The following is a 72,089-nucleotide window of genomic DNA, read 5'->3' on the forward strand; positions in this document are numbered from 1 at the left end:
TGTGTTCTGATACTTCACAACATTTTGCTAATAGCTCTACTCCACAACTTTAACATCATCACTTAGAGCAACCACTTTACTATTAATTTTATTAAGGGTTTATTATTAATAAACCCTTATTCTGCACTATTACTCTACGAACTATTATATTCTCAACCACTACTTTAATAGCAAAGTTGATATTCCACTTGACTAAGTAAGGACTCACGAACTTCTATTTTTAATTTATGAGGAAACTTTACATTATTTGTAACATATTTAATATTTTCATATTTATTATTATTTTACCTGTTTATTCTAAGTTAGACAGCACTTTCAAAAAATGTTATCATCATGAATGAGTAATTGTTATGGGTTTGTAACGATTAAAACCTAACGAAAGCTTGCTCATAATCATTCTTGAATTTATAAGAATAATCGATTTAAATTAATATTAAGTTTCCCATAAAGATCGTCTTTATCAGCCATATTTTGGGGTGACGTATTTTTTACCAAACTAAATATCCATTTTGGATAACAGGACAAAATTATAGCTATGTTATCAGTATCTTACTTATAAATATTTGTTTATTAATGAAGGTTAACTAATTGAGTGCAATGAGTTCGCCTCTTATAAATACGAAATGGAAGTGGCTCGATCATATCTTTAAAATGAGACATCTACAACAATTGTGTGACCGAATTAAGGTAATAAAGTGAGGTTCAGCATTGCTCTTATGAGATAAAATTCAAAGTTGGTTCATCAAAGCTGGCTTAAGTTTGCATTCTGGCTTAACGCCAGCATATGCTTTTTGCTGGTAACAGATCAGTACTAGTTCATTCTAGTAAACGATTACAGTTATTATTTGTTTTAATATAACTTTTTACTATTTATTTTGTGACAAATCTAAACTCTAGCTATTGAGTGCAAAAGGAATATAACATCAAATGTTACATTTTGCAACGATTTTTATGTAACAAAAATATAGCTTAAAAACTTCTCATTAAATGTTTTAAATATTTAGCAATCAAATTGCTATTTATAGTTATAGTCATTTTCGTATTTTTGTAAATTAACGAATGAAGATGTTCTTACAGTCAGTAATATATATGTTAAATATTTAAGAGTACATAATACTAAGCAGTTGTATATTATATAAAATATATTATTATTGATGTTTATTATTTAGTTCGAAGAAATTCAGTTCAATATATCGTTCAACACATGTGTTATAATGTGTTTTTTTTTAAACAGTAATTACATACATACACATTGTATTTGCTTTATAAAACCTACAAATGAAGCCAATCTTTCGTAAATTTGTAATTGCAGACAAATATAATTGTAAACTTTAAGCACTTTATATGTATTTGTATTCAGTATAAGTGTCAAATGTTACGTTCAAAATCAAATTTCAGAATGTGGAAATAAAATTAAATATGTAGACTAGATCCGTTTTACAAGTGTATGAATGTAAAAGGCAAGGACATGTTTTATAATCCAACATAAAAACCGAGCTTCAATCAGGACTGTCTCTCCTGAGGATATTGGTAAATGTATTTTGTTTTGCAACATGTATTACATTTCTGGTTTATTTGCTTCGTATCTGGACATTGTTTCCACCTGTATTAAATCTTAAGGCAACTTTTATTATTTAAAAGCGTAATTAATAAGTTAGAAATTCTGTATCTAACTCATGTTATATTCAATACAATTGTATTTTATTTGTACAGAATTCGTGCCCATACCTTGTTTTGGGTATTAAACTTTCACAGTAAAAAATGGTCAATTTATGACAGAATCTTTCAGAAATACAAACGAGATTTAATATTGATTTGTTGCATTGAATTTTGTTGTTTAAATAATCGTTGAATTCATCAATATTAGTTTAATTGCCTTTAATCATAATTTGATAATCAACAAGTCTGAATGTTATGTCTTCAACCAATGCAATATATTTTTCATAAAACATTTTGTGGTAATCCTGAAAACTGTTTAGGAATCAAGTTTTATATTTCCTTGACCGGGGAATGAATTACATAAAAGAATAATAACTATTATCGGACGAATATATTATAATATAAAACGAACAATTAACATTTCAGATTTGTAAGAAGGCATAGATGACTTGTTATTATTCATTTTTAAAGCTCACGGCGAAATATACTAATATAGTATATATAAATATAGTAATATAGTGCAACAAAGAAACCTATCCTGATTGAAGGTTGAGTCAAAATAGAAAATATAGACGTCTATGAGCTTATCCTCAAAGAATAATCCAAAATAGCAAGAAGCATTAATTTTAATTTTTAATTCAAAAATGTGCTAGAAAATAAAAAAGTTTATATATCTATTCTGAAAGTCTGTTATTACTTTGTCTTTTGTTACCTTAATAGCAATAAAATTGCCTTTAAGGGTTTCAACTCAGCGTATTTCTAAGTTAGTTATTACAGTTGTCATAAAACATTACTAATCATTCAACATGTTTTCATCAATTTATATCTACTACACACAACTACAGTTTACAAACAATATCAATACGTAGTCATAGTTTTTAGCAGTTATTAGAACTTAACTTTGTAATCTTTATAATAGAGAAAATTGTTTAGAAATATGTTAAAAATACAATGTATTTACAGTGAAACAAAGTACAAATAGAATAAAATAATTTCTTTAATTTAGATTTTTTAGAGAGACTTCGTAAAGAAACAATAAAAGAGCAAACAATTTCATTACACGAGCTTACATCACTATCCTCTTAGTCAAGAATTCAATAAAGAGCGATTGAATTCAATCGTGGTCTGGCTACAAAAGCCGCTCTAAATTATTAGTGCAATGACTGTTATTAAGTCAATTATTAGTGCACCAGTGCAATGACTGATGGATTTACAGTCGTAATATTGTTCATTGATTAAGTCAGTAATAATATTAATAGTGACAATCCATACTTTGCACAGTGTAGAAGAACGTGATCGTTATTAATTTTACGTGTACTATATATGTTCAAACAATAAGATAGTAGTGGTCTAGTGCTTATGCGCGTTTTAAATCTGTATTTTATCACACTGTTTGTACAGATAACTATTTCACACATCATGATAGATTTCAACTTTTGTAATTTTTGTTTCAATTTATTTAAATGGTTTCAAAATGCTTAATGAATGTGATCTTAAAATAATACAAGTCATAGCTAATTAATAATATATAATTTAGTATTGTTTCTATCACTAAATCTACTGTTTTATTTAATACAGAACCATACACAGTGCTAAAGTTCCAAACTCCAAATTATTGTAGCGTTGTGGGAAATTAATCTTATGGCATATTATATGGCAATATTAAGGTACACACACACAAACACACACACACACACACACACACATCAAATATATATATATATATATATATATATATATATATATATATATATATATATATATATATATATATATATAAAATAAAAGTAATTACGGAGGTATTCGTTCCTACCTCATTAAGAACAGAATGCGTGGAACGAGCTTATTTAGAGCAAAATGTCGTTCGCTTATTTTAATTGTCCCAGTTTAAATTCAAAGACTTCCGATACTGTTGTATAAAACTTAATGGTACCTCTTTATTTCTATTTCCATCCAAGACTTCATAATTGAAGTCTAAAATAATCACTCGTATTACACTGTGATCCATCGACCAATGCGAGAGAAGTTTACAGTGTCATTTATTATGCAATGCAGTCATGCTCGTAATATCGAACAAATAAATATTAAAGTTGTACTAAAGTGTTACACCACGCTGAAGCTGACATTCAAAGTATAGAAGGTAATATAAATCATGTAAAAGTTACAAGTTTTACCTACTTCCATAACATATGAATAGTTTAAAATATGATAAAGTTACGAAGAAAGTTCCGCAACAAAAACTGTTCTCTGTAAGGCGTGCTCAAATAATCCGTTCCTCAAATCTGGGAAAATGCCAAGACTCTAATACTCCGATTTATAACAGTTTATTTATACTTTATCCAATAATTTATTTTAACTAAATGTTTGTTTTATATTTTTAAACAACATTTATATCTTTATATATTACAATCGAAGGATTTTGTACGTTTGATATAAGTTATACATACTTTTCCATAATGATAAATTTAATCTATTTAGTAATTATGTAATTACCTAATTGGTTAGTCAATATTACGTAGCAATGTTGCTAGAGTACGCCTAAAGATATTTTTATAACTTAGTAAAACTTTATGTTTTAAAAAGACTTAAATTAATACACAAAATTGAACTTTAAAACAAATAAAACTGAAGAAAAGTGTTAAGGCAGTCAACATATATCTTTACATATTCATGTATAGTATATCATTATTACCGGCAGTGCTGGAATTCAGTCTCTTGGATGGTGCGTTTAAGATTGTTATTTCAAAATCAAATATTATGAAATTGAAATATATTTACTATTTCGGAAACATAAAATCATTATTAAACATGTATAAGCTATCAATATGAAATAGATACTAAACATAAATTTCATAAATAAAAATATATATAAATATATATATACACATATAAACAGTTAAAAGTATTATGTTGCATGCATTTGCTTATTTTGCCTTGGGGGCAAACAATTTGTCTACAGCTTTTGATTGTTAGTATTTTTCTATCCAACAAATCCAATCTAATTTTTATTTTATCAAATTTTTTATCTACATGACTGATAAACTTAAATGTTATTTTGAATGGACTTTGTTTAATTTTCAATCTTACTATTTTTACGTCACATCATTTAAGATCTAAGTAATTTTAAAAATTTGTAGAAAATTGATTATTTCAGGGACTCCAAATGTATACTTTAAACAAGAGCTCAAATGAGTAATCTGTAAATTACCATTTTTGACAACATAAATTAACGGCACATATTATAAATTGAAGTTACACTACTATAAGGGTCAGCATATAGTAATTAGTATCGTCTTTTTAAGGACCATTATTTCTTGAAAGAAATACATGGACAAGTATACTTGTTCGTAGCTATAATAATATTTAAGATGTGGTGTTTATTACTGGTCAATTTGGAAGGTAAAGAGCATATTTTGGCAAACACATCTAGACATTGTACGCAAACAGAGAAAGTGCATTAAAACTTTTAACATATTTTACATTTGGTAATAACAGTGAAAGACGGGCGTCGTTCGGGTTAATGTAAAATGCTTGTAGGAAATATCTCTACTGAAATCCACAAAAAGTTTGTGCAGTTCTGTATTTGCATATAAATAGCGAAAGTGAGCACTTTCATGATCACTGAAGCAAATAAATGTCGCTTTCCTCAAATTATTCATAGTTTATCAGGGTTTACTTGCAGTTATATACACATAAAGCATCATATTCTTTGAATATCTCTTTGGTAGAATCTGAGGAAAATCATATTGCTTGTGAGGTATTAATCTTTAAAAATAATATAAATTTATCATTTAGAAGTTTATTTTTTAAGGAGAGCTCTTAAACAGAGAACAGCATAGCATCCATATCGTACAACTTACTTATATAAAATTCACATCAACATTTCAAATCCTTAGGAAGCCTCTCTGTAATATATTACGTATTTATTTAAATTAATAGTTAAACGTAATATTTTTAAGACAGACATAACATCTAATTTGGAAAATATACTATGGATTTTTGAAAACGACGGGAAAATAAACTTGGCTATTCATTTTAATTTGAAAAAATCTTTGTAGTGTAATGTTACCCCTATGTTTCTTGTTATAAAACGTCTAAAAGTGATAGTTTTACTAACGTATTAAAATGAAATGGCACTATTATAATTTGTATTAAATTATTTCTTAAAATTAAAAATCTGTATTCGACTAGCATATTAAACAGAATCAGAATGTTGATTTAATTCAAATATATTATTAGATTTGTTTAACGTTACCAGGAAAATGGACCATAATAAGTAGGTCCAATGACAAACCTTACTTATTCGGAAAACACACAACGTTCTTTCATTTTTCTTGGCGTATTAATCGTTTATACTAGTTTGGTAAAAAATATAAAAAGTCTGTGCGTGACAATATTAAAGTTAAATATTAATAAATACTTCCTTCCAAACATAATATAAATTCCACCGTTTGGCAATATAATTTGGTTGAGAGAATAATGCCTCTTCCTATGACTACCGTATATTAGATTTAGGACATACTTCTTTAGTCTTAAATAACTTCTCCTACAGTTAAACCACTGTGTTACATACAACAACAAGACTTTTTATATAACTGGAATGGGTTCGGGTGGCAACTTTGCATCCCTAGAGTATATAGAGTATAGGTTTTTACTAGCTATCAAGCACTGGACACCCACGTGTTGCTTTCGATTTGTCTTGCATATCCCATCTCCAATCCAGAATTAAACGGCAATCAAAGTCCACTCATGCAATTGAGCCCACAACTCTTAACCCCTCACTTCTAAAATACCAGTCAAACTGTGAATAAATAATGCAAACACTGCTGTTTGTGCTTTTTAAATATCTGTTTTTTACGAGAAAGTATAAATACTTGGATCCCAAGCAATTTTAGTCTTGTCTTTCAGGACAGGACACCGCTGTACTTTCCAAGTTAAAGATAGTATCCACTCCCACCTTAGTTTTTTACCCCAACAATCTGCTGCTTCTAAGAATGAACCATCAATAAATGATTTAAATCGTATACAAATAAACCCCTAAAGAAGGAAATTATTGTGTGTGTATATATATATATATATATATATATATATATATATATATATATATATATATATATATATATATAGTACTATCTATTAATACATTACTATAAAATTTCCTAATCAAAGAATGGTGATTATTACAATTATTTTTTCTTGGCAATATATGAAACCCTCATTTAAAACCAAAACAGTGCTTCAAAGTCTGCACTATTTTCAACTTTTCCACCGTTTTATTTGAACAGTAAGTAGCAATCTGATTATCTTATCTCGGTGAATATACTTTAGGTAGGTGGATGTCTGGCTACTATGTTTTGCTTGATGCTTGTTAAGCTCCAAAGCTTTTCTGTACTTTGTTCATTACAAAAGTTTGCAATTATGATTGAGAGCGAGTTCGTCTACTCCCGCACAAGAAACGAAATGCTTTTACGAATTTTGCCCTTAATAATCACGCTAGAGAACTGCTATTTTCCAGATACCCACTTGAGACGTGGGTTATTTGAACAATTAATGGTTCAAGGGACAGGTGGAGTTGAAGGAGAATCTTAATGTCTCACCTGCATTGATTTTTAGCTGTCTTTGGCATCTCCTTTTCAGTGTCAGTGTGGATCGTGTGAACAGAATATTGCACCGATTGTCCACCTGTTGAAACGGTAAGAATATTTCTTCACCCAGATTGCTGTGTGTTTTGTGGTCTTGTGTCTCTAATACCGGAGAGGTGGGGGGAGAGATAATAAGTGGTGAGTTTCGTCGTCACTGATTTTTTTCTAATCTCTTCAGACGAGCGTGACTCCGAATTCCGAAAGTTGGGTCTGTAATAGGATCGGATTCCAGACGCTGCACTCTGAGGAGGGTGGACTGCAGCTGAGCTTAGCATTCGCAACAGAATACCGTTCGCTACCGAACGCGCTTTGGTTGCATCAAACGAAATGATCAGGTGCAGTTATATAATGGCTTTGGCTTTTTCTGATGCTGGTTAAACTGCAAAAAAAGTAGATCGCCAAAAGACCTATGTAGCTGTTGTAACAATCTATGATCTGTATGCCATCTCCACATCTACCAACCGCCATGCCGATACATTGGTCTTAGCAGTAATATATTATGGGCATATTGTTATTGGGTACATGAAAACTATAATGGCCATTGTGAAAATAAATAATTACAACTCGTCAAAGATAAGTTAACGTTAAATTTTACGTTATCGCTAATGGCCACTTTCCTCTCTAATTAAAGCAATAAGTAACGCTCGTTTGTACTTTCTTCAGTTCAATCTCCTATAAATAATGAAAGTTCAGAACTTTTATTCTGCCTACCTTATTTATTTATTATTATTTATTAAGTACATAATTAAAATTATTTTTATTAATGTTTCCTTATTAAAATATTGATATCTAAATTCTGATTAAGGTAGTCATACTCATGTGGTATTGAGAACGAATTTACACTCTGTTAAATATAAAATATTCAATTATATTTCTAATAAATCTATAGTTTTTTACCAATCTATGTTATAATTTTTTATCATTTGCACACAAAATAATTTTATTATTATTTATTGCAAGAAGGAATATATATAATAATATGCTACAAAAAACCTAGGAGATATATGCTATTATTGTGTAGTATATTGTGATCAAAAAACCTTTTTCTATCAATATTTCTCCTCCGATTAGCAATGCTAGAGGGTTAGATCTAGTAATAAGTATACTATAATGTATTCAAGTCCTTTCTGAAAATAAAGGAAATTTGAATCTGAATTCGATTGTATAGTGTGTGTGTGTGTGTGTGTGTGTGTGTGTGTGTGTGTGTGTGTGTGTGTGTGTGTGTGTGTGTTGTGTGTGTGCGCGTGCGTTTGAATGCGTGCGTGTGGATGCGTGTTCATCCCTTCCTCAATCTTCAATTGGGGCAAGATAGGGAATTTGCATCGTTTCTACCATCGTTTCTTGCATCGGGACATTGCACATGAGCATGCTCAGCATTGCTATAGAGAAGCGTAACTTCTCATCTAGGAGATATTCGGTGGTGCCTCTCCATATAAACAGGACCAGAAATGACAAGCCTTGTACTGTTAACTTCCAGAACGACTAGGACGCATAAACATACGTTCATGTGGATATGAATTTGTTGAACGACAGAGTAATTAACGGACCGAGTGGAGAGTATCTTGTAAGACCAATTTCCAGTGACTTATTCCATGATCGAATTCAGATTCAAAATTAATTTATTTTCAGAGCATTGAATACATTGCAGTACACGTGTTACTAGATCTAACCCTCTAGCATTGCTAATCGGGGGAGAAATTGTAAAATTATTTGATTGGATTCCTGTTCCTTAAAGATCTTTGGTATATAACCTTTCTTTCACAGCAATAAAAAAAATTACAAACGTTTTCTTGGTGAAAGGTCTTACATGAAACCTTGCAATTCGTATTCCTCAATCTTATCAAATATCAATCACGAACTTCTGGCGAGGTCATTCCTCCTCCAAACAGCGAATGAGCCATGGTCACTGTTCTAAAGAAACATATTTTTGTTTGGAATCGACTTCAAGGCTAACTCAAATATGCTGAAAGGTCTTATAATTTGTGTTTTATTCAGCTGAGAGTTATCTTTTTGACTATCTAGAACTTAAATAAGGAAATAAGACTGTTTTTCTTCCAATTTTCTTAAGGTGAGCTCTGATAACTCTTATTCTGCCATAGGACACAGCACAAATGCATACAAATAACTTATGACTTATATAGTTTCTAAATAAAATAACTAAGATTCAAATAAATCATCTAAATATCGGAGAAGGGGATTTTATTAGTAGATTGAGAATCCACTAAGTTTAGAAATTCTCGTATGTATATCTCAATCAACACCTCTTTGCTCAATCACCTTAGAATAGTTAGGGCCAGATGGAGGAAATCTATTAACAGTTCATGCTGTGGAGGATTTTCAATTGTAGTCTATATTAAACGCTAAAATTATGTTTCATTATCAACAGACTTCTCATGTATGTTATTGAATTAAGCCCGAAACCCGCTATAATTCTTTAAACTACTTTCACATTTAAGATTTAACATAGGTAAATGGTTCAGTTGTTTGAGATGAGAAAGGTTTGAATTAACAACTAAACCTTGGTCAAGCCTTACTTCCGAGTTAAGGGTGCCATATTTATATTGTATTGCTAGCCACATCTCTTTACAACTCTCTACCTCATCATACTCAGGTTTAAGATCTTGCTATTCATTTTCTGTGTAAAACATTTGCTCACTCACTTGAGCGTCAATAACGAATAGCTATCTGCTCCGATAACTTTCATAAAATTTTGAGACATCTCCAGGCACTTCTACCTTAAACTGCTCATCCATTTTATTGTAACAGCGTGTGAAACTTCTTTTCAATTCTACTCTCTCTTTGGTCGATCTACATTTTCTTTTCCCATCGTTGCTCCCTACAAGGCATGCCAAATGTTCTGTAATAGCAATTTCAACTGACAATAGACTTTAAAACTTCATAAAAACTTAAAAGCTGGACGTATTAAAAAAGAAAAGGCAATTCAAGCAATTGAATTATAAAATAATTTGATTTGTTATAATGGGTGGTGAATTTGCTTTGTTGCCGTCTTTGATCGGCTACTCAATTGGCTTAAATGTGACCAAAAATACTCCATTATTAAAAATAACAGACGTTATTTGACTAATTGTGAAAATTAAATCAAACTATAACGTCGGTTCATGTTTTGTGCCTTCCAAAAGGTAACGATGTTGTTGAGAAGGAGCCCATTCTGTGACTATCTACTATTTTTTATTAGGCTATATAAAGTATGGGTATACATTTTTGTAAAGAGTATGATGAAGACGGGATTGTTTCTTAAAGTCTTATTAACCATAGTTTTTTGTTTGTTAGAAATACATTACAAGTTCAATGTAAATAATTTTTTTAAATCGAACTTATTTAACACTAGTACTCCACTTCACAAAACTGTAAATGTCATAGAATAAACAAGTCAAGTGCGAGCGTTAAAGGACAGTAATTACTGTTAAACCTGATAATACTGATAATAGCTTCTTGTCGACCATCGCAGGCAGTCAATAACAATTACATCTCTACAGGTTATCCTTTTTGGTTGTTCATTAAAGCTGGACTAGATTGCCTACATAAAACAAACACAGGTTTTGCTTTATGATAAAGTTATGGAAATAATGTGATACCAAATTTGTAAGTCCGTGTATTAAGTTCTTAACTCAACTCAAGTTCGCAACTTTAGTTCAACTTTACATATTAAATCTGTTGCCCATCGTTATAAAATCTTAATATGGTTTAGTCGCTGTATTGCATCTACTTCATTGAAAAACTCTGGATACAGGAAATGAGTTTGGCAGTTCAGAATTAGTATTACACATTCCTTGGTTGATCCCCTACTCTTCCAAGATTACTTGAGGTGGGAGTATTTCATGAGGTTTTTGTTTTGGTTGTACTAGCTGGGTAGCTTGGTAATCGTTAAAAAGCCAAATTAATAAGATACAAGTTGCAATAGGTGCTCTTTGTTATCTGTTCACGCCTTTAGGCTAGTGGATTTAGTGAGTAATATGTATTTCTAGACTATTGGCCCAGTTATCTAGTTCAATATGATATCATTTCCCATTACAATTATTATAATATACCAACTTAGGTCTAATATATTTGTCGGTTGTTGTACAGTATCATACACTTGGATGGTTCGCTTAACTCGGTTACTGTATTTCTACGTTACAAGTCAATGAATAACCTAACATGTAGCAATCTGAAAAAGATACTTGTTATATAGTAGTTAGATACTCAGTTTATAACGTTTTACTATAATTATGAACATACTGATAAACTGATGTTAGTAACAAATAATTTTATAATTGGTGGCAATCATTTATTTCAAACATTTTGGGTTTAGCTAGCAATTATCCTTCATTTAATAAACTGGATTTTGGCAAATAATAAACTTGACCTGCAATACAATAAGTGCCAATTATATTTTTTGAATATAAATTCAATGGTTCTTTCTTACCATTACAATCTCGTATGTTTACATTTTAGTATATTTTCACATACGGACCAACATTATTGAAGAAATAGTTGAGATAACAGTCTTGAACATTAACAAAGAGGAGTAATAGTCCATTCTCAATGGACGGGAGTACAGAGCTTCTCTGCAAGGGAAATTGGATTTTCCTTTCAAAGAGTCCAGTCTGGAACATTGTAACAGTGAAGGCCTGAGAGAAAACTTATTTTGAATAGTGTTCTGCAAAAAGAATAAAAAAATGCTGAAGACAATGTATTTTGTATGCAAGTTGTTTGCTTCACTTTCTGAGCAATTGCGTTTATAAACATACATCTGTACCTCTTATGGTGTTTATATACCTCTTATATAATTTCGATACATCGTTAATATTTACCAGTATTAATTTTTAGAAAATGCATAATATTAACCCTAGAACGGTAACGCCTATTTGGCACACATAAATGGTAACGCGTAGTCTCTCAGACTACTTTAGGGATAAAAATTAATAAAAAATTATAAAAATTAAATTAAAATTAAATTTATTTAAAAATGACATTATTTACATCTTAGAGGTCATGTTTCCTGATTTTTGCGTTGATTTCAGTCTTTATTGGAACACTTTACACACAGCATTCCTCGGGTGCTCCAAGCAAATATGCTTATAACATTTTTGTGCACTTGAATCGAGTCATTCTCCATTTTGTCGCTGGGCAAACTGCACAAATCTTTCCTTGTTCCCTGCTTCTTCAATAACATTTTGAGCCTCAGATGTTGATGGGGCCAACGACATCTTCAATGTTGCGTTTGAGATTCCTTGATAAATTTGGCATTTTTTTGTCTTCCCTGAATGTGCGGAGTTGTTAGTTCAAACACATATTTCTTTAGCAAATGCCCTTCTTGTCATTGGTTTAATTTTAATTTTTTTGATAATGTCTGATGGACATAAATAACAAATGAGTTGATCAAAATGATCAAAAAAACTTTTCATCATGATCAATTTCTTGTTCATCACAATCACTTCGTTCAAGTTCAGATAGTATTTCTCTTATTTCAAAACTAGTGTTTCAGTGGATCAGCCATGGTTAGTTGACCATCCATCCACGATAAAAATTATCACAAAAAACTAACACTACATTCGCTTTTTTCATATATTTACTCAGGAACAAAAAAGTAACATAAACGGTAACGCGTAGTCTACCAGACTACTATGGTCTCACTGAAATTAACTAAGTGAATGAAACAAAATGAAACCCTAACCAGCATTGACCTTGGCTTGGCAGGGGGAAGGTATTGGTATTGGGGGGTCGGTTACGTCATGCACCTGCCCACCTGGACCGGTTTTTATAGCTTGCGTCGTCGTCTGAGAGAGACTACACGTTAACCATTCTAGGGTTAAATTATGATGGTAGTCAAGATGATTCACAGAAATCAGCTTTTGTTAGTTATTCGAGATAGATAGCTAAGTTGCGAACACTTTAATATTTAATTTTTATATTCCTTTACTTTTTAACTTAGACTTTTAATGCATAACTCTAATTTTGACCATTTTAACCAAAATTTTAATATAATTTCGAAATTCCATGAAGAGGGATAGCGGTCTCTATGTGCCAGTCATGTCTCCTCGGAAGAAATTCCTCTTCCAAGAGGGAACCAGCTCTGTTCCAGCCTCTTCTGACAATGTAGGTTGAATAAACATCTTCCTTGTGTTTAGGCTAGCAACAGCCTTTAAGACTAAGGGAGATCCAGCCACTCCACCCGTTCTTTACACAGTACATTACTATTTATCTACCCTTTTAGTCCAATATCTTAGGTACAGAATATATAAGTGACAAATTGGCTTTTTACACTGTAGGTTCAAACAGCCAAAAACAATCCTGGGGATATTCTATTCAGCTTAATTCTCAGATGTTTTAAAAGTTTAAAAACTCAATCATGATGAAATTTCAAAACATTTTTCTAATTTAGTTCTAATTGATAATAATTATTTTAGGGCCTTGCACGGTCACTGTCTTGAACGAGTTAGAGATATAACAAAAGTACTCATCAAAAACTAATTTAAAAGTGCTTCTTATACAAGATATTTTTTTCTCAGATTGCCAAAAGGTTTGTTGAACAGAATTTAAAACAGCACCCTTAAGACAGTCAGATGAAGTTCATTAATTGGAACATGACGACCGTCATAAGGTAAGAGAAAGACAAGGCTGACAAGTTCTGATCATTGAACAATACAGAGTATGATTCATGCACCACAAAAGTGAGGAAAAGCCATATACCAAAAAAACGTAATATAGTTACTCGCTTCTCTGATTTGCCTTTTAAAGGCGTGAAACGTTTTAAACTTTTGTGAGTGTGCTTAAACTTGAAAATAGAGTTTTCTAACTAAGATATAAACAGATAAGGAGAGGCCCGCACTATCTTGAAGCTACGGGCTTAGTTAGAAATGGTTATGGTAAAGATGTTCATTTACTGATTTTCTTATAAATATATGGTTAGTTCTTAAGTTATTCTGAACTCTTCATTGAAAAATAACGATTTTCAATTGGAAATAATTTAAAGACATGCTGGAGTGGTACAATCTAACTCAAATACATTATATAAATTATTTATTTCAATATTAAATGCTTCTTAGAGATGTTTTTGTTATAAATTAGATATACTTATAATATGGCAGGAGGACATTTTATAAATACTTTAGATCTTATAATGTATCAAAAACAATACAATTTCATACTTTTTACGAAGTTTGAAACGAGGCATACATGTGTCAGAATTTGCTACTTAGGTTTAGTCAACAGTAATTTAAGATCAGAAGTTTGATAACGATTCCAAAAACTGTTCCAGTGAGTCTTCTAAATGTGATCTCTTCCTTTTCCGTCCTACCGACTGACTCACATATTCTGTTGAACAGGAATCTTGCACAACTTTATGATTTAAGGAAAGAGAGAGAATAATGTTATAATGAAAAACTTATTTACCAAAAAAGGTGTTTCGGTTATTGTTACTTCATAATATACACAACGTTTGTGTACAACGGTTGTGAACAAGTTTTGAAATCTGTTAAATTAAGTGTATATTTATCCGTTTTCTCATGCAAATATGTTGTTATGTATTAGTTTTGTATTAAAATGCAATGAAAATAAACAAGTTTTTAACAAAAATACATTTATTGTACATTTTATTCTATATATCCTTACAATCTAAATAGAGGTTTGTACAGTGTTTTACAAAGGAAGATATACAAGATATATTAAAGTTACTTTATGAAAGACAGTAACAATAGCAGCAGACAAGAAGTAAGGAAATGACATGTGAGAGTTGTTCCTTCTCCGGTGCAGAACGCCACATCCACGTTCCTGCAGTGCTTTGAAGTACACCCTCATGTTGGACAGGGTGTCGGCGATCTTCTTGATGAAAAGAGCCTCCTCCTTCTTGCATTTGAGCCTGCTGGCGACGTACACGCCACTTGAGGAAACCGTGTCTGGCACTGTGGATAGTTACAACGTTAAAGGTAATTCAATACAAAGTCATGTATATGTATACAATTCAAATTCTTTCTAAAGTTTTACAATAAATGCACTATCTTCCAATGTTTATCTTTACTTTAAAAAGTATTACATATATACAGGTAACTCTTACGTGTTTAGTCATTTAATATTTTTATGAGTACTATTCAGTTCATTTACTGATTTTCTTATAAATATATGGTTAGTTCTTAAGTTATTCTGAACTCGTCATTGAAAAATAACGATTTTCAATTGGACATAATTTAAAGACATGCTGGAATGCTACAATCTAACTCAAATACATTATATAAATTATTTATTTTAATATGAAATGCATCTTAGAGATGTTTTTGTTATAAATTAGATTATACTTATAATACATTTGTATGCATGATATAAATAAAGATATCGTTTTTTACGTAGTAGGGGGAATGCATTTGCGCACGGAGTGTGGGACTCCCTTGCGGACTAGCCACTAAACACCCTACGGGCCACGGAGGACCCAGGCCGGAACCCTTTCGGATGACATCTTGCTAGTCCGTGTGTCTTATGTCCCATCCAGGACAAAACTACTTGTTTCGGAAGCTAGAGGTCAGCCATGCATCCGTCTTCACGTTTCTGATGAAGGATCGCATGTACATGAGTGGTGATTGCATTCCATGCGTCCTCACTATGCAGCATCAGCTCCACAATGGGGAGTAAGCACACCGAGGGCGACGTTGACTTTTCCCATCCTGTAGAGGTATTTCCTAAAGTAACCCCCCCCCCCCACCCCCCCCCCCCCCCACCCCCCCCCCCCCCCACCCCCCCCCCCCCCCACCCCCCCCCCCCCCCACCCCCCCCCCCCCCCACCCCCCCCAATTGTTTTTAAAAAAACACTATAGTCCAATATATTGTAGTAAATGTAAAATTATTGGGCAATTGTATAATTTTCTTTTACAGTAATAATGTTTCACAAAAATTCTTAAACTTTTCTTATATATATGTTATAATTCGATATATGATTATAAATGCAGTGTTATACAAACATTAATTTCAAATTCAATAGTTATATACTGATATTTAAAATGTGAGGCCGTTTGAACTTTTACTGTTTTCCATTTTAAAAATGGGAACCGTCAAAATATTTGTTTGACGGTTACATTGTTTGCTGCTGAAGAAGGTACGAGGAATACCTGCACTGGTTCGTCTATGTTACGAACTCTGTCATTGAACAGCTCTGTTTGCTCTAATCAGGCAAATTCTTTGTTTGGAATGCTCTATATGAAATTTCCTCCCAGTTTCAATAACATATATTTAGAGTTAGAAATTTTTATTGGTGTTAAACTACCGATGACTCATATTAACTGTATCCATAAATAGTCATTAACAGTAGCTACACTACACCAAACATTATTTTCTACAACCATTTTATTTTATTTTCAACAATGAACGAAATATCTAGTTACCATGAATACAATTTATACATTTACAAATAATTGTTAAATTTTACTTTAACAATCAATTATTATGCTTCGTTACTATGAAAACATCAATAAATTAGAAAAGACAATACGTTGAAGAGTGTGCTGCGGATAACAGTAACTGGCGAAGAAAAATGTGGAGTTGAAGGAGAGTCGTGAGTTTTTACTAATGCATATTTTATCTTAATATAATTTTACAAATGTAATGATAGTAAAATTCCATTAAAATCTTTAAAACGATGCGGAATAATGTGAGTAATTTAGACCGTGGGTGTAAAGGACGAAGAATTATGGAACGAAACGTAAGTTTACAACAATGTGTTGTTATTCACAGAATGGCGTCAAGTGGACATGGCGGATTGGAATCAGATAGGCCTATAAACCCTGGGCAGTGCACCACCCAATCTAAATTCACTTACAAACAGTATAGCTAAAGTTTTAATCGAGAAATTGCCTGAAATTAACAATAACATTTACAGTCTTTATTTGTTCAAACAATATTTATAATAGCGAATGCGGCATGTGTGTTGCATATTGTTAAGAAAATTAACAAAATATAGTTTTGTGTATGCATTAAATTGTACTGAGTGGATTCTTAAAACAAAGAAAATCTTTTACAATAATTAAATAGTATTATAAATACTGTTAGCTAAATCCTTTTCCATTTAAACGGACTAATCAACCAAAAAAGATATCTGACTGATAGAAAGTGTACTCTTATATAAATGAATTCAATATGAAAACCATGGTACTCATGACCCATTTTTGGGCCATTTTCTATAAATATCGTAGATGAGCAACATCTTGTTGCACCCATTGGCTATGAACATTCAAAATCTGTGGTACTTTAGATATCAGGGAAACATTTTAAACTAAATTAAAACGATTAGTATTTGGTTAATTGGCTTCCGCTTCAAAATTTGTGGTATATAGGGACTGTCTATCAGATCAGTGGCGTTTGTTGTTGCATATACTTGGTCCGTGAAAAACTCGATTGCAGGTGGCGCTGTTTGATTGAGAACGGCATATGTCGGCAAATGTCCCTGATAGACACAAAATTCTAGTATCTGTGTACTGAGGTCTTATTCGACTATCGGTTGATGAGGCTTATTCCCATACTCAAACTGTCTGGAGCAATGTGCTAGTAACATTCATTGCCAAGTGAATTATGACCACAGCTAGGGTAATGGTGATACCCCAACCGGGCAGTTTTGCGTACTCCTGGCGGAATTTAAACTTCCCTGCACAGCCCGCTCCACATCAAGACCGCCCATATCTCTTCTACCACACGACGGGCCTGTTGTTCCTTAAGTTTGCTCCGCTTGAAGACGGCCCCGCTGCTTCCTTAAGTTTGCTCCGCTTGAAGACGGCCCGCTGCTTCCTTAAGTTTGCTCCGCTTGAAGACGGCCCGCTGCTTCCTTAAGTTTGGTCCACTTGAAGACGGCCCACTGCTTCCTTAAATTTGCTCCGCTTGAAGACGGCCCACTGCGTCCTTAAGTTTGCTCCGCTTGAAGACGGCCCGCTGCTTCCTCAAGTTTGCTCCCGCTTGAAGACAGCCCACTGCTTCATCAAGTTTGCTCCGCTTGAAGACGGCCCACTGCTTCATCAAGTTTGCTCCGCTTGAAGACGGCCCAACAACTGTATTTCCCCCAGTCAGCTCCACATCAAGATGGTCCATTCCTACTTCCTCCACAAAAAAGACTGTCTAAACTTTAGTGATCAACCCTTTCTTTGAAAGGTAACTATAAACGTATGAATACCAGTCAAATAAATACTATGATCTAAATTACATATAATATATTTTAGTCTTAGAATTCTTTTTAGAGCTTATACATTTACAAGAAATTCTTCGTTCTTTACACTTATACACTGTTTGTTTGAATGGAATTTTTACTTCATCAGTTTGTTATTGTAAATTAGTTTATATATAAGAAAATAATCTTAATTTGAATTGAAATAATATTACTATATTAGTGACAGAATTTCTCCCTTAGCTATTTTGCTGTATAAAATAATATACATATTTATATTTTGTAAAAGAGGTAACGTACTTTAATTTGAAGAAAAAAATGATGGCCAAAAAGTACTTGTTTCACCGGTAACTCGCTCTCGCTCTGATCTCTTACTCGCTGGTAGAGAAATATCGACCATTACACCACAGAGCCTATACTTTTTTCCACCAAATGTTTTATAACTGGGTCTATTCTGTCTCATGTGATCGGAAAGCTACGGTATACGCCAAACAACATATTAAGAGTTGCTTATAATATTTTCCACTCTCATATTTTTGCACTCCCCGTTCACTGCCACCCTCTGCATTTGAATTCCGCACTCCTGGTCCACTCCATCCCCTTGTGCAGGCACATGATTAGACAAGAGTGACATAAACCCACGCTCCTAAAAACACACACACACACACACACACACATCCAAATTTATATACACACATATATATATACCCAAATTTATATACATACATATATATATATATATATATATATATATATATATAATATATATATATATATAATATTTCTTTAAAATTAGACATCTGCCATAATTCTACGATTAAAAATAAAGTCATAACAGGTTCATGAAGTTCTACATTATGCTTATGGGGCTTCAATCAAAATGGCCACCAGTACAGCCAGTTCAGTCACAATAAATATATCTGTATTATATTTTCAGTACAAGAACAGTTTTCACTTGAACAGGTTTCAAGGAAATTTATAAACCCAAAGATATTATAAACTGTATAAAATAGAGAAAAGGTGAAAAAGTATGAAACAACCAATCTATTTATTTTGCAATTCATAACTTTAAAGCAATATGATGAGATCATCACATTTATTACATTTACATAAAATAATGAATCTTCTAAATATCATACATACTGTATGCTATATATTCACATCGGCAACTTATTGTCCAACATCAATGGTGGGAGAAATGTAATCATGGCAGACTCTACCAAATTAGTTACTAGGAAGAATGAGTATTTAGTAAAGGGTATGGTTGTATGTCATAAAGTAAACACCTTTAATTGAATGGAATTGTAGTGTGAAAAGCACACATTTTGACAAAAATAGAAATTCATGTATTTTAAATGCCTTTAGATAAGTATAATAATTGAGTTCGAACTTCATTCACTCTATAAAAGTTACAAAACATGTAATCATCAAATTAGACTAATTAAAGGAAAGTGTATCCAGCCATCTCAGCCAGACTGCTTTGCAGCACTGAAATGAGTATAAGCAAACAGATTCCAATTCCTACAATTATGATTCACAATTCATTAAAAAACAAATTATTGCTGTGTAAAAAAACACTATAGTCCAATATATTGTAGTAAATGTAAAATTATTGGGCAATTGTATATTTTCTTTTACAGTAATAATGTTTCACAAAAATTCTTAAACTTTTCTTATATATATGTTATAATTCGATATATGATTATAAATGCAGTGTTATACAAACATTAATTTCAAATTCAATAGTTATATACTGATATTTAAAATGTGAGGCCGTTTGAACTTTTACTGTTTTCCATTTTAAAAATGGAACCGTCAAAATATTTGTTTGACGGTTACATTGTTTGCTGCTGAAGAAGGTACGAGGAATACCTGCACTGGTTCGTCTATGTTACGAACTCTGTCATTGAACAGCTCTGTTTGCTCTAATAGGCAAATTCTTTGTTTGGAATGCTCTATATGAAATTTGCCTCCCAGTTTCAATAACATATATTTAGAGTTAGAAATTTATTATGGTGTTAAACTACCGATGACTCATATTAACTGTATCCATAAATAGTCATTAACAGTAGCTACACTACACCTAACATTATTTTCTACAACCATTTTATTTTATTTTCAACAATGAACGAAATATCTAGTTACCATGAATACAATTTATACATTTACAAATAATTGTTAAATTTTACTTTAACAATCAATTATTATGCTTCGTTACTATGAAAACATCAATAAATTAGAAAAGACAATACGTTGAAGAGTGTGCTGCGGATAACAGTAACTGGCGAAGAAAAATGTGGAGTTGAAGGAGAGTCGTGAGTTTTTACTAATGCATATTTTATCTTAATATAATTTTACAAATGTAATGATAGTAAAATTCCATTAAAATCTTTAAAACGATGCGGAATAATGTGAGTAATTTAGACCGTGGGTGTAAAGGACGAAGAATTATGGAACGAAACGTAAGTTTACAACAATGTGTGTTATTCACAGAATGGCGTCAAGTGGACATGGCGGATTGGATCAGATAGGCCTATAAACCCTGGGCTGTGCACCACCCAATCTAAATTCACTACAAACAGTATAGCTAAAGTTTTAATCGAGAAATTGCCTGAAATTAACAATAACATTTACAGTCTTTATTTGTTCAAACAATATTATAATAGCGAATGCGGCATGTGTGTTGCATATTGTTAAGAAAATTAACAAAATATAGTTTTGTGTATGCATTAATTGTACTGAGTGGATTCTTAAAACAAAGAAAATCTTTTACAATAATTAAATAGTATTATAAATACTGTTAGCTAAATCCTTTTCCATTTAAACGGACTAATCAACCAAAAAAGATATCTGACTGATAGAAAGTGTACTCTTATATAAATGAATTCAATATGAAAAACCATGGTACTCATGACCCATTTTTGGGCCATTTTCTATAAATATCGTAGATGAGCAACATCTTGTTGCAACCCATTGGCTATGAACATTCAAAATCTGTGGTACTTTAGATATCAGGGAAACATTTTAAACTAAATTAAAACGATTAGTATTTGGTTAATTGGCTTCCGCTTCAAAATTTGTGGTATATAGGGACTGTCTAATCAGATCAGTGGCGTTTGTTGTTGCATATACTTGGTCCGTGAAAAACTCGATTGCAGGTGGCGCTGTTTGATTGAGAACGGCATATGTCGGCAAATGTCCCTGATAGACACAAAATTCTAGTATCTGTGTACTGAGTCTTATTCGACTATCGGTTGATGAGGCTTATTCCCATACTCAAACTGTCTGGAGCAATGTGCTAGTACATTTCATTGCCAAGTGAATTATGACCACAGCTAGGGTAATGGTGATACCCAACCGGGCAGTTTGCGTACTCCTGGCGGAATTTAAACTTCCCTGCACAGCCCGCTCCACATCAAGACCGCCCATATCTCTTCTACCACACGACGGGCCTGTTGTTCCTTAAGTTTGCTCCGCTTGAAGACGGCCCGCTGCTTCCTTAAGTTTGCTCCGCTTGAAGACGGCCCGCTGCTTCCTTAAGTTTGCTCCGCTTGAAGACGGCCCGCTGCTTCCTTAAGTTTGGTCCACTTGAAGACGGCCCACTGCTTCCTTAAATTTGCTCCGCTTGAAGACGGCCCACTGCGTCCTTAAGTTTGCTCCGCTTGAAGACGGCCCGCTGCTTCCTCAAGTTTGCTCCGCTTGAAGACGGCCCACTGCTTCATCAAGTTTGCTCCGCTTGAAGACGGCCCACTGCTTCATCAAGTTTGCTCCGCTTGAAGACGGCCCAACAACTGTATTTCCCCCAGTCAGCTCCACATCAAGATGGTCCATTCCTACTTCCTCCACAAAAAAGACTGTCTAAACTTTAGTGATCAACCCTTTCTTTGAAGGTAACTATAAACGTATGAATACCAGTCAAATAAATACTATGATCTAAATTACATATATATATTTTAGTCTTAGAATTCTTTTTAGAGCTTATACATTTACAAGAATTCTTCGTTCTTTACACTTATACACTGTTTGTTTGAATGGAATTTTACTTCATCAGTTTGTTATTGTAAATTAGTTTATATATAAGAAAATAATCTTAATTTGAATTGAAATAATATTACTATATTAGTGACAGAATTTCTCCCTTAGCTATTTTGCTGTATAAAAATAATATACATATTTATATTTGTAAAAGAGGTAACGTACTTTAATTTGAAGAAAAAAATGATGGCCAAAAAGTACTTGTTTCACCGGTACTCGCTCTGATCTCTTACTCGCTGGTAGAGAATATCGACCATTACACCACAGAGCCTATACTTTTTTCCACCAAATGTTTTTATAACTGGGTCTATTCTGTCTCATGTGATCGGAAAGCTACGTATACGCCAAACAACATATTAAGAGTTGCTTATAATATTTTCCACTCTCATATTTTGCACTCCCCGTTCACTGCCACCCTCTGCATTTGAATTCGCACTCCTGGTCACTCCATCCCCTTGTGCAGGCACATGATTAGACAAGAGTGACATAAACCCACGCTCCTAAAAACACACACACACACACACACACATCCAAATTTTATATACACACATATATATATACCCAAATTTTATATACATACATATATATATATATATATATATATATATATAATATTTCTTTAAAATTAGACATCTGCCATAATTCTACGATTAAAAATAAAGTCATAACAGGTTCATGAAGTTCTACATTATGCTTATGGGGCTTCAATCAAAATGGCCACCAGTACAGCCAGTTCAGTCACAATAAATATATCTGTATTATATTTTCAGTACAAGAACAGTTTTCACTTGAACAGGTTTCAAGGAAATTTATAAACCCAAAGATATTATAAACTGTATAAAATAGAGAAAAGGTGAAAAAGTATGAAACAACCAATCTATTTATTTTGCAATTCATAACTTTAAAGCAATATGATGAGATCATCACATTTATTACATTTACATAAAATAATGAATCTTCTAAATATCATACATACTGTATGCTATATATTCACATCGGCAACTTATTGTCCAACATCAATGGTGGGAGAAATGTAATCATGGCAGACTCTACCAAATTAGTTACTAGGAAGAATGAGTATTTAGTAAAGGGTATGGTTGTATGTCATAAAGTAAACACCTTTATTGAATGGAATTGTAGTGTGAAAAGCACACATTTTGACAAAAATAGAAATTCATGTATTTTAAATGCCTTTAGATAAGTATAATAATTGAGTTCGAACTTCATTCACTCTATAAAAGTTACAAACATGTAATCATCAAATTAGACTAATTAAAGGAAAGTGTATCCAGCCATCTCAGCCAGACTGCTTTGCAGCACTGAAATGAGTATAAGCAAACAGATTCCAATTCCTACAATTATGATTCACAATTCATTAAAAAAACAAATTATTGCTGTGTAAAAAAACACTATAGTCCAATATATTGTAGTAAATGTAAAATTATTGGGCAATTGTATATTTTCTTTTACAGTAATAATGTTTCACAAAAATTCTTAAACTTTTCTTATATATATGTTATAATTCGATATATGATTATAAATGCAGTGTTATACAAACATTAATTTCAAATTCAATAGTTATATACTGATATTTAAAATGTGAGGGGCCGTTTTGAACTTTTACTGTTTTCCATTTTAAAAATGGAACCGTCAAAATATTTGTTTGACGGTTACATTGTTTGCTGCTGAAGAAGGTACGAGGAATACCTGCACTGGTTCGTCTATGTTACGAACTCTGTCATTGAACAGCTCTGTTTGCTCTAATAGGCAAATTCTTTGTTTGGAATGCTCTATATGAAATTTCCTCCCAGTTTCAATAACATATATTTAGAGTTAGAAATTTATTATGGTGTTAAACTACCGATGACTCATATTAACTGTATCCATAAATAGTCATTAACAGTAGCTACACTACACCTAACATTATTTTCTACAACCATTTTATTTTATTTTCAACAATGAACGAAATATCTAGTTACCATGAATACAATTTATACATTTACAAATAATTGTTAAATTTTACTTTAACAATCAATTATTATGCTTCGTTACTATGAAAACATCAATAAATTAGAAAAGACAATACGTTGAAGAGTGTGCTGCGGATAACAGTAACTGGCGAAGAAAAATGTGGAGTTGAAGGAGAGTCGTGAGTTTTTACTAATGCATATTTTATCTTAATATAATTTTACAAATGTAATGATAGTAAAATTCCATTAAAATCTTTAAAACGATGCGGAATAATGTGAGTAATTTAGACCGTGGGTGTAAAGGACGAAGAATTATGGAACGAAACGTAAGTTTACAACAATGTGTGTTATTCACAGAATGGCGTCAAGTGGACATGGCGGATTGGATCAGATAGGCCTATAAACCCTGGGCTGTGCACCACCCAATCTAAATTCACTACAAACAGTATAGCTAAAGTTTTAATCGAGAAATTGCCTGAAATTAACAATAACATTTACAGTCTTTATTTGTTCAAACAATATTATAATAGCGAATGCGGCATGTGTGTTGCATATTGTTAAGAAAAATTAACAAAATATAGTTTTGTGTATGCATTAATTGTACTGAGTTGGATTCTTAAAACAAAGAAAATCTTTTACAATAATTAAATAGTATTATAAATACTGTTAGCTAAATCCTTTTCCATTTAAACGGACTAATCAACCAAAAAAGATATCTGACTGATAGAAAGTGTACTCTTATATAAATGAATTCAATATGAAAACCATGGTACTCATGACCCATTTTTGGGCCATTTTCTATAAATAATCGTAGATGAGCAACATCTTGTTGCACCCATTGGCTATGAACATTCAAAATCTGTGGTACTTTAGATATCAGGGAAAACATTTTAAACTAAATTAAAACGATTAGTATTTGGTTAATTGGCTTCCGCTTCAAAATTTGTGGTATATAGGGACTGTCTATCAGATCAGTGGCGTTTGTTGTTGCATATACTTGGTCCGTGAAAAACTCGATTGCAGGTGGCGCTGTTTGATTGAGAACGGCATATGTCGGCAAATGTCCCTGATAGACACAAAATTCTAGTATCTGTGTACTGAGTCTTATTCGACTATCGGTTGATGAGGCTTATTCCCATACTCAAACTGTCTGGAGCAATGTGCTAGTACATTCATTGCCAAGTGAATTATGACCACAGCTAGGGTAATGGTGATACCCAACCGGGCAGTTTGCGTACTCCTGGCGGAATTTAAACTTCCCTGCACAGCCCGCTCCACATCAAGACCGCCCATATCTCTTCTACCACACGACGGGCCTGTTGTTCCTTAAGTTTGCTCCGCTTGAAGACGGCCCGCTGCTTCCTTAAGTTTGCTCCGCTTGAAGACGGCCCGCTGCTTCCTTAAGTTTGCTCCGCTTGAAGACGGCCCGCTGCTTCCTTAAGTTTGGTCCACTTGAAGACGGCCCACTGCTTCCTTAAATTTGCTCCGCTTGAAGACGGCCCACTGCGTCCTTAAGTTTGCTCCGCTTGAAGACGGCCCGCTGCTTCCTCAAGTTTGCTCCGCTTGAAGACGGCCCACTGCTTCATCAAGTTTGCTCCGCTTGAAGACGGCCCACTGCTTCATCAAGTTTGCTCCGCTTGAAGACGGCCCAACAACTGTATTTCCCCCAGTCAGCTCCACATCAAGATGGTCCATTCCTACTTCCTCCACAAAAAAGACTGTCTAAACTTTAGTGATCAACCCTTTCTTTGAAGGTAACTATAAACGTATGAATACCAGTCAAATAAATACTATGATCTAAATTACATATATATATTTTAGTCTTAGAATTCTTTTTAGAGCTTATACATTTACAAGAATTCTTCGTTCTTTACACTTATACACTGTTTGTTTGAATGGAATTTTACTTCATCAGTTTGTTATTGTAAATTAGTTTATATATAAGAAAATAATCTTAATTTGAATTGAAATAATATTACTATATTAGTGACAGAATTTCCCCCTTAGCTATTTTGCTGTATAAAATAATATACATATTTATATTTGTAAAAGAGGTAATAACGTACTTTAATTTGAAGAAAAAAATGATGACCAAAAAGTACTTGCTTCACCGGTACTCGCTCTGATCTCTTACTCGCTGGTAGAGAATATCGACCATTACACCACAGAGCCTATACGTTTTTTCCACCAAATGTTTTATAACTGGGTCTATTCTGTCTCATGTGATCGGAAAGCTACGTATACGCCAAACAACATATTAAGAGTTGCTTATAATATTTTCCACTCTCATATTTTGCACTCCCCGTTCACTGCCACCCTCTGCATTTGAATTCGCACTCCTGGTCACTCCATCCCCTTGTGCAGGCACATGATTAGACAAGAGTGACATAAACCCACGCTCCTAAAAAGCTTTTGAAGTGATGTCCCAAGCATTTCTGTGAGTACTTCTGTATCGAACCTCCTTCGAATCTCTAATTGGCAGTAAAGTTAAATTATAAAAAACATAGTCTAATTTACAAGGTATCAGGAATGTATGCAACAGGAGGTGTACATTTATTTTAAATAGCAATTTACATTGCATACGAAAGAATGTTTACCTACATTTTCCTGACACATACAATAAGTACCATATTTATGTATATCAAATTATATACCGTACAAATAAATATATAAATAAATAAATATATATATACTTACACACACACACACACACACACACACACACACACACACACACACACACACACACACACACATATACGGCAAATTATCTATATAGTTTTCAGCCTCCTAATATGTAACTAGAGTAAAAATAAAATATGCAGACAATGCGTAGCCTACATACATACAAATGTATTGCTAACACAAAAGTAATGTTAATACTTAATAACGTATCATGAAGCTAGAGATGTATCGTAGTTTAATATGAAGACTGCGGCGAATGCAACCTACTACTATTCCGGGTGTTCTAAAGACCGTAAGTCTGTGAGGCTAAACTATGTTCACTTTAGCTGTATGGAACACATGTAGGGGGTCTACGTGACATCTTCTGGCGATGAGTTAGAGGTAGTGAAATGTGTGAAACATAAACAAATTGTTATAGTTTTCAAACTAACATAGCCTAAAACACAAGATGTATACTGTAATCACAAGTAAATGCCAGAAACTCTGTTATCCATTCCGTACTAATCCTTCAAACACCACAATTATCATATATTACCACCGAGTTAATAATTATTGATGGAAAAATGGCAGTTTTAAGTAAAAAAAAAAAAATTAATTAGAAGTTGAAATAAAGTATACATTACACTTCAATTTTAACGAGAATTAATAATAAGATTGAAAACAATGTTTGGTGTGGAATTTACTTTAGTACATTACTATTACTAATCGGAGGCCATTGAAGAATATAGCGCGATTGTGGACACGAGTACGGCCACGACACCACACCTATATGTGCTTGTTTTCAACACGATGAAGGAGCGAGAGCGATAACCAATTCTGCAGAAGCTCCCACGCCCATTAACTGCCATGAACCGTGAGCTTTTCAGTGCTACTCTGAAGGATGTGATTCGGGCGAGCGGAGCCGTTAGAAGTCTAGGACCGATAGCACCTTAGAAATCCAAGACATATAGCCTCACTCATCGTCAATACTCCCACATTCCGACTCCTGGTAAACACCTTTACTATGCCGGATATAACTTTTGCGAGGAAAACTTCTACCGAAAATCATGGATTGAGGGGGATAAAGAACTCTACTGGGTCTATCTGATCACCAGTATATCACAATCAGCCTCGTGCCGAAGAAATCGGGAATCCTGATCTGGACAACTTTTACGATCTCAATCTTGGAACGTCACCAGACTCAGCGAAGACACCCTGATGGAGCTCATCGTAAAGTGGATGTGACGATGCCTAAAAAGAAAGATCCTAGGTATGGTAAGGTTCCAGTTTATTGGTGGAATGAGGGCATCGCACTGCTCCCCAGAAAGTCCTTCAGCCTGAGGCGGAGGGTTACCAGCGATCGGCGTATGGGCTGAATAGTTCCCGAGACCGGCGCGGAGGAACTCTTCACTGAGCTGGGTTTTGCAGCGACCTATTACTAGGAGAAATATGATAAGTGGAACGAGTTAAGAGAGGACATGAACAACGACCCTTTGGCACTGGGTTATTGAGTTGCAACGCACAGAATCCGTTTGCAGTCAGCGGGAGTATGGAGACATTCCAGTCAACCCTAGACAGAGTCTATTCTTCACTGATGCGAAACTGTCCCAGGCCGTTGGACATGCGGAGCTATAGGCATACATACGTATGGTTATATTACATCCATTATATATAACTTGGAATTTTATTGTAAAGTCAATTTATATGAGTCTTTCGAACTTTGACTTTACTGTTTTTCGTTTTGAAAATATATTTCGAAAGTATTTGTTGGACGATTAAATTTATTGCTGCTGAAGAGGGTGAAAGGAACACACGCACGCACTGGTTGGGCTATGTTACGAATTTTTTGTCATGGCACATCTGCATTGAAAGCTTATGTGCAGAAATAAGTACATTCGTTTTTGGAATGGTCAATGTTAAATTTCTTAATAGTTTCCATAACATAGATGAAGAGTCTGGATCGGTTTTATTCAGCTCTTAAAAATTACTTCTTGCAATGGATAGCAGGAGTCATGGTGCTCTGAGTGATTATTCTTAGTTATTGATAGGAATAATGAATATGAGTATGATTATAACTATTCTTCTCTGTAACATTTTCAAATTTTTAATCCTGTTTTGTAACTATTATGCACAATGTGTTATTTATTATAAGTTCTGGAAGTTATTTCTGCCATTTTAAAAGATTGCGATTTATTGTCTCATACAAGAGGTTTGTGTAAAATAATATCATGCAAATTTTACATATTTATAAATAAGTTATAATTAAATTAAATTTTTTTTGAGAATGGATTTATTTAAAGTGTGGTAAATTATGTACATGTGTTAGTTTTATTAACTTAAATTTGATGTTAAGTGGTACAAGTAACCTAATGTTAATTCTTATAGACTGTAGTAAATGAAATATTTCGTAAAATAAATAATTACCAAAACTTTCCAAGAAACACGAGATATTGTTTTTCACTGTTTTGACATAGAGGAGTGAGATTTATAAAAAATGTAGGTCGAGAACACAGATCACCACGGTTTTATATGGATATTTATTAAAAATCTTATTATTATTATTATACTACATGTAATTACTGGCTGTATTAAATGTACTACGTTTAAAAACTTGATAAAAATCTCTGAAGTTTTAAAGAAACACTGCACAGAAAGGCACATTATTTCTAAGTAAAATTAGATATTATGTTTAAAGTTTAATTTGTAAAAATTAAATATAATTCGATGAAAAAATTCTTTGTGGATATTTACTTGTAAAATTCATTTAAAATTTTCAAGTGTGTAGGCAATACGAACACAAGAAAGTACAGTAATAAAAGCTCGATTTAAAATATGAGCTTTAGAAGAATTACATATTTTTTGTTAGTCAATACGTTGAAGAGATAATCCTGAAAATTAGTCATTCAGAGATAATGTACATAGTTTAATAGGAAACCACGACCATCACCGTAAATAATGAATGAGTCCTCAATTAGATCGATTTTATGAACCTAAAATTATATTGGCTCCAGAGACTACATATCGAAGCCATACATGTAGAAACCATGTGGTCACGTGTTTCTGCGCTACATGTGGACAACTGAAAACTGTGAAGCTACTATAAACTGCCGGTAGAAGTCCTAGCTAGTCCAAGATCGGTGGGGATATTTACTGTTAATACTCGAAATGGCGAGAACATTTCCTTGGAGACTTGATCAGCAAATACAGAAAAAACATAAGCAGCATCCGCCCCTCTTGGTCATTAGGGCCTAATGAGTTTAAAAGCTCACACACACACACACACACACACACACACACACACACACACACACACACACACACACACACACACACAACACACACACACACACACACACACACACACACACACACACCACACACACACACACACACACACACACACACACACACACACACACACACACACACACACACACACACACACACACACACACACACACCACACACACACACACACACACACACACACACAACACACACACCCGGGGAGAAGCCAAACTCCTACCGGGCGCGTCCCCAGGTGGCGGATCGGGGGATGTCCTAACCGGTCGTAAGATCGGCGGATAAGGGTGAAATAAAATAGCCCTTGTGGACCAAATTAGGCATCGGAGCATCGGGCCATGTACGCAAGCGAACTCGGTGACGCTGCTCGAGAGAGATGTGCGAAATGATCCGCTGTAGCGCAGTGTGCGTGGTAACTCCCGGCATCTACGTGCCGCACCCACGGGAGCAAGAGGAAGCCAATGAAGGAAGAAGGTGTAAGGTCAGGGCGGATGCTATTACCCGCTCTTATGACCTAAAGCTCTCGCAGTAATGGAGGTAGCTGTGGGAGTGTTCACCCCTCCACTTCCCGAGGCATCGCGTTCGGAGACGACCTTTTGCTTTGGAGTCCAACTTAAACTTATGGAGAACCAAATTCAAATTCAAGAGAGTAGAACAGACGGGCCACATGCCCAGCAGGAAGCACTATTGGAAGGCGCAGAGATGCAGAGAACGCAGGCTCTAGAATGTCTAGAGAAACTTACGCTCGAACTGCATGAGTTTGTAAAGTCGAAGGTCAACATCCACAAAGAGATCAAGACTATGACAACCAGTGTGACTGCCGCCCTCGGCCGTTTTAAAAGAATGGATGAGCAGGTGCGGTCCATGAAGCAGCGCTATCTGCAGGTTGCACCGGAGAGAGCACCTGCCTCAACATCGTCGTCATGTGTCCCATTGATTACTATCTCTCCACCTACAGAGGCAGATATGGATATGGGATCCGAAGCTGACTGTGAATCGCTGGCCAAGGAGACGCTTGACAACAGGCCCAGTAAGCGGAAGCAACGGATATCGCCGGAATCGGCAGATAAACAGCTGAAGCGGAAGAAGGATTCAAAATCGAGTCCTCCGCAACGGAAAGTTCCGCAGGCGCTAGACGAAAAGGAAAAGGATAAGTCGCTGGCCTGGCAAAAGGTCCAAACGAGACAGGAGAAGACGAAGCAACAACAAGAACAGCAATCTAACCAGCCGTTGCCGAAGTTAAAGCCTCCTCCGCAGAAAAAAGGCGCGGAAGAAGCCTCGGAAACGATCAAGGACATCCGAAGCTTTAATCATTAGACCAGAGGACAAAACGAAGTATAGACGAAAAAAAAAAACACACACACACACACGTACATGTAAACAGGTAATAAAGTATTGTTTTAAACTTTATTTTTTGATTCGGTAGGGTTATGACAGTTAATTTAAAAAAATTTTAATACGTTCTTCATGTACGGTACACATGGGGATGAGCGTAATTAGAAGCATTATTAACCATGAAGTAAAACAATTCCAGCCGCAGCATAATATTTACTTATATTTTAGAAACAAGTTTTTATCATTACAGTTCACAAAAAATCGTAAAATATCGTAGTACAGATACGTTTTTTTGTTTCATAACATTATCGTTCTGATATACTGTGAGTATAAAATCCACATATTAAGAGATAAAATATACTCTACAAAGGAATTTCAGTATATAAATGACTGTCATAAATCCAACTCTATAGTTAATAAATTACAAATTACGTTCAGTTTAGGCTAATGAGAAACTATTGGTGTTCAACCTGCGAAGTATTGGGTTATAAAATCTTGTCTCTCTATATCTAAAGTAATCTGGGTGAATGATATACAGTATCTCTATCAAAACCACTCTTTCCAGGAAAAATTGAGGCTATGGACAATTATAGTTCATAGTGCAAGGAATAATAAAATTAACAATATTACTTTTGAATAAACACTTTATATTAATATAAAGTAGTAATATAAAGTATAGTATTAATATAATAAAAGATTTATATTAATACTAAGATGGATTACCTTTACAATAATACAGTAGTACTATAGCGCTGTACAGTAATGTAATATCTTCATTTAAAGGTATATCATGAATATTAAAGAAGAAAAATCTTTTTAAGTCACGCGGTGTCGTTTAAAACTCTTCAGGATCTAACGTAGCTGAAAAAATTTAGTCAACCATAGGTCGAACAGCTTTAATTTTCTAATGTTCAATCAATTCCATTCGTAGTATATCACTAGGTACTTGCAGAATTTTTATCTTTTGATTATTAAACACGTAATTATTTTTTGATATTTATCTTTACTTTATGCGAAATTATATCCATCATATAATTGTTTCATATTACATCTCATCGAAACATTCTTACCATAAATTCTTGAAATAATTCGGTACAGCTGTGGGAGAGCTACTTCCACAGATTTTTTGACAGAAACTGATCATTTGTGTTGGATTGAATAATAGGGCTGACATCTATTTATCATCACTCTCTCTTTATGACAATAATTTCAATTTTGGAATAAAATATCCCCCCGAGTGCCATATATCCACTCTCTTAGTGCCACAGCTTTTTAGGCGTTTTTACAGTTCTCTTTTTAAAAAAACTGTATAAAATACAATTTTGTAATTAAATTGTTCATGTTATATATCAATGTTTTCACAAAACAATAAAGAATAAAAGAAGTATAACAGTATTGTACGTACTCTCTGTCTGTTCAGATATGTAGCCCTCCGAAGTAAAAAAAGTTTCAAAATTTTGTCATGTCCTAATATCCATTACTCAAAATATAACTATGTACACAAAAACACAGTTTCAAAATAGCCATATTATTCCACAAATAAAACTTATTAGCCGGGGCACCAAAATCTGCTTCGGCCTTTTTTTTGCTTTAGCAAACTGTGCACTGGCGTAATTTGACCCTAGCTTGAAAGTTCATTAAGGTCCGGTTCGTACTCTTCACCACTGCCACTTGAAAAATCACGAAGTGAAGTGTCTGAAGGTATATTAGGAGCTTCAAAGTCATTTGCATCGTTTTCACTAGATATATATTCATCTAAAACGTCCCGAATTTCACTAAAATGTTCCAAAGTATCACGGTCCATGTTTTTAAAATCACATAACACCGCAGTCAGCTGTCAACAGTACGCAGTTGTAACGTGTCGTCAAAAGAAAGTATGACATAATGCACTGCCTCCACAATTATGCATTGTCGCGATTATATGTACCGGTACTACGAGTATAACAAAACTTCATCTTTCAAATGATACAAAATTTGACTACTTTTGCTGCCATTTTAATATGAATATATTCAAACAAACAAAGCGCTGTTATATAGTCGAGGGCGCGACTTTGACCGCCATAATAGGTATTAATTAATTAGTCGCGGCCGCGACGAAAAGCGCTCGGTGGGATATAGATAGGCTCCATATGATGTCTGTAACATGTAAATATCGAATTTATGACAACGTGTTTTAAGCTAGTATTATACCCGTAGAATTATTTGCTGTGTGATTTCTGTTATTGGAAATATTCCTTCCGTTAGTGAGTGTGTAATGATTTAAATGCAGTATGGAAGGCCGATATTCAGTTTTATTCTGGGTTCAACTTAGAATATAAATTATTAAGATGTCTAATTTAAAAATATCAGAGGTTTAAAATCCATTTGTGCCTTGAGAAATCTGGCATTACAATTTATTTAGACAATGAGTTAGCATTTTCAACAAAACATGGAAATATTTAATTGTAATATTCTTCAAAATGTAAACCGTTATAATTTATTCGTTTCTTTTTGCAAGTGTAACTAACAACAAAATACTAAATTGTACAATTTATCTGAGAAAATTTTCCCACTGGTATAAGATACTGAGGAAACTCCTACTGTACTTAAACCTATAAGGTCTTCCTGAGTGACAAAATATTCAGGATGGGTGATTGAAGTCGTCTTTTACCGAGATCTCATAGTGAGACCACCATGATGTGTGGGGGGGGGGGGTTCAGTGGGCACTATCTAAGGCATGTCACCTTGGAAGTAGAGGAGGCTCTGTTCCATGTATGTCACAGGAGATGCCTAGTAAAATTCCTGTGTCAAGTGACTTGCACGCTGCGAGTGCCAAGTATAAAAAATAATAAATGATTGAGGTTTGTTCTATTTTAGAAATACAATACAAAAGCCAGTTACATCGTCTTTTCATATTGCCTCATAATATACTTCATTGAAAAATTTGAGGTAATCTCTTATATTCTGTACTTTATTGTGGTCAAACTATGTACAATTTGGAAATTATGAAAAAAATGTTGGATTAAACTATTCCAAAAATTATCATAATTACTACATGTATAATAGCCTAAATGGATTAGAATAGTCGCCACGACTATCTGTATGTGCCAGGCGTGCGGTCAGGCATTACAATAGTACGCCCCAATACACGTAATCAAATTTGGCAAAATACCACAATGATATGCTGTTATGATTCTCATGTAAATTTTATAAACACTGTAATGATTGGTTTTCTTGTTCGATTCTTATTCTTGGAAACAGGTTCCTTTAGTTTACTTTTTAATTCAATAAGCCATATTTTAATGCCGCATGCCACCTTTTCATAAAGGTAGTCTCGATCTTAGGGTTTAGAAACTCATAAGAGCCGGCTATAGTGAACCCTAAAAGAACAACATTTAAACCTCGAACATTTAAAAGTCATTTGATTATATATTTATGGGAGATGTCTCGTGCTAAAGATGGTCGATAAGCTTCTAAAATATCTATAATTCTTCTTGAAAAGCGTATAGTTTTTCAGTATTGAAACGATAAAGTACAACATATTGTGAGACCTTTATGAATACCAATACAAAAATAATTTAAAAGACGTTTTGATGAGTATTAAGTTTATATTTACAATGATATGTCTTCCATAACAACTGCTGTATTTAAAAGTGTTTGGTTTTTAAAATTCTTCTTATGTGCTAACGGCTAAATTTACATTGCCGCCAGTAAAGGCCTCCGTATTAATAAAATAACACGGACTCTGTAAAAAAACATAACCGTTAAATTTTAGTAAGCTTAACGTGGAAAGAATGATATTGGTTGAAAAATAGGATAGTATTATATAAAAGTTATAAGAACCAGACTCCCTTCCAATTCGTTGTAACCTTGGTTTCTCTTATATAATTTTAGTCTGGAAAAAGCATTACCAGTCTGATACTTATACATTTAGACATGATTCATATACAGTATTTTATATAGATATTAATAATTTCAAAATTTATGATTTACAATTAATAATTTAGGCTTATATTAATAAAAAATATCTTTAAATATACGTAATAGTATATTTTCACTCTGGAATTTGTTATATCCATCGTTATTATATAAAAAAACAATAAGTGGTATATTTTTAACTTCTGTTTATAGGTTCGACTACTTGTTATTGACCATTTTTATCGTGAGAACAATTCTACTTTCATAGTTGGATCTGCAATGTAAGGGAATGCCCGGCTGAAACCACTGTAAATGTCTTGAAAGACATAAATTTTAAACTATTGAGTCTACCATCCATCACAGATTCAATTATTTGCACTTCTCGTCCATCCTCTACTTCAGGTATCTGTATATGCTGTAGTTTGCACTGTTCATTTCCATTGAATACATTGGTAGCAAATATTATTTTACGTTTATATGATAAACATTACGGTTATACGAGTTGATTTCGGTAAGTTAAATTTGGCTGGAAAATAACTTCAGTTTTCAAATTACATAATATGTATTAGGTTTTAAGTTGGCTCGCATGTAGGGGATAACAAATATTTAAAAATGTTTAAAAATGTCGAATAGGTAATTGTAATCATGTTGAGAAACAAATAAATAAGTGAGATTTAATAAATATGACTAATGACAAGAGATTAAGAAATTATTATGAGGTTTTTCAACTACTCTTAGTTGTTGGAGCCTGTGTTATTGATTCAGATGTAGAAAAACTCGTTGTTTTTGCAAGAGAACTCAGGTTGTCTGGTTTTGTACTTTTAATGGACGTAATTGTTGTTTCAATGTCTGGAGCACTTGTCTGAAATGTAGAGGTGGCAGGAGTTGTATTTTCCACTGGGAATCCATTCTTGGTGGAAATTGGTATTGTAGTTGTAGATTCCGAAAATTTTGTCTTGGCTTCAGGTTTAGGAGTACTTGTTTTTTCTGGTTGGTTAGTTGTATTTGGTTGGTCAAAAGACGGTGTGTAGTCGGTTTTCTTTGTTCTTTGGTGTAAAAAGTGGCATCTTTCACAACACAGTCGTATTCACAGTTTTCATATTCGGCACTGCCTTCAACTGGAGTACAAGTAAATGTACATTCTGCCTCTTGATCTGAAGAAATGAGTTGTTTTTGATCAAATTGAATTGGCTAAAACAAGCAATACAAGTGGTTAAAATATGTATTATCTGTCTATCTACAATTAAAATAAGTTTTTTATTATTTTATTTATTTAAATAATTACTACCTACCAATCGAAAGTCCTAACATCTTCATTTGGCTTTTGTGAGTTTGAGATAACACAGAGTACATCAAGTCAAGCCTTCACTAACGCACTCACTGACTCACTCACTTGTCACTAATTCTCCAACTTCCCAATAGATCAGAAAGTTGGAATTTGGTACTTGTAGCCTATGTCTCATGACTGAATTTGAAAAATATACTAAAAAACAAACAACCATACGATTTGAATCCCTTAGAATTACTATTTATGTTTTTCCAACTTCGCGATGGTCTAGAAAAGGTAAAATATTACACACATGCTCCTCATGACATGTACAGACAAACAAAAGCATTTTTATCGAAATCAACTAATTGTAGAAGTTGAAATATTGGCGAATCCCTAGAAGAACTATAATTTCGTATTTCAACTTCGAATGTCCTAGAGAGATGAAATTTGATATTCATGTACGTTATGCTCTCACAAACAAAAGTCAAGATATTCAATGAAGACCAACTGCCCTTAGGGGTTGAGACGGGGTTGCTACTGCTAGAAGAATTATATTTTTGATTTCCAACTTCTCGCTGTCTTTGAGTTGAAATTTGCCACACATGTTCAAAATCACCATTGGGCTCAACTATATCACACCATAAGTGACTTCATAGAATTGCTATGGACTTAGTATTCTTCCACACTGCCCTAAAATAGTTCAATTGTTTCTGATATTGTTGTTACTATTAATTCAAATTTGATGGAATGCTGTAAAGAAACTTATGTATTTAATTGTTACTCATAATAAATCTTTCATTCTCGAACTTCAGGCTCTCAAAACATTGCTCTTTAAATTTGAAATTATCCTGAAATGGGTCAGGAGATTGGAATATCTCCAGATACAATGAGTTATTTTCAGGAGTGTTTATCATCCCATTAACTATTGATACGTCTATGACGTACGTTTTATTCAATATATATATATATATATGAATGTTTGTGTGTTTGTCCTTTATGGAATCGTAAACTATTTGACAGATCATTACGAAAATTTATATGTATATGTATTTTTCCATGAAGAAGGTTTCTATGGAAACTCTATGAAGGTCTATTGATGTAACTCGCCTCCAGGTGGCGTTGCCAAAGATAATAGTTTTCAATGCGCCTGCACATTATAAACTGAAATTACGAGACAGTTACGAATATTTAATAGCCAGACACTATTTGAAGGCGCTAAGTTATGATGTTTAATTTTGTCTTTAAGATAAATTTCTGGTTGAACTTAAAGCTTGAGATTTAGACCACTTTATAATAAAAACACATGTACGTGTACAATGGCTATAAACATATACAGATTGTCTTGATCGTGGCAACAAAGCAAACTCTACATCGGCGTTTGGAAATATAATTTACTTGAGCCAGAAGTGCACATACACGGGTAACGCTTACGAAAAGCGTGCGAAGCCGCGGGGAACAGCTAGTTCACTATAAAATCTATTGCAAAGCCACGGGTAACCCGATAGTCGTTCTATATATTTAAGGCAATTTTGCATTTAAAACAGAAACAAACAAATTATTTTTAAAATAAATACAATAAGGTCCAACGCATACCATTCCTATATCTAATACCGATATAAATACAGGGTTTCCTGCTTTGTGTTTCATAAAATAAAATTATTTTACACTCGAAGTATATTGCTGGCAAATGCTGATTAACCTGAATTTTAAGTTCAGCTCTAATTCACCTTGATCCCTGGAATCTGTAGTCCTTGTCTGAAGAGATACAAAAATATCGCGTATGAAGGGACTTTCAAATTTCAGATGGTAAAATAGAGCTAAAATCAACATCCAGACAATTATTTTAAGTGGCGTTGGAAATTAAAAATTTTAATTGATCACAATTTTAATTTAGAACGGGGAACGAATTGGTTCTTAAAAACACTGCACTAGAGCTATTTGTCTTATTATACAACTAAAATACTGAAAACAAAGGAAGAGAGGGTCTTACTTAGGAATATCCGCATTTAAACTGTCATTAATAATAGAGATAACAACACTTTTGAGACTGTATTGAGTGCTTTACTTATAGCGGCCACAAGATGTAGGCTATTTTTACAGAACTTGCCATCCATATTAATTTAAAAATCGCATATGAAGAAAATTAAATAAACTCTAAGTAGAGCAGAACTTGTGCTTGTTGCTATTATTTGTACAAAACCCATAGGGAGAACAGTAAACATAATATTGTGAATAGCTAAGTTATTAGACAATAGTATACAATTGAAATTGTTATGGTTAATTTACCAACAAAATTAATTAAAAATAAACTATGTTCCATTGAAGGCGGATGTTAAAACAATAGCAATAGGCACTTAATGATAGTGATAATTAAAGATCTTTAACTTTAAATGAAAATTAACGATCGTCATTTACCTAGTTTACAATATAATGTTATGTTTAGCTTATATCAGTATAAGTTATATATATATAAACTGACCTTAGAATGGCAGATTACTCCAAAGATAACAGCAGTCCACAATGGAAGAACTGAAGAGTCGGCAATGTAAGACATGACGTATCTTTAACAATAAAACATCAATGTCACTTAGTGTAGGATGCTTAACAATTTTCAAACCAAATAGTTGTAATGAAATGTTTAACATAGCGAATACTGGGTCAGTTATTGCCACGAGAATTTACAAATGTGCTGAATAATCTATTAGTTCTCTTATCAATGTTGTTTGGTGTCTGGAGATTTCAGTCCGAATTCCAGCTAAAAGCCTCCTCGCATAGCATCAAAACAGTAGGGCTTTCAATAAAACAAGATAAATAAATACGATATAGCCTTACTGCATTAATACAGTACTTTAGGTCTTTACTGTATAGTTAGTTTACTTTTAAAATTCTGTAATTTCATTCTTTAGTTCTATAATTACTTATTCTATTTCTGTTATTTCATCCCAAAACAGAAGAAAAATAAATGATTGATATTCACCCGTCGATAAATTTTAAAATTAGTGTAACTTTTAGAGAATAGAAATAATGATGAAGAATAAAATACCTACCTACAAATTTCACTCACAAGTCACGCCCACAAACTAAGTAATAATGACACACTTGTCTCTTCTTGAACCTAAAACTTAACGATATAATATAATTGAGTTTCAGCGACCTTTTAGTAACGTGTAATAATGATCACGTAGTACAATGGTGCTATTATTGTCCAGATGATTTATATTCAGCAGATTGATAATAGCTTTGAATCAATTTTGTTCGGTGATTATTTTGTAAAGATCCGTGACCATATTTATTTGCAACCATACTTTTAGAATGAGAAAGTCATTTTTCTAGTTGACAATGGACAGAGATATATCGTCTATCTCATATTTTACAATTTTAAATTGTTCTAAATATAAGGAATTAATACTATTGATTATAATTATGATTAGATAGATTATCCCATATCTTTCAAACTAAAATTAAGTGCTAACTTTTCATCAGTGGGTTCAGTTAGTAGAAATCCTATTATCCAAGCCACCGAGTGAGCCGAGACTGTTAAAATAATAAAAGTTCAGGTAGCGTATGGAAAATGACACTGAAGATACTAGGCTTGTGTTCGCTGAACTAGCGGCTGTTGGTTCGGGCAGTAATGGTAGCGGTTTAACGCAACTATTTGTTGCTGCCGGTAGTAAGTCACGTGTACTTATTACCCACAGAGACATCGAAGGGTGGCTTAAGAGTCGGCTGTAGAGAAACGACCTTGAGTTTCCCCCATAACAACAATATGAAACCTTATGCACTTTTACGCCCGTATTTATGATCGTAGCGTTATGTGAGCGATTTTTTAATATTTAATATATTATGAATTCGCATCCAAAAGCGAGTTTATTGTGCTTTTCCTGTAAATTGTATACTTTTTAAGTATTTAAAGTACCTATGAAGTACATAAATATTTGAGGTATTTTTTTTCAAATACCCATAAACATTTTGAAGAGAGTAATAAGTTTTTGGGTACTTATTCGTCTAGTTAATCATATACCTACAATCTAATAATCAATCTCCCATGATTCTTCATTTAAAAATAATGCCGTAAAAGTGTGTGAAGTTTAATATTATTTTTATGGGGTTATAATAAAGGTGATAACCAATACAGGCAGCTCTTACGAGATACAGACGAGGGTGTTGCCGATATGGTTACATGAACAAAATGAAGAGGACATATGAGATCGCTCCTAAAATATCTCATTCTGATGGATAGTAGACGTGAACGCAGCTATAGGTTATATCGAACAGCAAGACGAGAGCCTGCGTCGAAGGCAATTATTAATATGTTATGGCAAAAATCACAGACGTTTTTGTTAAGTACTAGTATTTTTATGGTTAGATTTCTATGTAAACGACCGTAATAAGATATAAATAAGACATTTCAATGAATAAATATTGAATCTTTGTTGTGTATTAAGATATTTTATTGCAATCTCCATATTATTCAGAGTTTTCCGATTCCGAGGTAGTTCCTGTTCTGTTTAGGTCGGTTAATAGGACTTCTGTATTTTAACAATAAATGTAAACATTGATACGTTACACATAGTAATCTAACAATTTGGCCTTAAATGCCATATCTATTATCATTTATTGATAATGCCTTCTAAAATAGTTATAACTCTCAGTAGTTAAAAAAATAAAAAAATAATGAAAAGTCCATTATGATTATAATTTTTTATAATACTAGTATATAGGGTTTATAATATCATATTATATATGAAATTATATAATATGAATTTTACGGTCGAGTGTCAATAGTGCATAGTAGTGCACTTGTCTTGTATTTTTTTTTTACTAAAGTGTACCTTCATTACATTCAAATTTGTTTAAAGATTTGTATCTTTCACTATTGTCTGTTTATTAAATAATCTCTCTCTCTCTCTCTCTCTATATATATATATATATATATATATATATATATATATATATATATATATAAATGGATGTGAATGTTTGTGTGTTTGTCCTTTATAGACTCAGAAACTATTTGACCGATCATTATGAAAATTTGTATGTATATGTATTTTGCCACGTAGAAGGTTTATATTCTATGCCCATTGATGTAACTCACCACCAGGAGGCGCTGCAAAATATACAAGTTATCAAAGCGCCTGCACATTATAAACTACAATTACGAGATAGTTGTGTATAATAACCACACACTATGTGAAGGCGCAAAGTATTTATGGATATTTGTCTTTCAAATGAATTTCTGTTTGGCCTTATAGCTTGAATGTTAGACCACTTTATTATTAAGTACATTTACGTGTACAATGGCTATAAACATACACTTTTGGCAGATTTTCTTGATAGTGTCAGCAAGGTAAACTCTACATCGGCGTTGACAATATAATTCACTTGAACCAGAAGTGCTCATACACGAGCAAAGTTTACAAAAAGCGTGCGAAGCCAAGAGGCAAAACAGCTAGTAGTTTATAAATGTGAAGGAATTTTAATTAATTATTAGAAGATTGAAAATAAAATGTAGTTATCGGCATTACAAATTCTTTACACATGGTTTCGGACAGTTATGTTAAACATATACACAGGTTATTAAAAAGAAACAGCATGTTTATTCCGTTCAACGTGGGTTTGTCGTTATAATGTAATGAATATATCGTACTAAAACTAATACTTTTAAAAATGTAGAAAGTAACATTGATTAAATAATATGAAAACTCTCAGGTACAAAGGTAAGACAATAATAGAGAAGTGTACTTGTATTTTAAAACGTAGGAATCACCATTAGAAGTGTTCTGGGAAGCAATAAGCATTGATCCACGCCGTGTTGGGAACACAAACTCTGTAACTTTTAACTGGCTCAGTGATTTATAGGGTTGCGTGGTTCACCAAGAGCTAAAGATTTATACACTGTGTAACTTTGAGAACAGACCGACTTAAGTGTTGGAGTTTCAGAAGTTGTTTAAAGGTGTGTGGTAATATGCTAATTCATAGGAGTTGTTTACAATACTATGGGAAGTGCCTTAAATTCTCGGTTTAGAAAATCCAATAACTACAAGAATTCCATTAACATTGTATTTTTTCATTATTATAATTTTTGAACGAAATCCAAGATCAAACTGTTATCAGCCTATTGTAATCTAACTATTATTGCTCGTTATTTATCTGGGTATATATGGAATATATTCTGTGTTCACCCAAAATAATGAAGGAATTTTATGTGTTGATTTCTGTAACATTTTCTGTTAATATTTATTTTAACTTTCAGTATTGTTCACTGCAAACAGCAAATTAAAACTTCTAAAATGTTCGTACTAACACTAAAATTTACTTTGTTTAAAGGTACAGAACTTGACAGAAGAATCACAAAAAGCTGTTCTATTTTATATACAACTGTTTTAGTGAAATTTGACTCAGTTCTGCTAAGCCTTTGAGGAAATAAAGTTCGAGACATAATGTGATAGTTTCTTAATACTAAATGTCTTCTTAATTTGACATGTTTAGACTTAAGAGGCTGTTTCTGGATTATATTTACCACTGTTATAAGCAAAATGAACAGTTATCAATTAAATTTATGAAAATAATATTAACAATGTCTTTAGATACTATGCGTCATAATACTTGTAAATTTTTGAATTGACCTAGGATATTCAAATATTTTTATATTTTCAAGTTACATATTTATTAACTGTTATAAAACTTTGGATGAATAAAAACATATGTACTGAATGTAAGGATTAATTTTTAAATCCAAATTAACAAACCCCTCGTCTTTGAGCTGAACAAGGTTTCATCAATAATAATAATTGTTATAGTAAAATATAATAAAGCATACTTCACACCAGACTTTAGTTTACTTCCAATATTATCATAATGTTCCCATGAGTTTTTTTGTGTGCTAAACATACAAACATTGTTTTGGAACTTTACTACTACATCATAAATTACTTCGGATCTAAAAATGCTTTAACTTTATGTCTACATGAAACTGATGGCTGTAATACATTTATAATTATTTTATACATCCTAAGATATCCGTCTAGTTTGCCAACCGAACAGCGATTATGATTAGAAATTTTCATTTGGCTTGTTTTGCGCTGTATAGAATTTAGGGAGAAGTTGAAGAATTTATGGCACTAATCTCAAGTCAAGGCCCCTCGGAAGAAAAGGAAGCCAGCTCTGAACCAGAATTTTCAGTCAAAGTAGGTAGGGGGTGGCAAGCCCTTATGTCTAGGCTTGCAAGAACATAACTTATTTAATTTACTTCACGAAGCAGGTACTTTATTTAAACACACCTTAAAATAAATCGGTTAAAACCGGCTGTAGTGAAACACCCATTGTTTTAACCTTTAAGAACAATGTTAAACTTGAAACATTTCTATGTCCTCCTTTTTGGTCGTAAGGTTATGATATTAATACATATATTTGGTCGTAAGAGAAGATCAAGGAGAAGATTAATACACCTCCAATTGTTTTTGTAAAACGTGTACTTTTTAATGAAGCACAAAAAAGATTGAAATGTTTTTGAGTAAATATATAGTATACTATGAACAGATTTTGGGTTCTTGTAAATCATAAGATTAAAGTGACAAATAACCCACAATGCTAACAGTAAAGACAGATGATTATGACTCTGACATTGTTCTTTTCGTTCTAACCAAAGATTACCATCAGTACAGTCCGCTTTTACAGGAAGAAAAGTAATAAAGTGAATAAAACGATGAACTTGCAAAAATAATTTTCTGTTATATAATTTTAATAATTAAAAAAGAAACCTGACTATGTTGACATTTTATTACAGCTTTATAACTGACACATCTGCCAAACCACCACTCCCAGTTTCAATATCGACAGGTTAAACAAAGCTGTAATATTCTCGTGCACGTGGCGGGAACAATATTGTTTCCTTGAACACCCAACTTTAATACCGCTTGATACATTGGAAGAACTTGATTCTGTTCTACAGATGTTATTTTGTTTTTACTGTTTCAACTGAGTAAAATGGTCAGTATTACAAAACTTTCAGATAATATATTTTTATGAACCGTAAGAAACCACGAGCTATGGCTGATGGACAGCGCGTGTAAGCAATAAGGGACAATACTTGAGACTTATTGTACTTCGCCGTTCTCTGGTCTCTAGAGAACAGTAACTAGTTATAACTGGATATTACTGTCATCTTTCCTCAGTTGAGTGGGTTACCCTAAGCTTTATATTTATAAAAAAAATCTTAAAATATAATCTTATTAAGATTAGTTCACAGTATTTTGTATTGTTACCTATATTAGGTTGTATTGTAATACACAATATGTATAGTAATAAAAATATTCTAAAGGCTTTAAATTTGGGCGATGAACCTAGCGGACAGAACGGCTGATACGAACGTATGGACAATATTTTAACACACGTCACTTGTGCGCTTAACTCTCTTCTGTTTCCTGATTATGTCCTACCCACTCCCTCCCTCATTCTTTCCTAAATGGCCCTCTTTATTAATTTCAGTTCAGTTGTTAAAGATATGTTATTAGTGTAATGAGCTCGTCCCTACAACCATTTTGTGGGAGTATGTTAATTAATTTGAGAAGTAAAAAGTATAAAATAAGGAAAATTAATAATTTTTTCTGAGATTCCACAAATATGAAATGGTTTTGAGGAAATAAAAAGTTTTAGATTTTTAAGATCGATGGGACTATTTATAATACACGATGACATTCCGTTTTAAAGGCAATAAAGTATGATGCCTTCATATTCATTATGTAAACATTTCATGAAAGTATTAATAATAATTGCGACATGAGAGTTATTGCAATGGGCAGATTTGTATGAAATCTCCCAATTAATATTTTCAGAGCCTCAAGTGATAGTCTTCACTAACGCTCTTCCAATGATGATTAATGAATTATTACAGACATCAAGTAACAAAGGTCGAGGATTTTTTAGAAAGGTGTAATTTTTAGTGGAATCACCATAATGGATTTCGAGTTCGCGGAAACCTAGGCAAGCGTTTCTAGGAAGCGTTTAGCATTGATCGAAGCTGTCTTGGAAATAACAACCTTTTCTTAAAACTTTGGAATACAGGTTTCAACTCGCTTTACGTGCATACGTTAGGGCTTGAGTTAACAAAGATTATACTCGTACAAATAAAGTAGCTTATATCTTAAAAAAAACCATAAACTAAATTTGGTAAACGTTACTACTTAAGTACGCAGGATTAAATTACACAATTAAACTTCTTCAACAAATTGCTTGTATAAAGAAAATGTAGGTATCTAATCCAAAAAGTCATATTATTTTTGGTATACAATACCTGTCATGTATTATAAAATACTAGCTGAAAATACCCAACTGACTCGCAACGGAATAATATCGTACACATTACGTGTATGACGATAGCTTTAGTCGCCTAGTTGCGTATTTTCCTTGTGAACACCTAAGAAATAGTTCTACGTCTACTTGTGTACAAATTCCATTTCGTTCTGTGGTTTTCGAGATTTCGTGATGAGTCAGTCAGTGGATATACATTTTGTCTAGGTGTTAACTAGACCGTTAGCAATGTTGTCTGCATAAGTATTATGGTTTAAGAACTAGTACTATGTCATTAACACACTATAACATTAGGAGAGTACTCTTTTTCTTCGAAAAAAAAAAAACTAAAAAGGTTTCAGAGAACTATAACTATAAACTATTTAACTTTATATTCAAACTAAAATGTCCCTCTGTACTGAAGGACCCTATCTGTTTGAATATAGTGAAATCAAAGGCTGTAAGAAATAATAATTTTGGGATGTGGAAAATAACTAACATTCTATATGTTAAAACAAATTATAACATAATTTATCACCTAAAAATTACTTTTCATCAAACTTCTTGATTATATAGTAACACTTACGATATGTACAGAGACAAATAACATTAAAATCTATACAAGTGTTTAGTATAATGTAGAGTTTAGGATCCGATAACAAAGTTGGAAGTTCTTTATATGTATTATCTCACCATGTACAAATGTTGACGAGAAGGCTCCAGCAGATCATTTGGTGCAAAAGACGATTTATAATGCAACTATCGTATTCAGATGGATTTTCTGTGAACATCTTAAAATTTATGTTCCCATATTACAGTCAGTAACATATAGTTCACTGTTTTAATAGAATACTTATTTTATGCAACTAATTTATTATCGGTTCCTTACTAGTTTTAAAAATAAATATTTTAGTAAAATGTCATCTACTATACCAGGAGATACTTTACAGAGGGTGGGGCATTGGACTTCTCAATTATTGTGAATGCCAAATCATAGGTATTATTATAAAGAGATTTCAAAATCTGTAGGTGTATGCGAACAAGCTCAAAAATGCAAAGCAATAAAAATAAATAACTTTTGGATACAAAAGTATCGAAATATAATTTGGATACAACCACTAATTAGGTATGAAATCGTCGTAATTAATTTAATCGCTTATTTGCTTTCATTCATCAGTTTCAGTATCAGGTATAAACATTACGTTGTAGGACTATTGTTAAAATGATTTATTAAAACATTTCTAATACTACAGTTTACTTTTAATTACTTTGGGGGAGGGGGGTACCAGCTCTGTAATAAAAGGTATTATAAGTGTTAATTTAATCAAGTGTTTATTTTTTTACTATTTACCAATAAGTTGATACTACTTATGCATAAATCTGCATCAATAAGGATATAATTTATTATGTTTGAATAATCCTAGGGGTATGTGACCCACTCAATGAAGGGCATTTATATCCAGTTATAACCAGTTACAGTTACCCAGAGGGAAGCGCGGCGATACAGTAAAGTACATTACGCCTACAGCGTTGTCTGTTATAACCCCAGGGGCCAGTGTGACACACTCAACAGAGAGTAGTTGTATTTAGTTATAAAGAGTTATAGTTACCCAGAGACGAGCCTGGCCTACAGAACAGTAAAGTACATTACGCCTACAGCGTTGTCTGTTATAACCCCAGGGACCAGTGTGACACACTCAACAGAGATTAGTTATACTTAGTTATAAAGAGTTATAGTTACCCAGAGACGAGCCTGGCCTACAATACAGTAAAGTACATTACGCCTACAGCGTTGTCTGTTATAACCCCAGGGACCAGTGTGACACACTCAACAGAGAGTAGTTATACTTAGTTATAAAGAGTTATAGTTACCCAGAGACGAGCCTGGCCTACAGTACAGTAAAGTACATTACGCCTACAGCGTTGTCTGTTATAACCCCAGGGACCAGTGTGACACACTCAACAGAGATTAGTTATACTTAGTTATAAAGAGTTATAGTTACCCAGAGACGAGCCTGGCCTACAATACAGTAAAGTACATTACGCCTACAGCGTTGTCTGTTATAACCCCAGGGACCAGTGTGACACACTCAACAGAGATTAGTTATACTTAGTTATAAAGAGTTATAGTTACCCAGAGACGAGCCTGGCCTACAATACAGTAAAGTACATTACGCCTACAGCGTTGTCTGTTATAACCCCAGGGACCAGTGTGACACACTCAACAGAGATTAGTTATACTTAGTTATAAAAGAGTTATAGTTACCCAGAGACGAGCCTGGCCTACAGTACAGTAAAGTACATTACGCCTACAGCGTTGTCTGTTATAACCCCAGGGACCAGTGTGACACACTCAACAGAGAGTAGTTATACTTAGTTATAAAGAGTTATAGTTACCCAGAGACGAGCCTGGCCTACAATACAGTAAAGTACATTACGCCTACAGCGTTGTCTGTTATAACCCCAGGGACCAGTGTGACACACTCAACAGAGATTAGTTATACTTAGTTATAAAGAGTTATAGTTACCCAGAGACGAGCCTGGCCTACAATACAGTAAAGTACATTACGCCTACAGCGTTGTCTGTTATAACCCCAGGGACCAGTGTGACACACTCAACAGAGATTAGTTATACTTAGTTATAAAGAGTTATAGTTACCCAGAGACGAGCCTGGCCTACAATACAGTAAAGTACATTACGCCTACAGCGTTGTCTGTTATAACCCCAGGGACCAGTGTGACACACTCAACAGAGATTAGTTATACTTAGTTATAAAGAGTTATAGTTACCCAGAGACGAGCCTGGCCTACAGTACAGTAAAGTACATTACGCCTACAGCGTTGTCTGTTATAACCCCAGGGACCAGTGTGACACACTCAACAGAGATTAGTTATACTTAGTTATAAAGAGTTATAGTTACCCAGAGACGAGCCTGGCCTACAATACAGTAAAGTACATTACGCCTACAGCGTTGTCTGTTATAACCCCAGGGACCAGTGTGACACACTCAACAGAGATTAGTTATACTTAGTTATAAAGAGTTATAGTTACCCAGAGACGAGCCTGGCCTACAGTACAGTAAAGTACATTACGCCTACAGCGTTGTCTGTTATAACCCCAGGGGCCAGTGTGACACACTCAACAGAGAGTAGTTGTATTTAGTTATAAAGAGTTATAGTTACCCAGAGACGAGCCTGGCCTACAGTACAGTAAAGTACATTACGCCCACAGCGTTGTCTGTTATAACTCCAGGGACCAGTGTGACACACTCAACAGAGAGTAGTTATACTTAGATATAAAGAGTTATAGTTACCCAGAGACGAGCCTCACCTACAGTACAGTAAAGTACATTACGGCTACAGCGTTGTCTATTATAACCCCAGGGACCATTGTGACACACTTAACAGAGAGTAGTTATACTTAGTTACAAAGAGTTATAGTTACCCAGAGACGAGCCTCACCTACAGTACAGTAAAGTACATTACGCCTACAGCGTTGTCTGTTATATCCCCAGGGACCAGTGTGACACACTCAACAGAGAGTAGTTATACTTAGTTATAAAAATAGTTATAGTTACCCTGACCTACAGTACTGTATAGTCCAATAAGCCTCCAGCGTTGTCTGTTATAACCTTGGAGGTAAGTGTGACCCATTCAATAGAGAGCATTATATCCAGTTACGGTTAATCAGAGGCAATTGTGGCCTACAGGACAGTAAAGTACAACACGTTTTCAACGTTGTGTCTTATTATAATTATCGCTCATTCCTTGTTGATTCATAATTTAATTCATTATTCATAAGAATGTATTTGTAGAATGTTCAACAGCTTTGAACCATACAGTTTCAACTAATAAGGTGTTTGTATACTGATAGAACAGTTATACATAACCAATTGTTTCTAATAAAGCGATATTGAAGGTAAATGTTCAGGAGAACAATACTGTTTCCTCCACGTGCACGAGATTGTTGCGGTATTGTTTAACTTGTCGATATTGAGACTGTAAGTGGTCCAACAGCAGATGTCAATGTGCAGTGGATCGTGTCCTAACATGCTCTAACGCGATCGGGATCTGTGTACTTTATAAACCGCTGCAGAGAACAACTATGTTTCTAGGTTTCTAGTTATGTTATTTATTTCACCATAAGTCGTGATCGATGTTGTTAGTCTGTATGTCTTAAGATTTTTACACCGAATGTTAAAAGCAGGAACAAACTCCTCTCCCCATTCTCGTTCAGCCGCGCATGCCTCCTATCATCTCTGTTGGATGATGAGATCTTACGGCTTATGAATCAGTATTGAGCCAGATATTGGTGTTTAGTACAACTCATTACATTAATTTAACTCGGAATGTTTAGAGAATCTAGATCAATAAATAATTATATGTTTTATCTGGTTTTACTGTATACTATTTATTTGATATTGCTTTAAATTGATTATACTCGGTAATTAATTAATATTTATTGTGATCAGCTTGGTACCCCATTTAGTTTTAATATCGTGGTCATTAAAATTAAAAAAAATCCACATCTCCTTTATTTATGAATGTAGAGATTAAGCAAAAGGTGTTATGGAATGCTTACAACATTTTCAAACATCGGGCAATGAAGAATTTCTGCATCTCGAACGGTTTTTGAGATATTTTTCTACATGTAACTCCCATGAGAATTTTTACTGTCACCAAGAACTGGCGATGGGAATGCTGAAACAAGTTTAAACTTTATGCCAAAGTTGGTATTATAAATACCTTAAATAACTTCAAAGGCAAGCTTGGTATGCCATTTTGTTTTAGTAAGGCAATTCAAACTATAACAATTCACAACTCCGTTATTTATAAACCAGGAAAAAAGTGTTCTGAAAGACTTATAAACAGTAACATCTAGAGCCTAAAACCTGTCAGAGAACCAAGAACTATCAGAGATTAGGAAATTTCAAATTGCGAAAGATGCAACTTGTCTAAAGCAAATAGATTTCTGAGATCAGGAGATACCAAATTCCAAGAGCTGCAAGAAGACGAGAGTTCCCTTATCTGGAACTGCCAGTAGCAGGAAGCTCCCAAAGGCCAGGAATTCTCTAGGCCAATCATGAGGTAGATTATCTTAATTTTGGCCTATATTATTAATTGTACGATAATGCCATTGAAAATAAGGCCTACAAATATTCACACCCTAAGAAATGAGATACTGGAGGAAGGGAGCTGCCAGACAGAGGGATATAGCTTAGCACATGATACATTCATATTTTTGTTCATTGAGTTAGGTTTTATAACAGCGTTATAATGATAAAACATTCCAATGAGTTAGGGAGGACTGTACAACGCAATATTAGGCTGAAATGGAATCTTTTCACCAACTTTTAACACTGACTTTCCATTCTATAATGTTTTTACTGTATTAAAAGCTTTATGTGTTCATATGTCTAATGTAAAAATTTCGTAATATTGTTCTAAGTTTGTTTAAAAATTTATATTTTCTCGTTACAATAATTGTTTTACATAAGTCCCATGTTTAGCTATAACTCAGTCAAAACACTTTTAACTTCCATGGAGTCACATATACTATCACGAACTCAAAGTTAAATCAATTTTAAGTCTATACATGTCAGTTAATTTTCGAGATATCGTGTGGAAAGATAAACAGACAGATAGAATATGAATTTTGCATATACATTTTTTTATATTTAATACGAAATGATGACATTTAAAATCATACAAATGGTTTTAGTTACTTTTTAAGAGTGTAGTAAAATGTGTAAACCGTAATAATGAAGAGAGTGCATTATATCACAGTGACTAGAATCAATGATCTAATAAACCAGACAATTCGTAACAAACTAGGGTATTGGTCATAAACATCGACCGAAAATTGCGTCATAAAATTACTGAGTTTGGTTTCATTTGGCAACCCTCGTGACAGCTTGGCCAGCAAATACTTTTGTTTATAAAGTACTATGGTACTTTTTATCGGAATGAGAATGTTATTAATTCTCTATATATCCTGCGGGTAGATAACCTGACGTACAATTATAGAGAACAGAAATTTCAATAAAAAATTACGTTTTCTGCTTTGTATTCTTGATGGAAGTCACAAGTTTTTAATATAAAAGACAAATTTTATTCTTCCACAGTTTTAATTTATTTTATTAACTGGTGATGCCTTAACCGGCGAAAGTGCTTTTGAAATAAATTAAAATTGTGGAAGAATAAAACATATCTTTTATATTAATAAAAAATTACGCTCAGCCATATTCCATGGTTCGATATACATACATGGTCTTAGAACACATTCTTGTCTATGTAGAAAAACATTATGCTAAATTTAAAGTTTATCTTTCTCGGGATATCGTGTCACATGATTTAAATTTTTCTTCCGTAAGTTAGATTTTATAGCAGTGTTCAAATAAAAGTTTCGGGAAGCTAGTGAGTGTAATACAACGTTAGATTGCGCTGAAGTCAAAATTGTTAACGACTTTTAACATCGAAAAATGTATATAATATTTTTTTAACTTTATGAATAAAAGTAAAATAGTCTCACTTTTTGAAATCTTGCATTATTTGTATGCAGTTAGTTTAAAAATTTATTTATTCAGTTAAATCCTCGTTTCCACTCTAAATACTCATAAGACGAATGTAAAAATATTCACTAACGCTCAGACATATCTCATAGAGTTGCACGCAAACATGTACCAAACTGTCACTTAAGCGCCTCTATGTGTGCCATGGTTTGCTTAGCAAGTACTTGTCTCAAGTTGGCAATACAGTCGAACTCTGTCTATGTGGAAGCAGGATGTTTACACGGTACTCTGGCACCACACTGAGGTTACTATCCTCCAGTATCACTATGGTTTGATTAAATTTCAAATTGATAGTTTTTGTGTATATTAGGATAAACTGCTTTATTGATTGCATTTTGATTTTTTAGTTAAAAAAATGGCAAATTATTCTATGATATGCTGACGTTACATGATGTCTGATAGTTTAGGAAAGGTGTGGGCTGGATCCAGACTCCAGTAGTGTTGCATTGGAACTCTTCACGGCATTACATAATCCGGTCGCGGTCTCTAGTTCAATAAATGGGGACTTTGTCTAAATTGTCCTCTTGTACCCTGTTAGCAGTGTACAGAGGAAGCTCTCGATGTGACTGAGTGAGAGCGGTCGTCTAACAATGTGCGAACATTGTCTCGATTACCCCTTTGTGTACCGTACTAATTGCGTTATGACCTAACGTAAGCGGTCACTCGCTCTCAACAAAGAGTGGGCGCTGTTTTGATAGACAGATGGAATCCCTGTAACCCCGTGTCCCACATCCGTTGCCAACGACTGTTGTTGTGGAATCACAGAGGTGTCTCCAATGGCCCAGCTCGTATACCCATGGACATCGGTCAACCCCATGGGAGCCCTGAGGACCGACTAGATGTTTCAGCCCGTGTCTCTGGTCTCTTAACAAAAACCTGTTCTATACTGTTATTGTTAACCTTACTAGCAAATTATCTTGTTTTGCTATAAAATCTATCAATTATTCACTAGTACTAATACAAATTAAGACAAGTAGTTTTTGACAAAATGAAGAGTATGTTATAAACGAAGGTAAACTAATTTGTACCCCAAAAACCCGGCTAAACCAATTTACCCAATCTTTTAATATTGTGCTTATTTATTTGACTAACCTTTGAAATAAAATATTAATATTTGTTAGAGTGAAGTAGGTTTTATTTACTGGCATACAATTAGGTCTTCTAATTTAGTAATAAGGACCATATTAATGTTTAAAGGTTTTTTTATTGGAGTAAGTTACCTCTCATAATGTATTTAATGAGGCTCCTATTGTTATTTGACATTGGTAAAAATATCTGTGTTCGGTGCGTTTTAAACAAATTGTGGTTTTGTGTAGTTTTTATTCCAAAACACATTTAAAAGAGCAATTACTAAAGTGTTTCAGGATTTACCATCTTTGGATCTTAAACAGCCCTCAAACTATTAAAAAGTTATTTTTGAACTAAAAGAAAGATTTTATTGATGAAATGCAGTAAATGACTCATTAACATTTAAAATACTTGTTTTTATTGAAATAAAAAAATGAGTTGTATTAGATTTAATAAAACTCGGTTTTCAGAGCACTATTTAAAATAAACAGGATATAGTGACAGTCTGTTTGGAAATTAGCTCTATCACGTCAAACTTCTGAGCTATATTCGAATTATTCTGTGTATTTCTTCAGCTTTAAAATTAGAACAACATTTTCATATATGGAAGTCCCCTTTATATTTATAGTTGCAGATTCGTCTTTGTGCTAGAACTGCGTGGACAGAAGTAAACAAATCGGTGATATATTGCGTCCAACTTTAAAATTCTCAATACGACCTCAAAAAACTTCTCCAAGGTTAACCTTTATTAGGTTTTGGCTGAACTCGTTAGAAATACATCAAAGATATATCCAAAGGGAGTACAGTGAGCTGTGACAATCCATCTGACTGATTTCCCGAAGGACAGAAACCAAGACCATTAAATGAAAATTCAAGAGCCTTAATGTCGCGAGTGTTTTATGCAATAGCAGATGAATGCCAAAGATTACGTCACAGACATCTTTCATTCAAGTTCGTACTCTAGTCGTATACATATTTCAATTTTTTTATGTAATGTAGAACCACTGTAAGTAATGAGTTTTGGATATTTATAATTTGGATTGCAGCACAGGCGCACATACGTGGCTAAAGACAGTTGGCGTATTGTCAAATTTCCGTTAATAAACTATTAAATAATTTTTAAGTTGTTATGATTTTAAAGCTATCTATATTAAGAATCAGACAAAACAGAATTTATTTTTCTTTTCCTCGTCAGTACGACTATTTACATTTAGTATAACTGCAAAATGTCAGATGTAATTCCAAACTAAATTGATATGAATAAATTAACTTTATTTCCCATATTGAAATGCATATAGAAATAATAAAGTGATTGTGTGAGAAATAAAACTGATCACCTCATCCAGTAGCGTGGCCAGTTGTACAAAGTAAATTAATAATAACTGTGAAAAAAATATTGGCACATTGAGTCTAGTATTAGTTTAAAAACTTAATAATGCTCTGATTGTAAGGTTTAACTGTAACTGTAACATAGGTGAAAATCTTTAAATATTAATTATTATAAATCACTATCGTCAATCCCCGCTGCTTTTCATCTGCTGAGATCGTGGATATGCGTGTCTCAGTACTAAGCAAATGTAGTGCTGCAGGTTTACGCAGAGTACGAATCACCAAGTTTCCAAACCAAGCCGGTTTGCTAACAGTTAAGTTCTATTGTATCTGAATATGTGTTGTTGGTTTATCTGTTAGAACAACAGTAGTCCTGCATTTTAATGTAAAGTACGAACCACGATATTCTGATACAAACTTCTTAGTTATAGCTAAGTTCTACTGTTCCTCACAAGTACCTGTATTGTTGATATATTTAGTTAGTGCTAATAAGAGTAGTCCTGAATTTTAATGTAAAGTAAGAACCACGATATTCTGATAAAAACTTCTTAGTTATAGCAAAGTTCTGCTGTTCCTTACAAGTATTGTTGATATATTTAGTTAGTGCTAATAATAGTAGTCCTGCATTTTAATGTAAAGTACGAACCACGATATTCTGATACAAACTTCTTAGTTATAGTTAAGTTCTACTGTTCCTCTCAAGTATTGTTGATATATTTAGTTAGTGCTAATAATAGAAGTCCTGCATTTTAAATATATATATATATATATATATATATATATATATATATATATATATATAAAATAATACAGAATAATACAGGTATTTGGTCTTCCGATTATATGTTTGTTTGGTCGTTTAAACTCATATGTGACAGATACGGCCAAATACAAAATAATTGAATCGTAAAAAGTGGGGGCTCTGTGGTGTAATGGTAGCATATTCAGCCGCAAGTGAGAGATCCGAGTTCGAGTCCCGGCGGAGCAAGTACTTTTTGCGATTCAATGTTTATTGAAATATATATATATATATATATATATATATGTATATATATATATAAATATATGTATATATATATATATATATATATATATATATATATATATATTCACTTGAATTGTATGGTTATTCGAGAAGGCCACATTGTTTGTTATTTGTATGAAATAAATTAATTTTTAGAATGCATATATAACTAAACATAGTGAAGAAACGACTCTTTTCAACATCTAAAAGGGACATTTAGTTAGATATAACATAGTTTATCATGTTGAATTTATTAATTCTAAATTTTATAGAAGTCTATTTGAGAGCAAACAGTGCAAGTGCTGTATAGCGTTTTCCCCAGGGAACAAGATAGCCCATCGAAACCAATTGTCATCATGGATGATATTAATTTAGGGGGGGGGGATTTTATATGATATTAATATAAAATTCGTTTTAACCAATTTCTTATCAAAACTATTACATTGATTTTTGTATGGTAAGTCGTGGTTCTGGCTACAAAAGACTTTCAAACTGATTTATATAGGCTGGCCACATCGTCTATCATGGTCTCACGATTCACGCATTACAATAAATGTTCATCTGCAGATAAAACACAATAAATTACATAGAATATGTACTAAGTATATAATAGATGCAGTCGTTAAGTATAACGTTTATTCCTCTCACATTATTGACATTGTAAAATGTATGAATGGTATTAAAATTAGCTGACAGATGCTATCAGGACATGGATGCTTCAAAGCGAACCCTCATCGTTTCAAACACAGAGTGTCCGTCCTGTCCCGGCGTTTACGAAGTCGTGGAACACGTGTTGTTTGCATGTTCACGCTTCAGTTGACAGCGTAATAATCTGGAAATGGTTCTCAACCGGACATTACAACCAGAAAGCGTAGGAGAAGCAATGCTGGGATCGAAGGCTGCCTGGGACGCGACCAGTACTTTCGCGACGGAAGTTCTTAAGAAGCTGCAGTCCATCGAAAGAAAGAGAACCAAAGACAATCCCTATTAGAATAGAAGAAGTCACTTGAACTACCAGAAAAAAGAGCTGCTACTCTGTATCTTCCCCCCGTGAGTTATTCGGGGATACAGAGGCCGGAGAAAGAGGAAGTTTTTGTCAGTATTGGCATTTCCGACATACTCAGGCCAAACGACTGGTCCTACAGGATACGTAAAAGTATTTTCCCCCCCAAACACACACACACACACACACACACACACACACACACACACACACACACACACACACACACACACACACACACGCAGAGCACACATAGCACATATAGCTCGCAGTGATCAAAATTTGATCAAGTTTAGTTGACAGCTTTTATGCAACTCAGCGCCTGTCACAACTCACCAACCGCTCGCGCTAGTATCTGACAGAATTATATATATTTTAATAAAAAAGCGATTTAAGGGATTGAAGATGGAGTCCCTAAGGAAGAGGTTAGGGAAATAAATAATTTTGTAAAGCTGTATAGTGTATAAGCTGTATAGTATATATATGTATATAAGCTATAATTAGAAATTAAAACTTTATTTCCACTTCTCATATTCGTAGTGATTGATAATATTGGTTTATTTGACCAATTAGTACATAAATTAGATAAGTAGATATTAAATAGAGGCAAAACATCCAAGGTTACCATGCATACTGTATCATTTATTAAATAAGTAATATACAATTTATTTATTAAATATTGATGGGAGAAATTATATGCGAAAATATTTTAGAATTTAATATGTGGTGTCAAAATATTGTTAAAAGAAATAATTTTACTTCTCAAGAAAGAGTCTGCGGGTGTAGAATTGCACAGTAAGGCAGTAGATGTTTTGGTAGTCTACTCTGATAAAGGGTTTACAATGAGAGTTGATTTTTGTTCTCTCTGTAATTATACCTTGTGATTGGGTAGTTGGAGGGCAATCAAAGGCGTCACGTAGAGTTAGCTGGTTAGTGGAAGGGGTTGGTATAAAAACCTCCGACACGCGCTTCTTGACCTTTTTTAGTATCTTTTGGTGGTTAATTGTTAGTGGTTTGCGTTTTACTTTTTACCCTACCAGTCTGCTTGGGATATTGCGGATTATATTATTGTTTTGTTACAATAGGAAAATAAGAAGATTTGAATTCACTTAATAAATAACGCATGTTTTCAAGAGAGTGCAAGTAGTTGCAAGAAGAGTTCAAAGTCAAGCCTTCAATTTTAATATTATTTAACAGTTACAATAGTTGTAATAGCCATTTAGTATACAACAGGTAAGATATGTTTATACATCAAGATATAAAGTTTTTAATAAATATTTTAAAATAAAAAATATTAAAATTACAGTTTAAACTTTAAATCTGTACCAACAGTAACAGGCTGTAAAAAAGTGGTTCGAAGAATTTTTCAGGAAGTTTTTAGTTTAGTTTTATTTAGCTTCATTTATAACAGAGAAAAGTACACTTCATTTTAAATTAAATTATAACTTTTATATTATTAGAGTTTTACGAGGGAGTTACATTTTAGATCGATTTTGTTTTTTGAAAGAAGTTAACTATAGCTTTATTTATGTTTTTATTTAAAGAATACTATTTATTGAGAACACTTTTAAAACACAAGTAGTTGTGTCAGCTTTTGGAGATCCAAATATCTAACTAGGAAAAGGATTGTTCTTTGAAGTTCACTTTAATTTGAAATTAATGAACTCCTAATTAATGAACTGGTAATTAATAAACTATTTTTAAAATGATTTGAGAAAGTATTCTCCTATCTATCTACCCTAATATATATAATGGTTAGATTTTATAATCATTTGTTAAATAAATCCAAATTTTATGTAAAGGAATTTTGTGAAAATTGCGGATCTCTCTACACATACATATAACAAAATCACCAGATTTATAACTAGTAACATGGTTGTACTGGTGGCTACACCATTTAAAAAACTGATACATGTAATGAGTATAATACCACAAATCTCTTAAATAAATTTTTTGTTCGTTAAACGTAAATATTGGGCAATAATTGATTATTGTTTACACCCAAGTGAAAACAGTATTATTTGATCGTTTCTAAAAATCATATAAAACGACCAAAAAACTAGGGCCAAATTATTTACAGACAATAATAGATAAAGGTCCCTTATCCAAAGCTATTTCATCCTAAACAGTCCTGTGAAGCTATCTTGGCCGTGTTCACCTAGCAACCAGGGTCGGAGCGTTGCTATTGGATTTGCGGTATCATTGACGTAGTCGGTATTAAACCGCAAGAGTGAGAACTGACTGTACAAAGTGACCTTGTGCTTTATTCCATTATAGAAGTGGTATATCTTATAATAGTGCACTCGGTTATTTTTTAGATGGGTCAGTATAATATACAGTATTTGTGGATATACCTGTACATCTTCTTTCATTAATGTTTAATATATACACAATATATTATTATAATTAGGCGAAACGAAGAATAAAATGTAATATTTATTGAAAAAAAAAAAAAAAAAAAAAAAATTAAAACAGAATACATATAGGAACATTTTTAAGGGCAGTAAAAAGAAAAAGAACTTAGGTTCCAATCAATTCTGCAAATAAGTTACGTTTAAATCTTAAAAACCTTTGCTACAAAAACGAAGCAAAGAGTACAGTGGATTTCATCACGCTGTTTTAAATCAAATAACACATAAAGGGTTTCCAGCACTCCCACTCCCACTTTTTGCTATACCAAAGAGATATCGTATAAATTATTACTAGGTAATTGAGAGACAAGCTTATAAAGAAAAACGAAAGAAACTATTTTAATTTTAACTAGAAAGTTTACAGTTTATGGGTTTTATCTTGGAGTCGGTACACGAAATAGAACATATAACGTATAAAACCTTTGGATATCATGTATATTCGTAATTTTTGTTATGTCCCACCATGTTAGAGTACACCCAGCTGGTAGCCATATTCCAAGAGGCACGTTTCAAAAGTGAAAAAGCAAGGCATCAATTTTTCAAGGATGTTACTGAAATAACATCTATTTCAATGTCTACTGGAATACGGTGTCATAAGTCGCGAATATCTAGTATAAGTCATTGCAAGATTAGACTAAATCTTTATATAACATTAAAAATAATGTAAAGGTGTGTTTTTAAAATTTGATATTTATTGATAGCATTGAAACACTAATAATTACAGTAAATATAGATTTGATGAATTCATGGATTGTTTTGTGAGTTGTTCTGATGTCGCCACAATGCTTTAAAAAGTTCTTATTTTAAAGCCGTTTATCCCCATAAATTATGAACTAGGCTACATCCACACTCGACCTTCCGATATACCCAGCTCTACGGAGAATTTGCAAATAACAGAACTATAAGGAAATTATAGTCTTTAGAGATGGTTAAGTGAAACCTCTCCTATAAGTTGGTGATTAGAATTAGAAATGGTTTTCTGTTTTTGTGTGTACCGGTTATATGAGATATGAGACCAAATGAGAATATTAGACTTAGACTAATTTATAATCTGCAGATGTATGGGACTCTGATCTCTAATTCCGATTGGGTATTGATGGAAGTTATTAAATAATATTGGGGATCAGTTGTTAATACCCTAACCCCACTACACAAAAAGTATTATTTCGCAATTCAAAATAGTGTACGTTTGTATACTTTACAGTACAAAAATCATAAACGAAATCATAGTTGTTACTGATTTAAAAGGTTATTTACTTCCATAAATTCAGTATCCATATGAGGAATCCGGTTATATGAATTTAATTTAAACGATTCTAAACTATTAATTTAAATTTGAATTAACTTTGATGATGATCAGTTGAAGCAGAAAACTAAAATTGTGTAGAATACATTAATATAGTTGAAGTCTTTGTTATTTACTATCTAAATATTTTTAAAATGTAGATTATACTTAAAATCTACTTTATTAAGAATATATTTTATTATTTTTACAAAACCCCAGGGGTCAGGATGACCCACTCAACAGAGAGTACTTATATCCAGTTATAACCAGTTACGGTTCTCCAGAGACAGAGTGGCCAGCAGTAAAGTGGCATACGCCTCCAGTGTTGTCTGTTGTAACGCGCAATCTCTTACTCTACCCTCGAGGATTCATTGTTATTCATAAAATATATTTTCTTGTTACTCTAATTTATGTACTTTATAAATTACACCGTAGGTATAAAATTTAGTTACCTTTTATTAATTTTCAAATAATACGTCTAAAAATATATGATTCGTAAACGAAAAAGTTCTTAAGGGTGTCAGGGTTTGCAGAACAATATAAAAATTTAATCGTATTTATACCTTTTAAAGCTTTTTAAAATCTTCTGTCGTGTTCTTTCAAAAAAGCTCTTTCAAAAGCTGCATGTGTAATGTGCAGTTGAATTCCTTCTAATTCTTAAACTTTGTATCCTGTTAATGTCACGTTTGCAGCGATACATTCTGATTCATTTGTTTAATAAACTCAGTACAGTTTTATACTGTTTTGGTTGATGTAATTTAACTTGTAGAATATTTGAGAATTCGTGTCCTGATGTAAGTATACAATGCATGTTTATACTTACAGAGGATTGTTAAATTACGTTCTATAACTCATGCATGAGAAATTGAAAATATATGTTCACTTCATAATCACAAAAAACACAAATATTACAAATAAATAATTGTAACTAGTCAGTTATAATTTAAGAACAATAAATCAATACTCATGTTAAATTAGTCTATTCTTATGCACTCCACTTAATAAATTATTGTGAAAACCTCGCAAACCAATAAATTAGTCCCGCATTCCAGTTTAAAAGGTTGTTGTTTCCCAGACAGCATCGATAAATGCTGATTGGTTAGCAGAAACTTAAACATAAAAATCCTGGTAAGCATTATATTGTAACGATTTCCACGGCAATCGCTTACCATTTTCTTTATAACAGACGTCAGCTTTTGTTAGACATTGTGTAATAATTCATTTCTGTATTTTAGTTTACAAATAAACTTTGTTATGATTATATATTTTTTTTCTGAGGTACTTTCAAAACTTAACTTCCATATTTCTGGGTCCTATTTTAAACTTAAATATAAAATTGATCTAGAGATTGGAATATCTTTTAGTGGCTATGTTTTTAGAATAAAATTGCGTGCGAAGCCGCGGGTAACTGCTAGTATAAACTATGCAAATGTTTAAATTTAATACCGTAGTCTCCTGATTAGTCAGAAGAAGAAAGTTGATTTTTTTTAACGATTGAAATTTATTTCTTACAGGCCTTACAGGTGATTGAAATCTTGAAACCCGTTTTCAAACAAATATAAAGAAATGTTCTCTTCCATTCCAGAATTTTTCTGCAGGTTCATAAATTATAGAGTTGTGAATTTTTTAGTTTAAAAGACGCCAAAGTTCAATGAAAGTGTATACCTGTATATCCAATGAACTTGGCTGAGATATTTATAAGATCAATTTTAGAACCAAGCTATAACTTATTTTCCACCAGTTGTTTTATATAACTTTGGAAGGGGGTGTGTTATTGGCCGGCTCTGGGTTTCGTGCTCTTTGAAATTATGCAGAACCTTTCTGTAAACCTAGAGGAGAGTTGCAATAGGATAATAATTGATCCATACATACCTATAAATTCTCATTTAAATAAAGTTAAAACTGTTAAGTGACGTATACATTACAATCTAAAATATACGATACTGCTATAAAATCTTTCGATATTGAAAGTAGTTTTGAAACAAAATTTCTGTATAAATTTTACATACATTGCATTAACTAAGTGTTTAAATTAATTTGAATTGTTGCAAAACACTAAATAGTTTAGGACACTACTATTCGTACACATTAAGTTGGCAGAAATGTGTCTCCTAATATAGTCGGAGGAATATAGTTTTTTTAGATATATTCATGAGAAAATATAGTTTCTAAGATACAAAGCAAGTTATGAGTAGAAAAAAGCCAATACTTTGATATATACTTTTTAAGTAATAAAGTAACTTATTAAAGAGGTTTCGACCCATGATTTTATTAAACAATAATCCGAAACAATACAGTGATATTAGGTCTGATGGAAGATTTCAAGGATCTGCCGAATGATAGCTTGTATTTTTACATGTTTTTACATGTATTTTTACATTAACCTAATAGAATAAATAATTATAGGGACTAGGATATAATTCCGTAATCTAGTTCTTAATATAAAATTATCATTATGTTATATCGGCTACTGTTTCTAAAATCTCTGTATTTCAAGGGATTGGAACATATGAGTAGTATACTCGAACAGTCAAGAAACCATGTTGTTATACTTTAAAATGAATTTATCTTAGGCTTTAAATGATTTGCTATTAAAATTTGAGGGTGTATCTAGAATATTACAATAAAAAAATCATAAATATTATAATATATTACCCTATGAGTTCGTTTTATATTGTAGACTTATATTATTAATGGTTTTAGATACCATTTTAATATTGTTTAGTTGAATTCAGCATTATTTACTCAACGGAGGAGAGTAATATCTATTAACAACCAGTTAATGTTCTCTAGAGACCAGAGAACAGCGAAGTACAGTACGTCTCGAGCAATGTCCCTTAGTGCTTAAACGTGATATATCTCAGACTTAAGTTCTGGTTTAATATTGTTTAGTTGAAATCAGCATTATTTACTCAACGGAGGAGAGTAATATCTATTAACATTGTACTCAGTTAAAACATTTTAAACCGCAATAGCACCGGTAGAACAGAACCAAGCTCTTCCAATACAGCAAACAGTATTAAAGGTGGGTGTTCAAGGAAACAATATTGTTCGCCACCTGCACGAGAATATTATAGCTTTGTTTAACCTGTCGATATTGATACTGGAAGTGGTGGGTTAACTTTTCTGCAACACAGTCTGGTTCCTTATTTCACTTATTATAACTCTTTCATACATCCAAATTAGTTTTCTAGGCTCATTATTCTTTTGGAGGAATTGTAATGCATACTTCAGGAAGTGATATTTTAATTACTTTCACCAACTCGGTATATAAGTTACAATGAAATATTTGTTGTAATAAAGCGCCTGCATCTTGAATTTAAGTGCATGATTAAAATATGGTGTACTCTCTGGATTTGCACCATTAAATGAAATTTTAGATTAACGGCATACAACATTTATATATTAACGATTCTAGAAAAATTTAAGTTATTAAATTTACTATACTCTTTTCCCGAGAGTCTATTCCATGCGTTAAATGTGGATAAATAAAACCACATTACCTGGTATATAGTCGTGAGATAATTGTAAGCTATATTTCATCCAAGAAACATCTGTGGTGTAGACAGTGGCTAAGTTACGTAACACAAACATGTCTGATATAACTTTAAAACAAATTATGAGGTCAAAATGAAAATTCCAGGTCAGCCGTTGATAAATAGAAACTTTTGTGTCAATCCCTCAAGAAGAACATTATGTACAAGCAAACATTTTAAACTCCTGTAACATTTGGAAAGATTTTTAATTGTTAATGAATTTAAAACACTTTGTTTCCAAATTAATGGATGTAAAATACCGAATACTTATGTTAATTTTATTCTACGATTAGATCACCAAGTTTAATTTTTATTTAATTCAAAAGCAAAGAATTCTATAGTTAGAATATTTAATCAGTTGTACTTCTCGGATTTTAAAACCCAATTTCTTCATAACAGAAGAGACTCAACGACAGGATCTTGAAGAATTCCATGGATAACTTGAACTTAAATGGGACAGATATTCGAAACCTCCACACACTCTTCCCGCTTCTTTCACTATTCTGTGGAGAGAGCTAAAATGTAGCATTACTCTAACTGAAGTAATGTTTTTTGGTGCAAACGTGCCAAAGGATTTGTAACATAGATAAAATTTATGTGTTCAGAATATTTAATATTCTGAACACATATTTACATTTACGCTTTTTAGACTAAGTATCGAAGACTGTACCTAAGAACTATTAACAGCATGGACTGATTGTAAATGTATTCCTAAATATTTAAAGTGATTTGGACACTAATTTCCAAATTCCTTCAGAAAACCTGTAAGGTTTGTAAAAATTTTTCACAGATTTTTCTGAACACTGAAGAAAACGATGGTAGATGTAGATGAATATCGCTTTTTACACACAATTGGATCTTCCGTAGATGCTTTGAAAATAGATGGAAACATTTCTAGGGCCAAAGCCCGTCTCTAAAGACATGCATCTATAGAGTGTATAGATGAGGATTTATTTCGGTAACTATCAATGCCATCAGTGAAGCCAGTAGGAATTTAAATCAATAAATTTAATTTAAATATGTAGAAATACACGACAGTATAATATGTAGGCATAATCTGACTTTCATTTAGCTTGATTTGTTGGAAAGTTAGGATGAATATTTATTATTATGGTCTAACAAAAATACTGAGTAAACGTAGTAAACGCATAAAATAAAAACTGTACATTGACAGTACCCACCATTTTAATTGACATATCATAAATACAAAGATTGTAGCAAACAGCGTATACTTATCACAAAAAGAAATATGCAGATTGTTTTTGTTTACTTTTCAGGTGATCTAAATAAAACTTTAGATAGAGAAAATTATTTTCATAAAATCCTAAATAAATAAAATTACTAACAATAAATACAGGTTCCATTTTCAGATGCTGTTATACAAGAGGACCGAAATGAATGGGACGTTTAATGACAGCTGACATGACCTTGACATGCTGTGGGTTGGCTGTTCTATATTTTAGTAGTTTTGTGATGAAAAGTAAAGTAAAATAATTTGAATATTTCAGATCTACTACAATGTAAATACTGTTTCTCGATACACTTGTCATTTACAACTGTTCTTTACTGTTAATTGAGTTTAACAGTTACATTTAAAAATTAAAAAGTTAAAACAAATAAATGAAATTATTTATTGAGATAGACAAAAAGTAAGAAGTGTTTTTTAGTACAAATAACATTCCAGAAACTTTCCAGCTACACAATTCTTACATAAATCGATTTTATAAATAACTTAGATAAATTTACTGGCCATATTGGTACGCAATTTCATCCCAATAGAGGGGCCGTTAAAATTAATAAAGCCACAAAACCGTTTCTTTATGGAAAAGGCAAAGGTCTTAGTTTGAAATGTAATTGGGATGTTATATTTATAAAATAGACTATTTAGTGCCACAAAATCTATTTACATCTTCCAACGGACTATTTTACCCACATTCAGTCTGTAACAATATAACAGTCTGTAACTATAACATATGATGCAAATTTAATAAGTCAATACATCATTCCAGTATGTAGTAGCTCTGAGTGCAGACAACGAGCTGATTTATTAGTTCTCAGAGAACAGAGATGTAACCTTGCAGTGGCCGTATTATTGCCTCAATACATCATTCCAGTATGCAGTAGCTGTGAGTGCAGACAACGAGCTGATTTATTAGTTCTCAGAGAACAGAGATGTAACCTTGCAGTAGCCGTATTATTGCCTCAATATATCATTCCAGTATGTAGTAGCTCTGAGTGCAGACAACGAGCTGATTTATTAGTTCTCAGAGAACAGAGATGTAACCTTGCAGTGGCCGTATTATTGCCTCAATACATCATTCCAGTATGTAGTAGCTCTGAGTGCAGACAACGAGCTGACTTATTAGTTCTCAGAGAACAGAGATGTAACCTTGCAGTGGCCGTATTATTGCCTCAATACATCATTCCAGTATGTAGTAGCTCTGAGTGCAGACAACGAGCTGATTATTAGTTCTCAGAGAACAGAGATGTAACCTTGCAGTAGCCGTATTATTGCCTCAATACATCATTCCAGTATGTAGTAGCTGTGAGTGCAGACAACGAACTGATTTATTAGTTCTCAGAGAACAGAGATGTAACCTTGCAGTGGCCGTATTATTACCTCAATACATCATTCCAGTATGTAGTAGCTCTGAGTTCAGACAACGAGCTGATTTATTAGTTCTCAGAGAACAGAGATGTAACCTTGCAGTGGCCGTATTATTACCTCAATACATCATTCCAGTATGTAGTAGCTCTGAGTGCAGACAACGAGCTGATTTATTAGTTCTCAGAGAACAGAGATGTAACCTTGCAGTGGCCGTATTATTGCCTCAATACATCATTCCAGTATGTAGTAGCTGTGAGTGCAGACAACGAGCTGATTAATTAGTTCTCAGAGAACAGAGATGTAACCTTGCAGTGGCCGTATTATTGCCTCAATACATCATTCCAGTATGTAGTAGCTGTGAGTGCAGACAACGAACTGATTAATTAGTTCTCAGAGAACAGAGATGTAACCTTGCAGTGGCCGTATTATTGCCTCAATACATCATTCCAGTATGTAGTAGCTGTGAGTGCAGACAACGAAGTGATTAATTAGTTCTCAGAGAACAGAGATGTAACCTTGCAGTGGCCGTATTATTGCCTCAATACATCATTCCAGTATGTAATAGCTGTGAGTGCAGACAACGAACTGATTAATTAGTTCTCAGAGAACAGAGATGTAACCTAGCAGTGGCCGTATTATTACCTCAATACATCATTCCAGTATGTAGTAGCTGTGAGTGCAGACAACGAGCTGATTTATTAGTTCTCAGAGAACAGAGATGTAACCTTGTAGTGGCCGTATTATTGCCTCAATACATCATTCCAGTATGTAGTAGCTCTGAGTGCAGACAACGAGCTGATTTATTAGTTCTCAGAGAACAGAGATGTAACCTTGCAGTGGCCGTATTATTGCCTCAATACATCATTCCAGTATGTAGTAGCTGTGAGTGCAGACAACGAGCTGATTTATTAGTTCCCAGAGAACAGAGATGTAACCTTGCAGTGGCCGTATTATTGCCTCAATACATCATTCCAGTATGTAGTAGCTGTGAGTGCAGACAACGAGCTGATTAATTAGTTCTCAGAGAACAGAGATGTAACCTTGCAGTGGCCGTATTATTACCTCAATACATCATTCCAGTATGTAGTAGCTCTGAGTGCAGACAACGAGCTGATTTATTAGTTCCCAGAGAACAGAGATGTAACCTTGCAGTGGCCGTATTATTGCCTCAATACATCATTCCAGTATGTAGTAGCTCTGAGTGCAGACAACGAGCTGATTTATTAGTTCTCAGAGAACAGAGATGTAACCTTGCAGTGGCCGTATTATTGCCTCAATACATCATTCCAGTATGTAGTAGCTGTGAGTGCAGACAACGAACTGATTAATTAGTTCTCAGAGAACAGAGATGTAACCTTGCAGTGGCCGTATTATTACCTCAATACATCATTCCAGTATGTAGTAGCTCTGAGTTCAGACAACGAGCTGATTTATTAGTTCTCAGAGAACAGAGATGTAACCTTGCAGTGATCGTATTATTGCCTCAATACATCATTCCAGTATGTAGTAGCTCTGAGTGCAGACAACGAGCTGATTTATTAGTTCTCAGAGAACAGAGATGTAACCTTGCAGTGGCCGTATTATTGCCTCAATACATCATTCCAGTATGTAGTAGCTGTGAGTGCAGACAACGAACTGATTAATTAGTTCTCAGAGAACAGAGATGTAACCTTGCAGTGGCCGTATTATTACCTCAATACATCATTCCAGTATGTAGTAGCTCTGAGTTCAGACAACGAGCTGATTTATTAGTTCTCAGAGAACAGAGATGTAACCTTGCAGTGATCGTATTATTGCCTCAATACATCATTCCAGTATGTAGTAGCTGTGAGTGCAGACAACGAACTGATTAATTAGTTCTCAGAGAACAGAGATGTAACCTTGCAGTGGCCGTATTATTGCCTCAATACATCATTCCAGTATGTAGTAGCTGTGAGTGCAGACAACGAACTGATTAATTAGTTCTCAGAGAACAGAGATGTAACCTTGCAGTGGCCGTATTATTACCTCAATACATCATTCCAGTATGTAGTAGCTCTGAGTTCAGACAACGAGCTGATTTATTAGTTCCCAGAGAACAGAGATGTAACCTTGCAGTGGCCGTATTATTGCCTCAATACATCATTCCAGTATGTAGTAGCTCTGAGTGCAGACAACGAGCTGATTTATTAGTTCTCAGAGAACAGAGATGTAACCTTGCAGTGGCCGTATTATTGCCTCAATATATCATTCCAGTATGTAGTAGCTCTGAGTGCAGACAACGAGCTGATTTATTAGTTCTCAGAGAACAGAGATGTAACCTTGCAGTAGCCGTATTGTTGCCTCAATACATCATTCCAGTATGTAGTAGGTGTGAGTGCAGACAACGAACTGATTATTTAGTTTTTAGAGAACAGAGATGTAACCTTGCAGTAGCCGTATTATTGCCTCAATACATCATTCCAGTATGTAGTAGCTGTGAGTGCAGACAACGAACTGATTAATTAGTTCTCAGAGAACAGAGATGTAACCTTGCAGTGGCCGTATTATTACCTCAATACATCATTCCAGTATGTAGTAGCTCTGACTTCAGACAACGAGCTGATTTATTAGTTCTCAGAGAACAGAGATGTAACCTTGCAGTGATCGTATTATTGCCTCAATACATCATTCCAGTATGCAGTAGCTGTGAGTGCAGACAACGAACTGATTATTTAGTTTTTTAGAGAACAGAGATGTAACCTTGCAGTGGCCGTATTATTGCCTCAATACATCATTCCAGTATGTAGTAGCTGTGAGTGCAGACAACGAAGTGATTAATTAGTTCTCAGAGAACAGAGATGTAACCTTGCAGTGGCCGTATTATTACCTCAATACATCATTCCAGTATGTAGTAGCTCTGAGTGCAGACAACGAGCTGATTTATTAGTTCTCAGAGAACAGAGATGTAACCTTGCAGTGATCGTATTATTGCCTCAATACATCATTCCAGTATGTAGTAGCTCTGAGTGCAGACAACGAACTGATTAATTAGTTCTCAGAGAACAGAGATGTAACCTTGCAGTGGCCGTATTATTACCTCAATACATCATTCCAGTATGTAGTAGCTCTGAGTGCAGACAACGAGCTGATTAATTAGTTCTCAGAGAACAGAGATGTAACCTTGCAGTGGCCGTATTATTGCCTCAATACATCATTCCAGTATGCAGTAGCTGTGAGTGCAGACAACGAACTGATTATTTAGTTTTTAGAGAACAGAGATGTAACCTTGCAGTAGCCGTATTATTGCCTCAATACATCATTCCAGTATGTAGTAGCTGTGAGTGCAGACAACGAAGTGATTAATTAGTTCTCAGAGAACAGAGATGTAACCTTGAAGTGGCCGTATTATTACCTCAATACATCATTCCAGTATGTAGTAGCTCTGAGTTCAGACAACGAGCTGATTTATTAGTTCTCAGAGAACAGAGATGTAACCTTGCAGTGATCGTATTATTGCCTCAATACATCATTCCAGTATGCAGTAGTTCTGAGTGTAGACAACGAGCTGATTAATTAGTTCTCGGAGAGCAGAGATACTACCTTGCAGTGGCCGTATTATTGCCTCAATACATCATTCCAGTATGTAGTAGCTCTGAGTGCAGACAACGAGCTGATTAATTAGTTCTCAGAGAACAGAGATGTAACCTTGCAGTGGCCGTATTATTGCCTCAATACATCATTCCAGTATGTAGTAGCTCTGAGTGCAGACAACGAGCTGATTAATTATATCTCAGAGAAGAGAGAAGTTACCTTGCTGTGGCCGAATTATAGCATCAGTACAACTCCCCAGCATCTAGTATCTCTGAGGGCAGACAATGAGCCCTAAAATACAATGAACTAACTCGAATATCTCTTTAATATTACATGATAAACAATTTTAGTAACAATTAAACTGTTTTATGCCAGCATGGAGGAACCCTCAAAGCTCTAAAATTTTTACTTAACGCACTAATGATGTAATGAATAATGGGGCTCTATGTATTATGAAACGGAAGTTATTTTTTTATTTATGCCCCGAACAAGAATATATATGCACGTACGCAGGTCTAAGGAGCCAATTTTTGTCAAAAGGTGTATTACATACTATGGTCATTATAGTGTATTCCGGTGTAAGGCACTTTTAGTGCCATTGTTAATTTGTCTATAGTCACAAAACAATTCAAATGGGTTTTTATAACAGTCTCTAAGTCTGTAGCAGAAGTTAGATGGTAACATTTGTCATCTGCGTTACACTAATAATGAAGCATACGGAAATGAAGATATAAAAAGGTCTCTAGGTTTCATATACACCAACGATTCATCCATGTTTAATTACGGATTATGACGGTAATTATATAAAATTCCTTATGGTTGAAACATATTTATATCGCATCCGAGCAGAGGAGGCCAAATAGGCTATGATCCGGCTTTCCCAGTCGTGTGTAGGTCACAATATTCACGTCAAGCGCAAAATATAGCAACCAAACTTTCCCCATTTCAATGAATAAGTAAAGGTATGATCGGAGTAACTGATATCAGCGGAGTTGCAGCTCACGTAGAGATGCTATTTACCCTGAGATATGATATACCCCTGACGTTACGTGACCGTCATTATGTTATGCATGAAACAAGTTTGGGAAGTCTAGACATAAATTTGTCTAACGCAGTACAATACCTGTACCCCTTCACTATGTTTGATTATTTATTTTTTTCTTCAGTTTTAATGATACATATATCTGTGAATGTTAACTTATTTTATAAAATTTAACAAACACCAAATCTTGGTTCGATGTAACTAAGTATGAGATGGTGTTTGCAAGTTTATTCATTTTAAACATTCAATTACTTGAATAGCTAGTAAATTTAGACAAAAATTGTTGATTAATTCTTAACTGATGTATTTAATTCAATTTTTACTTGGATATAATAGGCAAGAGGCTTTCAGATATAAAATGGAACGTGAGGCTTTAATAGTTAGTACATGATTTACAGGCCTGGTAATTTAGAGGTGAGGAAACCCTTGATGCAAGATAAATACATCATAAAATAA

At 33.4% G+C, this 72,089-nt stretch overlaps 1 long non-coding RNA gene across 1 annotated transcript; it reads right to left on the bottom strand.

Annotated features, from left to right (window-relative positions):
* Window positions 1-36,673: 36,673 nt before the first annotated feature.
* On the bottom strand, window positions 36,674-40,094 carry LOC124363890. The gene is made up of 3 exons (XR_006922564.1): window positions 39,960-40,094; window positions 39,392-39,473; window positions 36,674-36,833 (listed from the first exon to the last, which is right to left on the bottom strand). It is a non-coding gene; the product is annotated as an uncharacterized LOC124363890 (long non-coding RNA).
* Between the last annotated feature and the right edge of the window lie 31,995 nt (window positions 40,095-72,089).

Source organism: Homalodisca vitripennis, chromosome 5, assembly GCF_021130785.1.
Source record: "Homalodisca vitripennis isolate AUS2020 chromosome 5, UT_GWSS_2.1, whole genome shotgun sequence".
In the NCBI taxonomy this organism is placed as follows: Eukaryota; Metazoa; Arthropoda; class Insecta; order Hemiptera; family Cicadellidae; genus Homalodisca; species Homalodisca vitripennis.